Source organism: Heloderma suspectum, chromosome 7 (genome assembly GCF_057233095.1).
Source record: "Heloderma suspectum isolate Gila_16-S chromosome 7, 16-S_ref, whole genome shotgun sequence".
NCBI lineage: Eukaryota > Metazoa > Chordata > Lepidosauria > Squamata > Helodermatidae > Heloderma > Heloderma suspectum.
The window spans coordinates 83,957,847-84,029,935 of record NC_139464.1 but is presented as its reverse complement, the minus strand read 5'-3'; the positions used below and the strand labels follow the sequence as shown (position 1 = coordinate 84,029,935).

The 72,089-nt window shown below is 42.4% G+C and overlaps 1 protein-coding gene across 1 annotated transcript; it reads left to right on the top strand.

Annotated features, from left to right (window-relative positions):
• The first annotated feature begins 16,716 nt into the window (after positions 1-16,716).
• TFEC (transcription factor EC) lies at positions 16,717-66,492 on the top strand. Its single transcript, XM_084811820.1, has 7 exons — positions 16,717-16,962; positions 19,848-19,943; positions 41,325-41,439; positions 44,378-44,434; positions 50,422-50,497; positions 63,524-63,671; positions 65,989-66,492. The coding sequence occupies exons 1-7, from the start codon at positions 16,882-16,884 to the stop codon at positions 66,364-66,366; spliced, it is 951 nt and encodes a 316-aa protein (XP_084667946.1). The 5' UTR covers positions 16,717-16,881; the 3' UTR covers positions 66,367-66,492.
• Positions 66,493-72,089: the final 5,597 nt, after the last annotated feature.

Genomic DNA, 72,089 nt, shown 5'->3' with positions numbered 1-72,089 from the left:
AGTTCATCTTGATCTATTCACTCTCTTGTCAAACACAAATGTCAAATCAGCAGCACTGAAATGGTTTTTGAAAGGAAAAAATAAAAAAAAGGATGTCTACCATAATGTGAACAGAACCTTTGGAAGTGAAAACGAAACTTCAGTGGTTAACATGAAAATCATGCTTCAGGAATTGAAAATGTAGGTTAAATTTAGCTAGACTGGATACTGAAGTGTTAATGTATAACATGTGAAGGTCTCAATTTCTGACACAGAAGAACCAGACCTGCAACTAACAGCTTAGAGTAGTGAGCTTTCTTTTTCTTGTAGGATGCATAGCTTTGTACCATATTTCAGAGTACTATGTGTTCTTTATCACTTGTATCTCAGCCCATCTCCAAGGACCCTAGAATAATACCTGGGTTATCTTATTTTGTCCTCAGCTAGGGTATGCTGAGACACAGTGACTTGACTCCAGTGAGCTGGTGAACTTTGTAGCTGAGTGAGGATTTGAACCCACGTCTCCCTGGTCCAAGTCCAACATTCTATTCAGGATCCTTTCTCCCTGTTATGATAGCTTTCTTTTGGTAGGGAGGTAATTTTACACAGGGAGCATTTAAAATGGCATTTCTTACCTGCAATCTGCACTAGTACAGTCCACCCTACCACCATATTTACCATCTCATTCTGTTGCATGTGTAAACCTTGACCAAGTTGGCTCTGGACAACTTTGATCATGGGAATTGATGATGATAACCCAAAACTGAAGGGGTTGTCTGGCAAAATAGTATGTTTTTCGGGAAGTACACACATCTATGTTTTTTATTACCTGGAAGTATGAAAATCTGCTAAAGCTAGAACTAGACAAAGATATGCCAGAAACTGTTCTGTTTAGAATCTATTTAAACTTTGGATACATTAAATGAATTCTGCAGGTAATATTCAGAGCATATCCAGAAAGTTAATCCAGTTTAGAAGAAGATATTCTTACAGAAAAGTGACGTACACCCTTCCACTATGCACATATATGAAGTCAGTACATTTTAGCAATTAAAGGGAACACCATAACCTTTATTTGTGCAAATGCTAGGCCATGGATGAGTACATGTGGGTTAGAAGGAAGGAGAAAAGATAGAAGGGAAGGAATTATGAGAGATGTAAGTGGAGAGAGGATGGGGTAACTTGTAATTGCTAGTCTGTGACTCAAATGTAGTTCTGTAAAGAATTAATAAATCAGTAAAATAGATAATGAAAAAATTGGGGACAATAATGTGAGCATGACTGTCATTATATTCTTCACTTTTGGGTTCACTTCAGTTAGTAGCATGAGAAGTGTTCCCCCTTGAAAGTGCGTTGTCACTTCTTCTTCTTTATCCAAAATTCCAGCTAGCGTTCAGGAAGTACCCAAATGCACCACTTCTCCTTTTCTCTTTCTCTCTTTTTCTCTAGATTTACACAAACTAATTAGCCATACATTATTCATTGTCAAATATTTAATACCCGTTCCTTGCTCACTTGTCATTAGCAAGCTGCTTTCACTCCAGTAACAGGGGTCCGTGAGATGGTGCTGTTTTATAGGGGTGATTATTTAAATTTCCAAAATCCAATCAATGCTGGTAGGTAACCAAGCTGTCAAGATAATACGTATTTCTTCTGGCTGTCAGTTAACTGAAGTGACCAAACTCTGTTTATGCAATTCCTCTTTTTTTATATGGCATGTGTACCTCATTCTGCTGCCCTGTTATTTGGGAAATAATGTATTGTGTGCATCTTTAATGTTAGTTACTCATAAGGCTGATGAATGTATACTCAGTTCATTTCAGGATTAATGTATTTTATTTGTATTATGATTTCTGGTATTTTCTCACAGCTTTTGCCTATAATAAGGACATATTCTTATTTTGAAGTTGGGCAGTGTATGCACATATAGGACGCATCTGTCTATGTATATCTGTTATGTAAAGGCAGTTTTCCATTGTTGCTTGCTCATTAGTGAAAATGTATAGCTAATTTCATGATATTTTATTAATCAACAAAGCTATTTTTCCTCAGCAGAATAATTCTGTGTTCCTTTTTTAAAAAAAGTCCTAAAACATTTAACCAGAGCTTTAGGGAGCAATCTTATGGCCACTAGACTGTGGCTAGACGGCCATAGGATATCGTGTTATCCAGGAACCGATCTTGGAGCCTGTGCTCTGAGGCAGCATGGAACAGCCCTGTCCTCTGCGCTTGCAAGAGGAGCATGGAGTTGCCGAAAAGGGGCGTGGCTGGGGGTGTTCTGAGGCGGGGAGGGTGGAAATGCCTGTACGACACATCCAATGTGTCATATAGCAGCCTCCTCCCTGGCTCCATCCTCCTGTAGCTAGATTGCTTTGGATAGGCGGTCACTTCCGAGTTCGGAGGCGGCCGCCTATCTGGATAGGATTGCACCCTATAGGCAATAATCTTGTAATCTTATCCATGTTCTCATGCATTTTTCCCTAACTAGCACAAACTTCCCTATTAGTTTAAGATTTCAGATGCTCTTAATGGTAAAATCCCAGTCAAGGAATTTATAGCACCTCTGGTATTGAAACAAAATTGTTCAAACAGAAAAAGTACACATTAAAACATTTTTGGAGCGTAGTCTCTGTAGTATATATCTATGCTGCGATAAATCATTCAGTCTTTCTTTCAACCTGTGAAAGTGGTAGTAGTGTTGCTAGGGGATGGGGGTGAAATACTGATTGTCTGGATCCATTTCTATCTGGCTTTATGTCTGGATTTGGCACCAGAACTGCCTTGGTTATTCTTGGATGACCTATGGTGGGACAAGAACAAGTACAGTGCAACCCTACCAATTCTTCTGGACTTCCTAGTAGCTTTTGGTACTGTCAGCCATGGTTTCCTTCTGGACCAGCTGTCTTGGATGGGGAATGGAGGGTGCTATGTTCCAGTGGTTCTGCTCTTATCTTGATGGGAGTTTCCAGAAGTGGCCCTGAGTGATTATGGTTTCCCCACTGCAGTTATGTTATGGGCTGTGGTGCGCTGCAGGTCTGTGTTCTGCTCCCACTGCTGTTTAACATTAGCCTTAAACATCAGTGCCACTTTCAGCTTTCTTGATGTAGCTGTTATCCCCTTCCTTTGTCAGAGGAGAGAAGCAATATTCCCTTCTCTCAGTTGGTTGAGTTCCTATGCTTAAGTGATTGGATTTCTGGATGACCCTCATTTAAATTTACTTGGTACCATATTTTTTTATTTGCTTACCATATTTCTGGTTTAATTTCTGATTGAATATTGATAATAACCATTTGGCTGATGTTAGTGGGCTTAATGCAGTTCTTCTTCTATTAGAGAATTGGGAGGCTGTGATTTTTCTGACTGGGTTCCTGCAACTATCCAGCAAGGGATGGTAAGTGTCTTTCTTTCTGGAGAACATGAGGGACTCACAAGAATGTCCAGCATGGAGACATTTAAGTTCTTGTTGCTTGTGTACAAATTTGCTTTTTGTAGCCGCCTCCTCCTCCTCCTCCTCCTCCATCTTCTTCCAGTGATCATGGCATTTTTTTTAAAGTAACATCTCATTGAATAGTTTTATTGTAGAAATGCAGCTATTTTAAAACAACAACAACAAATAAGTAAAGGACAGATCCCTGCCCACAGAGGCTTACAATCTACTTTTACAAATAAGTAAAGGACAGATCCCTGCCCACAGAGGCTTACAATCTACTTTTAGGCAGTGGTATATTGGGGAAGGCAACAAATGAATAGAACATTAAGAGTTAACAGCACAACATAGTGGGGGTGGTGCAAGGAGAACAGGGATGAATGTGAGGAAATGCAGTTTTGCAGATTGGAGGAGGAGGACTATTAGGCCAATGGCTCCATGGAAAATGAGAAACCCTTGGCAACCTCATCACTGAAGGCAAGCCTGAAAGTTCTGAGAATTCATGCACCCTGAGCCCAAAGATTAACCCAATCGCAGGGCCATTTTCATCCAAGGAAGTTACAAAAAGAAAAGTGTTGGGCCAAATAGTTCAGCTGAGCACTGCTCTGAACACTTCGAAGTGCTTTACAAAAGTTAAGTGTTATTATCATCATCATCAGTGATGTGGGTTTTATGGAAAATTTGGAGCTGGAAAATAGAGATAATATTCTGGAAATGTTTCCATTTGCATCAGAAAGTTTTCTGATGTCCTTGGGAGTGATCTAACTAACATGTTTGTTTTACTTGTAACTAAAAAAAATACCTCAAGTTAATTTTTTGCCCCAACAGCACGAGTATTTGACCTGAAATATTTGAGCGGGTTAAAGTACATTTAATGTGATAAAATGTAAAAAATTTTATTGGTGTATTTGTAAAAACTTAAAGACAACAGCATGTACTTCCCTCATATTGTTTGAATGTAAGGGGTGAAAAAACAAAGGTGCTGAAAACTGTTGGCACACTAATTCAGCCTTCCCCAACCTGGTGCCCTCCAGATGTGTTGGACTACAACTCCCAGTATCTTCCAGTCAGCATGGCTGGCTGGGTGTGCTGGGAGTTGTAGTCCAACACATCTGGAAGGCATCAGGGTAGGGAAGCCTGCAACCCAAAGAAATGTGCATGACATGCTGACAAACCACTCATCTATTTCAACATAGTTGAACTTTCTTCCACTAAGGTTGTTGGAGCACCTTCAGTTTTGCTTTCACTACTTATGAGTTCCATTTCACAGTGAGATGTGTATTTCAATAACATACATGTATGTATCATTGTCTTGCATATTTGCTAGGGATAATCACCTGAAAAACGTTGATTACAGCTTTGAAATTGCCAAGGTTGCCTAAAATTTTATTTGGAACTGGCATCCATTCCTTATTACTAATAAACTGTTACTGGTGGGCAGTTTGTCTAACTTGGCGTTCAGCGTTGGTTCTCAAGCCTGGGGTCGCTCTTAGACCCAGCCTTACCTTTGGAAGCCCAGGTGGCCTCTGTGGCATGGAGTAGCTCTCACTAGCTGAGGCTGGTGCACCAACCACAGCCCCACCTAGACAAAGATAGCTGGTCACAGTTATCCATGCTCTGATAACATCCCTGTTGGATTCCTACCATGCATAGTATGTGGGGCCTTCCAGGAAGATGACTAGGTATCTTCAGTTGGCCCAAAATACAGGACTAGGGTAACTGACTGGGACCATTCAAATGGAACATATCTAGCCTGTCTTGAATCAATCACACCGGCTACCAATCCATTTTCAGTCCAAAGTGCCAGTGCTTACCTTTAAAGCCCTACATGGTTTGGGACCTGGGTACTTGAAGAACTGCCCTAGTCCACATGAACCTGTGCAAATATGAAGACCCTTCTCCAAGACCCTTCTCTTCATCCCTCTGCCTTCAGCAGAGAAGCCAATGGTGACCAGTGATAAGCCATCATCCTGCGGCAGCATGCCTGTTTTGGAATACTCTCCTCGGGGAATTTTGCCTGGTGCTGATATCCTTTGGATTTGCCCAGGTCCTTCAGATTTTTAATCTTCTATTCTTTTGTTTTGCTGAAACACTTTGTTGTTCTGCTGGTTTAAAACAATGCTATCATTTTTATTGCTGTTGTTGCTGCACTATCACCAGACTACATTTCCCAGGATTCTTTGGAGGAAGACTTGGCAATTAAAAAGGTAACTTGTTTGTAGAGTAGAGTAGGTATTCCCTAAATGTAGGGCTGCCATCTATAAGCTTCTTATTCCAAAATGGGCCCAATGCTTTTAAGACAGGGATGGTCAACTTGTGCCCCTCCAGATGTTTTGGCCTACAGCTCTTATCCCTCCCCATGGGCTATGCTGGCTAGGGCTGATCAGAGTTCTAGGTGAAAACATATGGAAGTCCACAAATTGCCCACCTCTGCTTTAAGAGGAATCATCTGTGTGGAGTTAGTGGGTGTGAAGTTAATGGGTGTGAAGTTTTTAGTTTTGACAATACCAGCAATATTTTGATACATCATGTCACTTCAGATAAAAGTTCTGCTTTCAAATGGTTCCTTTGTAAATTCTTGCAGGACGAAGTGATCTGAAGCAGAAATGAAACTTTAAGTTGTTGCTGTTTTTTTTTAAACAATACTCTCTGAAAACAACAGATAGATTCTTTACATTTTTCAGTTAGCTGACTTGCAGTTTAAGCAGACCTGTGGGAAACCACAATTCAAATATGTATTTTTAACACTAAGATCCCTTTCTTAGTGTTTCATTATGTGTTAAATTTTGTGGGTTTTCCAGCTGCAGGAAAACTACTGTGAGAAACTGCTGTGTCATTCCTCTGGTCTATTTACCATAAATCCTATCTCCTCTTTGCCTCATTACCACATTGTGTAGCCTTCCCCAATCTGGTGCCCCACCAGATGCCCGGGACTACAGCATCCATCATCCCAACCAGCAGACATGCTGGCTGGGGATTATGGGAGCAGTAGTCCATGTTGCCCCTTCATGGATCACTGCCTTGTTGTGGCGAAGGGGCTTGCGTAACTCAGTGAAGCCATAAGCTATGCCGTGCAGGGCCACCCAAGACGGACAGGTCATGGCAGAGAGTTCTGACAAAATGTGGTCCACTGGAGAAGGAAATGGCAACCCACTCCAGTATTCTTGCCAAGAAAACCCCATGGAACGTATCACAAGGCTAAAAGAGATGACGCCGGAAGATGAGCCCCTCAGGTCGGAAGGTGTCCAATATGCTACTGGGGAAGAGCAGAGGGTATTTCCAAGTAGCGCCAGAAAGAGTGAAGCGGCTGGGCCAAAGCCGAAAGGACACTCAGCTGTGGATGTGTCTGGCGGTGAAAAGAAAATCCGATGCTGTAAAGAACAATATTGTTTAGGAACCTGGAATGTCAGATCAATGAATCAAGGTAAGTTGGAGGTGGTCAAACATGAGATGGCAAGATTGAACATCGACATCTTGGGAATCAGCGAACTAAAATGGACAGGCATGGGCGAATTTAATTCAGGTGACCATCATATCTACTATTGTGGGCAAGAATCCCTTAGAAGAAATGGAGTAGCACTCATATTCAACAAAAGGGTGGGAAAAGCAGTACTGGGGTACAATCTTAAAAATGATAGAATGATCTCAGTACGAATCCAAGGCAAACCATTCAACATCACAGTAATTCAAGTCTATGCCCCAACCACTGAGGCCGAAGAAGCTGAGGTTGATCGGTTCTATGAAGACCTACAACACCTTCTAGAACTAACACCAAAAAAAGATGTCCTCTTCATTATAGGGGATTGGAATGCTAAAGTAGGAAGTCAAGAAATCACCGGGATAACAGGCAGGCATGGCCTTGGTGTACAAAATGAAGCAGGACAAAAGCTAATAGAGTTTTGCCAAGAGAACATGCTGATCATAGCAAACACTCTTTTCCAACAGCACAAGAGGCGACTCTACACATGGACGTCACCAGATGGTCAATATCAAAATCAGATTGATTATGTCCTTTGCAGCCAAAGATGGAGAAGCTCCATACAGTCAGTAAAAACAAGACCTGGAGCTGACTGTGGCTCAGATCATGAGCTGCTTCTTGCAAAATTTCGGCTTAAATTGAAGAACGTCGGGAAAACCACTAAACCGTTCAGGTATGACCTAAATCATATCCCTGATGAATATACAGTGGAGGTGAGGAATAGATTTCAGGGATTAGACCTGATGGACAGAGTGCCTGAGGAACTATGGACGGAGGTCCGTAACATTGTTCAGGAAGCAGCAACGAAATCCATCCCAAAGAAAAAGAAATGCAAGAAAGCAAAGTGGCTGTCTGATGAGGCTTTACAGGTAGCTCACGAAAGAAGGGAAGCGAAAAGCAAGGGAGAAAGGGGAAGATATACCCAACTGAATGCAGAGTTCCAGAGAATAGCAAGGAGAGACAAGAAGGCCTTCTTAAATGAACAATGCAAAGAAATCGAGGAAAACAACAGAATGGGAAAGACTAGAGATCTCTTCAAGAAAATTGGAGATCTCAAGGGAACGTTTTGTGCAAAGACGGGCATGATCAAGGACAAAGAAGGCAGGGACCTAACAGAAGCAGATGAGATTAAGAAGAGGTGGCAAGAATACACAGAAGAACTATACAGGAAAGATCTGAATGTCCCTGATAGCCATAATAGTGCGGTCACTGAACTTGAGCCGGACATCCTCGAGAGTGAAGTCAAGTGGGCCTTAGGAAGCATTAGTAACAACAAAGCTAGCGGAGATGACAGTATTCCAGCCGAGCTATTTAAAATCCTAAAAGATGATGCTGTTAAAGTGCTGCATTCAATATGCCAACAAATCTGGAACACTCAACAGTGGCCACAAGACTGGAAAAGGTCAGTTTACATTCCAATTCCAAAGAAGGGCAACGCCAAAGAGTGTTCAAACTACCGCACAATTGCGCTCATTTCACATGCCAGCAAGGTGATGCTCAAAATCCTACAAGCTAGGCTTCAGCAGTATGCGAACCGAGAACTACCGGAAGTACAAGCTGGGTTTCGAAGAGGCAGAGGAACTAGAGATCAAATCGCCAACATTCGCTGCATCATGGAGAAAGCAAGAGAATTCCAGAAAAACATCTATTTCTGCTTCATTGACTACGCTAAAGCCTTTGATTGTGTGGATCACAACAAACTGTGGCAAATTCTTAAAGTGATGGGAGTACCAGACCACCTTACCTGTCTCCTGAGAAACCTGTACGAGGATCAAGAAGCAACAGTAAGAACCAGACATGGAACAACCGATTGGTTCAAAATTGGGAAAGGAGTACGACAAGGCTGCATATTGTCACCCTGCTTATTTAACTTATATGCAGAGTACATCATGAGAAATGCCGGGTTGGATGAATCAGAGGTCGGAATTAAGATTGCTGGGAGAATTATCAACAACCTCCGATATGCAGACGATACCACCCTAATGGCAGAAAGCGAAGAGGATCTCAAGAGCCTCTTGTTGAGGGTGAAAGAGGAGAGTGCAAAAGCTGGTTTGAAACTCAACATTAAAAAAACGAAGATCATGGCATCTGGCCCCATCACTTCCTGGCATATAGAAGGGGAAGAAATGGAAGCAGTGACAGATTTTACTTTCTTGGGCTCCAAGATCACTGCAGACGGTGACTGTAGCCATGAAATTAAAAGACGCTTGCTCCTTGGGAGGAAAGCTATGGCCAACCTAGACAGCATAGTAAGAAGCAGAGACATCACCTTGCCGACAAAGGTCCGTCTAATCAAAGCTATGGTTTTCCCAGTAGTAATGTATGGCTGTGAGAGCTGGACTATAAGGAAGGCTGAGCGCCGAAGAATTGATGCTTTCGAACTGTGGTGCTGGAGAAGACTCTTACGAGTCCCCTGGACTGCAAGGAGGTCAAATCAGTCCATCCTAAAGGAAATGAACCCTGACTGCTCATTGGAAGGACAGATAATGAAGCTGAAGCTCCAATATTTTGGCCACCTAATGCGAAGAGAAAACTCCCTGGAAAAGACCCTGATGCTGGGAAAGACTGAAGGCAAAAGGAGAAGGGGACGGCAGAGGATGAGATGGCTAGATAGCATCACGGATGCAATGAATATGAACTTGAGCACGCTCCGGGAGAGAGCGCAGGACAGGAAGGCCTGGCGTGCTATGGTCCATGGGGTCACGAAGAGTCGGACACGACTGAACGACTGAACAACAACAACAACAACAGTCCATGTTGGGGAATGCTGACATAGTATAAGGAACAAAATCTTAATGCTTGCATATTGATTCTCTTTTGATCTTCACTTTGGCTCGGTATATTGATAGGACATAGAAACTATAACCAGTCAATTTATATCTGCGAGTACCTATTTGAGAATTGTTTACTGGCTATTATTTATGTATAACATGTTTGTCCTATACTTCCTTCAAGGAGGCAAAGGTGGCATACATGGTTCTTCCCTACCGATTTTACCCTCACAACATCCCTGTGAGGTAGGCTAGGCTGAGAGAAAGTAGATGGCCCAAGGTCTCTCAGTGACCTTCCTGACTGAGGGGGGAATTGAAACTGGGTCTCCTCAGTCCTAACCCAACACTCTAACCACTATGCCATACTGCCTCTCAAGTCTTCTACTAGTCTTCTAATAATAGGTTTCCAACTTATTATTAGTATTCCAACATACATTCTCTACCTTACCCATCAGTCCTAATGTACAGAACCCTTGGCAATATCATCACCACATCAATCGGCATCCCCATGGCAGGTTCCTTACCTTCTGGCCATATAATTTAGTACAACATACCCAGGTGTATTAGGAACATATGCATATATCCCATCCCACCATCCCTGTAAATGTTACCAGTGGGAGTGTGGAAACATGGCCCTGACTCAGGTGAATTCCAAATTATCTCTGTGGCATATGGAGCTCACCTGGCTATGGTAAGCAAGCCTTACTTTCCGTTAAAAAAAATAATAATTGTAGAAATGAGCTCAAAGAGTAAACAAGTACTCAAGGTTTGTTTGAAACCTACAGTTGGCTTAGAATACATACCTGTCCAGGGCAACCATGTCTAGGATCTGAACTCATCAAAGGCCAATACTATCAAGGGACCATATTATGATGCGAGCAGATTTCTCAGAAATGGACAATGTAGCACTGCTGTTGAGCATAGGGGGAAATGGTTAAACACAACGACAGAAACATAAATGCCTGCTGTTTTCTGGTGGGTCATGTGTATTACTGTATTTGTATAAACATGTATCTGATTTTATAAGCATTAGTGAATATTTTGAAATAATTATTCCTTTACATATTTTTTTTTTTTAAAAAAAACAACTCTCCTGCCCTCTAAGGACTAGGGTGGCATAGTCAGGGTTATTCTATTTTATCCTTATAACAGTTCTGTGAGGTAGGGCATTTTAAAGACTATCTGTCTCTATATGTACCTGCTTGTACATTAGGATGTTCAATGAAGGGTCCCCTATGAGTGACCCCGCCATCAGAGGTAAGGTGGGTGGCTGACAGGAAAAGGGCCTTCTTGGTGGTGGCACCACAATTATGGAAGGCTCTCTACAGAGAGGTTTGGCTGGTGCCTTCCTTGTCCTTTTGGTGTCAGTCAAAGAGGTTCCCCCTTCCCACCCAATTATTTAGATACAGCCTTAATATTGTTGACTGTTTTTTGTTGCTGTTGCAGCCTTTTAGTTTATTCCATTTTGTTTGTATTGCCATTTGAATTGTTTTATTCTTTCTTGTAAACCATCCTGGGAATATGATGGCAGTATAAAAATGCCATAAATAAATACATAATTAATAGGTTATGCTTAGAAAGAAGGACTAGCCCAAGTTCATCTAGCGAGCTACATGCCTACTCAGGGATTTGAACCCAGGTTTTCTCAGTCCGAGTCCAACACTTTATTCACTTCAGCAGCCTGGCTTTGTACTGGCTTAATAGTTCTTTGTGCTGGGGCTGGAGCATTATAAGGATTTCTATGTCTAAAGATAGCTCCTCTTAAGCTACCATACAAGAAGGTTTAATAATGCCTGACAGCTATGATAGAGAAAGAATTTCTCTCTCACACACACACGCACAGATGCAAGAACTATTTTAGGATGCTGGCACTAAAATAGACAGCTCAATAATACATTTTGAGTGGCCTACACAGTAAAGGCTGGGGGATGAAAATTGTTGTTTCTTGAGTCTGACCTTCGTTCAAAATGTGTTGAAGAGTATGATGTCAAAAGGTTAACATAAAAGACTGTATTTAATGTCACATGAGTGTTTTGTTTTAACTTCAAAGCTTCTATACTCAGTAACATTTCTTCTGGACAAGAATATTCTTCTGCAATGGCTCTTTGAATATAAAGGAAGTTCTATCTTCAGAGTAACGATATAAAAACAAAGTATCAAGGTTTTTTTTTTTTAATCAACTATAATATTTATAGTCTGGTTGTATGAGCTAATGTGGTGAAGTAGCAGCTCCTAGCATTAAGTATACAATCCATTCCCTGGAATAATCGGGCAGAAACAGATGCGAAATTGTAAATGCCCCTGCCTCTCCTTCAGCCATCAAATAGCAGCTCCCACCTTACCAGTATAATGTACGAAGGGGTACCTAATCATTCATCAGCTACGTGGCTGGAAAGGCCTTACAGTCCATGTTCAGAATCCAAATATGAACTAAGATATCAATAGCTACTAAGGCTGCACATGATAAATGCCTTGTGCAGAGAAGCTCTGAGCCAAGGTTATGGTCAGTAAGTTTGTATGTTGTTTGGTTTTAGTGCTTCTTTTGCTTTCCCTCTTGCCTTTTTGTAGTATTTTGTTTGATTTGTAATGAATGCTGTTTTGTACTCTAAAGCTTTGAGGCTGATTCCTGGTTAAACTCTAAGGAGGGAAGAGTACTAGATACCAAAAAATAAATAAATCAGGTAATGGAGGTGATTTTCATCAGTACTGCGGGGGTGGCACGCGCTAAAATGCACCACACACTATAGTCCCAGTCCTGATTCGGAACCAGGTAGCTGCAATTTAGGGACAAAATAAAAGAAATGGATCTAAAGTATTTTGAAAGGGAAGGGCTACAGTGATAGTTGATTCCTAGAGAGCAGGAACACACCATAGAGACAGGAAATGGCTACAATGATCTATACAGGACATAATCTGTCCAAAAACTAAGGAACACCTATACTTGGGGAGGTGGAGCGGCTGTTCCACTATGTTTAGGAATATAAGGGTTTCAGAAAGAGAAGCTAAAGGGGGAAACATGGGAAGTGCATGTTTAGACAGAAAAAACTCCTGATTGCACCGTAGGAGTGAGGCCCTCTAAACCTACCACTGGGATTCTGAGCTTTATTTGGCAGGTTCCTGCTTTACATGCTTGGGTCCTAGCTAAGAAGGCTTCTGGGGACATATATGCTTAGGGTGGCCACTTATGAATCATCTCAGAAGAGGACATCGATTTGCATTAAATTGGCATATTGTTGATTGATATGTATATATGCCAATTTAGAGATAATTATTATAATTAATATAGAAATACAGTACATCTCACCATAGTGTGGAAGACTGTGACCTTTGCTCTGTCTGCTGTCCAGGTGCTGTTAATGGGCAACTTCAAGGCCCCGCTCTTCCTTGTGATGCTGCTTTATCTTTAAACTGGACTTGGACTGAACAGCCCTTCAAAGAGAAGGCTCCTTCAAAAGAGAGGACAGTCCTCTGGTAGCCCTTCAAATAGGGGGCTGTCCTCTGTAAAAGAGGGCACTTGGCCACCCTATGGCTATTGCAAAACTAGCCTTGCATCTCAATTTGCAAGACTAAGGAAAGGAAAGAAGGAGCAGCTCAGTTTCCATGCTGCTCAAAAGTGACAAAGTCTGCACATGCACCATCTCACCATTCCTGGCACTCCTGCTTTGAAGCCAAATGCAGATAAAGATGCTGTGTGAGTCTCACATTCATATCAGAGAGTATTTCAGGAATCAAAGGTGGTTACACCATGCAGTCATTTTATCTCTGTTAACATACATAGTTGGGTGTGCTGTAATATCACTACTACCACTTCTGGTGAGCCATATGGCCTGGCCTTAAAAAGGATTTTAAATGTATCTTTTACATTTATTTGCTGTGAATTCAAAGCTGTTCATAACAAACAGGCTTATGTAGATGTTTCAGATTTTTGGGAGAGGTTTTGAGGGCTGTATTTCTTCATATTGGACGTCTCCCCGTTATTTTTACCTTGAAATGGGATCCTTCATCATAGAAATTCATTGTTAGCTCAAAAAGACCCATGATGTATTCATCTGTTTGCAGTTCTTTTTGTTCATTTAAAGGAAGGAATGTCCTGACAATGGCATTGCATAAGATACTCTGAGCAAATGTAAAACTGAAAACTACCAGGCAAGAGATGTTGCAAATGTTTTCTAAAAAACAGGCAGCCATGTTGGCCAAAATCTATACAGACCTGGTTCACACATAACAACAAGCCAGAGTATGGGTTGAATATGGGTTGAGTATGGGTTATTGTTATATGCAGAACCTGCGCTATGGTTTAACTATGGGTTGTTAACCACAAGAAACCCAGATTTCACAGCCTAATAATAACCATGACTGGGTTCAGATGACACACTGCAGCTCATCATGGATTATACCCTAAAACAGACCAGTCATGTGAGGATTGTTTAACCCTCGCATAACTCATGCTCAATGGGTTTGCATGACACAACAGCCCCTGAGTGGGGGTTGCATATTCAAAATGGTGTCCTCATGTGCTGCAGCCTCAGCATGGGTTAAATAACCCACAGTGGTATGTCATGTTGTGTGGGCAGCTCCCATGAGTTCTCTTCCTGGGTTGTTCAACTCCTAATTAAACTATAGTGCAGGGTTTGCATGTAACAGCAACCCATGATCAACAACAACCCATACTCAACCCATACTCTGGGTTGTTGTTCCGTGCGAACCAGGCCATAGTGTAATACCATTTTAGGGCAACTCAAAGCTCAGAAAAAGTGTGCAAGCTTTTGAGATCTCCAGCTTTCTTCATCAGGCAAGATGTTACAAAAAGCAAGTTGGGAAGGGGGAGGGAAGGGATGGTGGGGTGGGGGAAGAAAGGCTGACTAGATGATGTAGTCAGGATGTTTGCATGGTCAGAGTCTTAAAATGATATGGAGAGGTAGGATTGCAGACATTCAAACAGGTTTCTGGCATGTGATGTGATGGTGTCAGTACCCCATGTACAGCCTTGGTATGGGCATGATCTAGCTAAAGTTAAACACTTTTAAGTTCAATTGATCTCAAGCACAAACAACTCTCCCACTAAAATAAATGGGAAGCTAAAACTCATAATTTTGCCTGGATTGTGACTTCTGTGATTTTGGGCAAGGCTTACAGTTATATTCTCTCTTCCATAACTGGAAATTATTTTCTTTTTGCTGTGGAGGGTTCATGAAATAAGAATTGGGAAAGGACTTGGGATGATTCACTTGAGTCCTAAAGGCATTTCAGGTGCTACCAAGTTGACTTTGTCTGTAGCAACTATATTAATTTAACATTTAGTAATGCCTACTTATAAGGGACGGCACTTAAAAGGGAGAACAGCCAGGTGGACCAAGTACACGATGCCTTGTAGTGACAGCAATGCCATTACAACTATGGATATCTGAAGGGCTGGATGTAAGACTGTTGCCCTCCCAGTCAAACTTGCTTGAAAATTCATTCTGTTAAAATAACTTCGGTTATTTTAGAATGGGCGTGGAATATTAATGCTGCAATCAATATTAAAATGTTACAGTTATCAAAATGTGGATAAAGTAAGTACATATGTTTTGGTCTAAGAGAGTGATGTAGAATTGATGATGATGATGATGATAATACCAAGGATATTATCTTTAGCTTCACTATTCACAATAGCTTCACTATTGTTTAAAACTTAAGGACCATTTGAAGAAAACCTATTAAAAGAAATTTGTCATTAGTCATACTATAAGATTGCAAGGAAGCCAGAGGGTGAATGTGACAGTACATATTTGTGTACTCAGTATCCCTGTGGTGGATAGATTGCAGGAATGTGGCAAGGATCTGAGATGGGAGCTGTTTGAAGTAGTGGCGGTCAGTCTGCGCAATCAAAGGATGGTCCCGGTCTTACACAATTAGCTGTTTTTGGGCATGACCACGTAATTTATAAGGTCTTTGGCTGCTCATGAGTTCGATCAGACCTTAACAGTGGCACCAAGAATACTGCGTTGCTTGAGGTCAGCTAGTGATCATCTAGCAACATTTCCTGGATTATTTGATTATGCCAAAACTCAAAATGCCTCATATGACAGATTGCTCTTACTATCAGGTGAGCTAACAAAAGTAAGTGTTAGTTTGGGTGCTGAATAAACATCTGTTTCTCTTTTATCTATTCAAAGGCAATGATGTCATTTTTATGCAATGAACATCTTGATTGCTAGAACAATGTTTTATGTTGTGATGTTTATTGTCAATACGTACATCTATATGTTTTGTATATGTACATATATAGGTTTTGGCTCTGACAAGGTTTTAAATCAGTGTTAAAGATTCATGGAGATTGCTTTATATTCTGGATAATGTATGTGAATTGTATTCCTTCTCCAAATATTTAGTTGTATGGGTAGAAAATTAACTGTGAAAGCTAATTAATTGACTTAACAGACTAGGGAAGGTGAAATGGTTTGAAATTCTAAAAGGCTGAGATTCTGTATTTGTTTCTGAAAGCAATAGCATTAATTTAGATAGGGCTAATAGTGATATTCACATTGGCCCAGTTTGCACTATTGCCACAGCCCACCATTGCTTATTTAAACCACGGTGAGTTGAGACACATGCTGGTGGTCTTGCTGAATATTCAAGCCATGGTGGGCGGTGGCCATGGCTTATCATGTTATGCAAACCCAACAAGGGTGGTTTAAGCAAGGGTTAAGCAACCCTTGCATAACCCTAAAGCAGCCCATTGTTTAACCCTCACATAATCTACCCTTGGCAGATTTGCACGACATGAGAAGTTACGGTGACCATCTGCCTTGGCTTGAACATTCAAAATGGCTACCGTCATGTGCTGCAACCCACCGTGGCTTAAATAAGCCCAGTGGGCTGCAGTAACCATGCAAACCTGCTCATTCAGTATCCAGTTGAACTAACATGCTTGTATTTAAATAATAGTACTCAGTGGCTATAGGTTTTAGGTGGAAGTATAGGTTGTGGACCACACTGTAATCCTTGCTCATATCAAAAGGCATCAAGTCTGTCTAAGAGAAATAGCAGCTCATACTTTTCTTCTCTCGTAGGTCCAGACTCACTTGGAAAATCCAGCAAGGTATCACATTCAGCAAACTCAAAGGCATCAAGTGAAGCAGTTCCTGACCCTGGATACTAAGTTGTCTAGCCAAACTCTGTCACTTTCTCATTCCCATTCAATTCATTCTTCAGGACCTGCACCCATATTAAGGAGTGGGCATATGCCTCCTACCAGTGATATCAGCACTTCTGGAAATCCAGTGACCAAGCTACTAACACTTGGAGGAGAACATGAAAATGCGGTATGGCATATAGCTACGAGATAAGCTAAGGCCTTATGTTGGCTGCCACATGGAGTTGACAAGATAGAGAAAAGGTCTCCAGTTTGTTCAGCACTGCTATCTGCTACACCTAAATGCACATGGGGTTAACTAAGGGCTACTTCAGAGGATAATTTTATTGACTAGGATTTTGAGGCTTGTGCATTAAAATCCATGTCATAATTGTGCACTTTGACCGCAACAACAACAACAACATGCATAATCATTAATGGTTCTTTGGTGACTGCATAATCATTGCTTAAAGATGTGTTTTCTGTTTCTTGTGCTAAGGAGTGATTATTACTTATAGACAGACATAAGGTCTGTGTTTGATGAAAGACCTATATGAAAGAAAAAGTCAGTAGAATACTTTATTGGAATTTTCATATAAGAACCCCTTGCTCTAGCAAAATAAGGACTGTAGATACAATATAATAGTAAACAGAGGGCACATTCTGCAAGCATAGGTACACTCCTGACTGCCGCCAGAAATCCTCCCTTTCTCAATCTAAGGACATCTCTACACCAGCCTAAATCCTGCATTTAAAACGGGGCTTTCTGCTTCTGTTTTAAATCAAATGCAGGATCACAATGACTCCCTTTTTCGCATGCTTCTTTTCCCCCCACCCCTTCCCCCCTTTTCTCTCCATATCTGAGTCTTCCATTATCTTTCATTGACCTTGCTCCTCTTCTTGCCACTTCTACTCTTTTCACGGAGGAAACTGAAGCGGAACACAACGGAATAATTTGATAGCTCATTATCTGCAATCTATTTAAAAATGGAACAAAGGGCATTTAATGCAGGATGATCATGGCGGCATGTAGAGAGCCTGCAATCTAGGGATGTACGAAAGTCACTTAACTTTCACGGATTATGTTGATGGTGGGGGGGAGGCGCTCCGTCCCTCCCCCCAGAATCCTGGACGGGGGGGGAGGCGCTCCGTTCCTCCCCCCCGGAATCCTGGCCGGCCAGCTGTGCTCCGCAGGTATTCTGCGGAGCCACTGGCTGGCTCCGCCAGCAGCTGGACATCCGGCCGCTGGCTAGCAGGGATGCAAATGGCGGCAGCTGTAGCCGCCGCCGTTTGCGTCCCTGCAGTCAGCCGTGATAGGCTACGTAAATATTTACGTAGCCTATCACGTCTGACTTAAAAACAACAACAACAACGCGCGTACGCAAATGGCGGCAGCCACGGCTGCCGCCATCTGCATTCCTTATTTTGGCACGTCTTAGTCTACATCAAGATTTACATAGACTAAGACGGCGAAAATAAGGGGAACGCAAATAGCGTAGCGTCTGCTACGCTATTTGCGTTCCCCTTATTTTCGCCGTCTTAGTCTACGTAAATCTTGACATAGACTAAGACGTGCCAAAATAAGGAACGCAAATGGCGGTGGCTGTGGCCGCCGCCATTTGCGTATGCGCGTTTTTTTTTTTAAATCAGACGTGATAGGCTATGTAAAGATTTATGTAGCCTATCACGTTTTTTTTTAAACCTAGACGTGATAGGCTACGCAAATCTTTACATAACCTATCACGTCTTTTTTTTTTTTAAACTGGAAATGGCGGTGGCGGCAGCCGGTCGGAAGACCGGCCGCCACCGCCGCCGCTGCTGCACTGCCTCTGGAGCCGCTGGCGGAGCCGCTGCCGCCAGGAAGATCCACCACAGGTAAGTCTCTTCCCGGGGGGATGGCGGGGGGTTGGCAGACCGTTCCGTCACCGATTTCGGGGGGCCAAATGCGCTGGCATTCGGCCTCCCCGAGATCCGTGGCGGAATTCTCTGACATCCCTACCGCAATCTTCCATGAAGGAGCAATCTCAATTTCAGGATAAAAGCTCCATGTGAAGGAGCCCTATGTGTTATTACAGAATGTGAAGGGGAAGTGTGTCCTTCCCCATTTTCAGACTTAAGTGACTGCCTGTCATTGAAAATTTCCCTTGTGTCAATTTGAGGCTGCTGAGGTAAATATCCTCATGTTTCAGTTTCTGAGTCAAAAATATTACTTTTGGAGAGTTAGAAATATTTCCCCCAAATGCTTTGATCGCTGGGATATTCAGTTTTTCAGTCTTGATCAGAGCTATTGTTTCTCTTACCTGCCTCTGCATCATTTTGTCTCTTAGTTCCCATTTCTTTCCTTTTCTGAGTTAGTCACATGGATGATCCTAGCCCATCATGGATCACATAGTAAATGGGATATTGTTTTGGTACTATGTAGCCAAAGAGCTTTGGCTGTGTGATGTCTGTGAAGGTTAACAATGCCAACTGAGCGGGAGGGAAATACTTTCTAGATTAGTCATGGAGGCAACCCCAGGTAATCAGGAGTCACTAGTGAGTAGGATAAAATTACAGCACTACCAAACCAATCAAATTTGGCTGAAGACAAATTAAGTTAACAGACAGGGAGCAAGAGAGGGCAATTTTAAATAATGTTTTCACAAGCATTTCCCCAAAACCATTATAAGAGGGGGCATTTTTGACATTTCTGAATGTAGTCCTCCAAAAATGTTATATAACAAGTATACCCTGCTCGTCTTCCAAAGAGCTTAGAGTGGCTTACATACAGTTGTCAGGTAGTCTACAAGTAGCTTAAAATCCTTGGCTTGAAGAAGAGAACTCCATCATGTGCACTGAGACCATTTTCTGAAAGCGACTCTCTTCAGAAAGAGAGAATCCTTTTGTCAAGTATTAGTTGCTTGGTTTTGATTTAATGTTGTTGATAAGTCACTAGTTTGAAGTTGCAATTCTATACCCACATACCTGGGAGTAAGCCCCATTGGATTTACTTTTGAGTGGACATGTATAGGATTGTACTGTAAACTCCTGTATTAACTATCCATCTACATTCATCAACAACTCTTCTTTTACTAGATGGAGGAAGTTATTGATGACATAATCAACATGGAATCAAGTTTTAATGATGAAGGGATAGGTTTCTCTGAAGCACCACTACTCATGCAAAGAACTGTAAGTAATTATTGGCATCATCTTTTATAAATGAAATGGAGAATTCAGCTAAGAACAGAATTGATTTAATATAACAGGTTAATTTGTTCCCTATCTTCTTCTCTAGTATGAAACTACCTGAGAAAATTGTACTTTGCGCTGGCAAATTGCAGGATGATGGACTGAACAATAAAAATCTATATTCCTTCAATGGGTAGTTCCCATGTTAGTCCTATGTAGAGTAAACCCATTGAAATGACTGAGACGTAACTTGGTTATGACTAATGTAAGTCCCTTTCATTTCAATGGGCCTACTGTATTTAGGACTAACATTGGATACTCCTCAAAGTTGTCTATATATGTCTGTTAACGAAAGACTATCAGCTTTGAAATCTGAATTCATCTTCCGCTTTTAACAGTGCATAGCTTTTGTACCATTAAATGTCTTGATTTCCTTGTCAGTTTCTAAGTAAACATTTTTAGTACTGAAGAAGCTCAGAGAAATCATGTCTAACTTTTGTTAAGATGTAGAGTGGCATGACTTAAATTCTACACTGAGTTGGGTTTCCCAGCATCCATTTTTGTGTTCATGGATGGTGGGTGATAACAACCTTTTGTCTTAATAAGAATCTAAATAAGGGGTGGGCAACCTGTGTCCCTTGTCTTAATGTCATGCGGCCCTCAGCCTAATTTCAAAAACCTTCTGCACATCAGTTCAGACATCCGGCAAGAATGCTCTGCCCCTTCCCTGGCAGCCCACTGAGTGGGAAGGAAGAGGGAGAAAGAGAGAAAGGGGGCTGGCAGAAAGAGAGGCAAAAGGGGTGCAAAAAAGAGTAAAAGAAAAGGGGTGAGTCACTCCTTTTGTTTTTGGCCCTGCCAACCATTGGCTTTGGCCATGCCCACCGCCAACATACAGGCCCCAACAGATTACCCACAAGGAAAAGTGGCCCCTTGCCAGAAAAAAAACATTGCCCAATCCTGATCTAAATCCTTTTATACAACATGCTGAATTAATAAATGACTTACAGTGTGATATACAGTGATTGATTTAAATTGTCAATTTTGCTGTAAGCAAGGGAAAATGTTTTGAGGGCAGACGAAATAGGCTGTGTCTACACACTTAAGCAACAATGTCTGGTTTTGAAGCCTACTGTTGTCAAACATAAAAATACTTTCTCCTGTATACTTCTAATTTACCACTTTAAGTTATTTTATTATTCAAACTTTCAACCTCCCCCTGCCCCCAATGTTCTTAGGGGGCTTGTAAAAACAGATCAAATGTGCAGAAGATATCAGTTGATAAAATTATAAAATATGTGTAATCAGTCGCATACAAATGATTAAACTTCATAAAGAATTAATAAAACTGATGTCACAGTTGTCTCCCCCTTCCATATGTAGAGACTGAGATCTAGCCAATTGGTCCTCTTAGGCTCAAATGTCTTCTCATTACACCTTAGCTAGTGTTATTTGTACAAGCAATTTCTAGCCAATAATTATCATGACCATCAAAGTTTAGTACATCTTTGCTGGGAAAGGACCAGACTAAATATTAACAACCATACTGGCTTATTTTTGGTAACTGGAAAAGGCTGCATCAAGGCAAATGTCTTTGTCAAGCACATTTCACACTAGATTAGACTCAAAGTCCAAGGAAGACTCAAAGGTCACCTTGGTATATGAGGTCCAGCACTGCATTACTAGGTGCTGTTTACAAGGTTTGCAGAAAGAGAAATGGACAAGAAAATAGCATGTTACTGTTGTGGAAAGTACACCTTCTTAAAAATGGCAGCCATAAATCTTCTGTATTACTGTGTGTGTATCAAAATATATATGGAATGTTTCTCTTCACTGTAGAACCTGTGGCTCAACCTGCAGTCCTCTACATATGTACTCAGAAGTAAGTCCTATTAAATCACTGGGGCTTACTTCCAGGTACGTGTGTATAGGATTGCAGCTGAAATAACCCAGGATCTGAAGCAGAGTTGGCAATCCCTGGCAGCAGGAGTCTGTGACACTGCTGCATAGAAGCAGGGAGAACGGAAGACCTGACTACAGCATAGCATCAGGGGTGCTCCTCAGCTCACTGTGCTCAACACAAACCTCATGGGAAGGGGAGCTGCATACATAGTGTGCACTATTCACTAGTCAGGAACTGTCTCATACTTTGGCATAATTGCAAAAAAATATTGGCTGCAACTAATATGAGGCACTGTACTGGAAATGGTAGTGCATTTGGAACTTGTTCTGCAAGTTGGGTAATGTTGTGCTCACTCAGCGGATCTGATTGCAGGCACAGAGCACACTGACATGGAGGAGAATGGAGCAGCTCTTAGAGCAGGGCTGCACAACCTGAGCATGAGCAACTCCACATGATCAGGACCTCTGAGTGCACAGGACTCCTGATCACATGGAGCGCCTATGCAAAGGCAAGTGCTGATGCATAGCAGCCCCTTGGCAGATGTTGTGGGCAGGGCTCTGCTCCACCCCCTGTACGTTAGCCCTATTCATGCCATCCTCCCCCTCCCATATAGGACTAATGTCTCTAATGTATGTCAACTTTGCAAATGTTAAATTTATTTATTTATTTATTTATTTATTCATTATTTATTTATTTAACAATACTTCTATTAAAGACATTTAGTGATGCACACTACCTTCCTGGGAATGCCTGTTGGAAAAGGTATGTTTTTGGTGTGTGCTGAAAACCCAGAAATGTTGGCGCCTGCCTAATTTGTAGTGATAGGGAGTTCCAGAGAGTGGGTGCCATGACTCCAAAGGCCCTGTTCTGAGCCATGATGGACCAAACCTCCGGAATCTTGGGTACCACCAGAAAGGTAATTCCTGAGGAGTACAGCAACTGAGCAGGCCAGAAAGGCCTGTAAGGGATCTCTTAAGTATCTTGGTCCTGAGTTGTTTATGAAAGAGAGAGTCCAGGAAAAGGACTAACGGTGTACCTATTATATATATATATATACACACACACACACACACACACACTATATATATATATATATATACACACACACACACACACACACACATATATATATATATATATATATACACACACACACACGTGCACACGCACGCACACACACACACATTTTGCAAGTATTTTTTGTATTGCAAAATTAAAACTACTCTTAGATTTCATAAAACTCGGATCACCCAAGCAACAGTATTGATGTTTCGGTGCATTACTTGGTGAAGTACTGATGCGTAGTGCAGTTTGTTAATTTCCCCATTTGTTTGTCTGGGGGATGATTCTACAGCCCTCACAGGTGCCACTGAAGGCTGTACATTCCACATTTGGCCTTGAGTTGGCCCATTTCCCTAGCTCCAGTGTAAATGCCATCTGAAGTGTCTGGTGAATATATGCAGTTGAAGTGTATTCTGTAGTAATCTAGAAGGAACTGAAGGAAGGCTGTTCCTTTCCTTCCTGTTCAGCTTTCTACCTTTGAAAGGTAGGTGAAAGCTGTGAAGGGAAGCATTCCTTGCTAAAGCGTTCAGGTTTTATTCTGGAGCTGCCAGTCACTTATAAATAGAAATGTGATGGGACTAACCAATTCACATTCTACATTAAAAAAAGACAGTGGATAGAGAAGACAGGAATGGCGTTTGTTAATCTTTTAAAAGAGAAGAATATATTTCTCACAAAATACCCCACACATTAAGTGTGTGCTGCTAACTGTCATGTTATGCCATCCCTCCTTATGGTATCCCTTTTGCTATCCCAAAGAGGTGTCAACAATTTGAGAATGTTGAATGTTGAGTTATCTCCATGAAGGACTTTGGAAACAGGAGGCTTTCCCACTATAGCTGAATGCCTCTCCTTCAACCTGCTGTATAAAATAACAATTCCCCTTCTTAACGACAGGACTAGTGGACAGTTCCCTCAGACATCTTGATGGAAGAAGCTTTCTTTCCATATAAAATAGAGGGTTGTCCCATTTTGCCTTTGGCCCTGCCCACCTGTCAGGATTCCTTTAGCCCCCACTTTATTTCAGTGCTGAAGAAGACAAACACAGATGACAGGCTTCAGTATAGCTTTTAATCCATTACCTCACAGGGTCATACAGATGCAAATTCTCAGTGACTCTCAGTCTACAAAGGAATGCCTTCAGGGGAATTCAAAAGGTAGTTAGAGCGAGAGGGGGGGGGAGAGAGAGAGAGAGAGAGAGAGAGAGAGAGTTTCCCACCATTTGAAGAGGAAGGCGGGCTCACTAGCCTAACTTAAGGGGGGGGAACCTCTGTCTTGTGAGGTCTCTGAGTGCAGCTTCTCACGTAAGGGCAATTGGGTAGACTGTCTAAGTTCCGCCTCTGCCTTCTCCCTCTTTGCTCTCCATCTGTGCCTGGCGTCGATTAGATCGGATTCTCCACATCCCTCCTCCTTCTGTTCACTGTCTCTCACAGGGGTGTGTGGAGAGGAACCCTCATCCTCAGCCAGCTGGGTGTTTGTAACCTGAGAAGCTGGCTCAGTCATGTCTGGACTACCCTGGGAAAACACCTCCCCCATGTCTGGTGGTTCTCCTTCAGAATCTGAACTGCTAGCCCACTCCCTGCGCTCAGAAACAACCCTGACACCACCACTGGAATGCAGACCCTGAGTTTCTCCAAAATTGAATTTAACTCTTGAGTTAAAGAGGTTTGACAGCCTTGTTCTAGGTTTGCCATGAAATTGGGGAAAAATTAGCCACAAAATGCAGCTGATTGAGGAACTACCCTGAAGAACCAACTTATAGGAAGGTGTCCTAATTATACAACAAGAAGGCCAATTCTGCCTACAAGGCAGATGTATTCTGCTTGAAATGAGATTTGTACACATGTCAGCAGATACCTAGCACTAAGATGCCACACTCCAGTCTGGGTCTTATGGGGAGAAGTGAACCACATGGTGGTCACTAAGCAGCTGCTGACCTATTTATTAGTATTTTTCATTATTAGATAATGAAAATATGGTAGTGGTCTTTGTTAGTGGAGGCTGGTGGCTCTGATGTCAGTGGGGAAGTGAATCCACTCCATATTTCAGTCAGAACCAGTCAGAACTCTAAAGGAGCTAGCCAAGGTGTGAAGCTCCAAGGATAGCTCCTTTAGAGTTCTGACTGAAACATGTAGTGCATTCATTTCCCCATCGACATCAGAGCCACCAGCCTCCACTGGCCTTAGCCCATTTAGCTTGAATAGTGTCCTCCTGAAAGTTCTGTCTTTCAGACATTGCCTGCCTCATCCATCTGGTTACCATGTCATCAGGTTCATCAGTTCTGTTTCCTCAGTAGAAAGGCAAGTGTTATCTTGAAGATAAAAGATCTTGTAGATGGGCAGTTAAGTCACAGAGAATTGAGAGTCAACCATTAAGGTTTCCTCAAGGTCATTGGGAAGCATGCCCCAAATGATTAGATATAGTCTCTCAGCCTTTCTGTTTGTGAGTGGTTTTGATATGCTAGGCCAAATGGCAAGGTACCTGTGAAATAGTGCAGTTTCCCCTTCAATTTAGAAAAGGAAATATCTTTTGATAGCTCCGATATCAGTGTATAAGTAGCTGCGTGCGTGGCAATGGACGAGTGTGTATTAAAAAGGCAAAAGGCAATGCATATTTTCTAGTTCATCTGCAAGCTTCAAAGATTAAACCAATCCATGTTGGCTAGTTATACTGAATAAACCAAGAAGCAAATGATAAGAAAATGAAACAAACATTGAACAAATTGTATTTTAGTTAATACAGGAAATGAATGAGAACATGCTTCTAATTTCAGCTGTCTGCTTGACAGATGGAAATAGTGCAAGTCTTAAGCTTTATTAAGTCACTGTCAATGACTGTGGCACTTAAAAATGAATCAAAATGGTTGATGTTTAAACTGAAAATTGCTGTCCTTGGTCTTTGGCAGTTGCCACCTAACCAAGTACTCTGTCACTACTCAAGCAGCATACTTTCTGCCTACTTGATTGTGGGGTACAACTGGGCTCTGAGAACGGCTCTTCTGAAATGAACTGCATCTGATTTTGACCATGGTGAGCCAGTTAACTTAGAAGATTTGGATTAACTGGATGCAAAGCCATGTAGAGATAAGTTCTCTGCCAATGGTCAACAGTTGTTCACTGTTGAACACTGGTTCAACACTGGTTGAACCAGTGTTCAACCTACCCCACTGGTGATTCAGCAAAGCCCAAGTCTTAGGGCGGATTCACACAACAATTCACACTCCTTAATGTCTCTATCACTCAGTGATTTACAGTCAGATGTGGGACCTGATACCAGGTGATAGGGTATATCTGTACTATTTGATCTCTGATGGCTGTTTCACACATGAAATTCTCACTTGATGTTGTAGTCATCAGATGATATACATGCATGCGTGGATTTGCTTTAAGAGTGGATAGTGACTGCAGCAACAAACCAAGAGGGTGAAGAATGGGAGGTGCTCAGAGGGATGGATGAAACCAAGCTACAACTGTAATGATCAACAGCTTTCAGATTTTGGTATAAAGAAGGAAAGGATAGGGCAGATGTTGCTGCCAGCCTGACTGTTGACAGGTCAATCCAGGGATGCAGTAAAATGCCTTCCAGCTACATTAATCAGCAGCCAACAAAAGTCCATAGGAAGATTCAGCAACGAACACAGTATCAGGGTAGTATTCCACAAAACCCCCAATTTGGGCAGTTGAATGAATTGGGCTACTTCCTGGAGACAGTATGCTGGGGGCAGGCCAGGGAGAAGCAGGAGCCTTTTTGGTTGACTCACAGTATGCAACATCCTAGCCCTGGCAGTCTGCATCTGATCTGGTTAGGCACAAGGCACCACATGACCAAAGGTAGAGGTACACAGTGAACTATCAGCAGCCAAGCTGAGCCCAAAGGCTCCCTTCTGTCCTTCATTCAGGGCTGGGCAGGAACTGACTGCCCTCAGGACCGATAAAAGGAAGTACTTCTTCCAGCATGGTGCCTCTGATACTGGAGGTAATATATAGTAGTACTGCCTTAATACCAGTTGCTGCGGAACATGAGCAGGAGGGTGCTGTTGCGCTCATGTTGTGCTTGTGGACTTTCCATAGGCATCTAGCTGGCCGTTGTGGGAACAGAGTACTGGACTAGATAGGCCTCTGGTCAGATCTAGCACAGCTCTTCTGATGTTCTTAGATGAGATAGGACAAATATGCACATGAAGAAAAATAAATGAAGTCACTGGGCTTAATCCTTGACATTCACTAGGGCCAGTAACTGTTTCTTAACCTAATCTATCTGACAGGGCTCCTTGGAAGATAGGTGGGGTGATGATAATACTCCAGGTTTTCATTATTAATATTATCATCATCTTAATCATCACCGCTACCACCACCATCTCCAAGTACTTCCATTTAATTGGTATATAAATAGATGCAAACTGAATTCATGTAAAGAGATGCTCCATATTTCATTCAAATGAAATATTAAAACAGTGCTGTTCTGTGATTCTTAAGGTTTTGTAATAAACGTTTCACAAATACTTTCTGGAATCTAACTTGGTTAGTTACATTCTGCTTTCCGTGGACCTTCAATAATACATGGAGTTGTATTGTCTAAGTATGTCTGGTTAACCATTTGCTGTGTTAATCATTTAGTGTAGTTCTCAGCACTGAGTGAAATGATTTCTAATTTGTGAGAGGGGAGGGGAAAGAAAGGGAGAGAGAAAGAGAGAGAGAGAGAGAGAGAGGGAGAGGGAGGTGTATTGATCTGTGGTCACTGGCACTGGGAAGACAGCACAATGCATTGAATTAAAAGGTACCATTTCTCTAAATATATTTGTCTGCATGTACATGTATTTATGTATTTTCAGGCCTTCAGTAGTTCAAAGTACTTGACAGTCATGTTGTGATGTGAAGAATATTTTTTGTTCCTATCTTGTCCATTTTTTGTTGGATGGAGGTTTGGTTGGCTCAATTTGTGCATGCTGATCTGCCTTTGGTGAATTTAAAGGTATTAACATTCCTGAATTCATGTTAGCTTTGATCCTTAAAGTAAGAGAGGTAGTGGAAACTCATTGTATGACATGGATCTGTTTGTCTTCAATTTTTTTAAATTTAATTTAAATTTTTCTTTACCTCCTGAATCATCTGGGGAGCGGATTTATTCACTGTGAGTTGGGAATAACATTCCATTGAGGAAGGTAGCATATTACTATACTTTCATCTATACAGTACAAAGAAGTTCATGTAATTCTTCCAATGATTGCCCTTTTACTTGCATATCATATCTTTAAATATTTCACAGATGTTGGCCCTTTATCCTGTAAGCCTGTGGGCAGGATTTTGTTTCATTTTCACCCATTGCTGCAGGCATTTCAGAAGTAATATAAAGAAAGAAATATGGTGTAGGTATGTCACAGTGGTTGCATTATTATAACTGACTGCACAAGGATTTCCTACAGCGGGGCTCAGTTTGAGATTAGGCTCAGCACCAGGACTCGGCCCCAGAACCTGTTTAAATGCCAAGGAATGGGATGAGCCTTGGAAAGTAAAAAGTAACAACAAAGAAGATGGTGCTTCAAAAAAAGTTATGTGTGGAGTCCATTTATCTGCCCTCAAGTAGTTTTAAGAGGTACACACACTTTTTTATGAGTGGGGAAATCCTCGGCTTGGAAGACTTGGGCTGGGTGTATGTGTGTGTGTGTGGGGAGTAAATGTGCAAATAAGTCATTGTAGTCATCATCATTGTAAACGTGTATCCCATTCTTCCTCTGAGAAGCTCGAGGTTTCTCTATATACATAGAGATATATCATTTTATCCTCACAACAACTCTGTGAGGTAGGTTTGTCTGTGAGACAGCGGCTGACCCAAGGTCACCCAGTGACTTCATTGCCAAGCCAGGATGTCCTATGCCTATGTACTATGCCACAGTGACCCAAAGTAAGAGATAGTGCTACTCTAGTGTCTGCTACAGTAAATGTGTAGTCCGCCATTGCCTCTACCTTGGTGTAGTTTTGATGCTTGTCTCCATGGCAGCCACAATGCTGGAGTCCACTTCATCAGATGCATGAAGTACAATCCTAAATTGGCAGTTATATATATGAATGATGGGAGGGGTATTAAAAGAGGGTGGGGTGAGAAGAAATAAAATGCAAAAAGAAGAGGCAGTAACAATTGCATAAAAACAAAATAGTTACAGTGACAATTAATAAATTATTTTACCAATGCTGGGTTGCTTATGTTTTCAACAACACTGCTTTGTTAGTAGTCACAATAATTATTATGTTTTTATGTAATTGTCTGCCCTTTTTGCATTTCATTTCCCTTGGGCATCAGTTCTGTTCGACCCCGCTGCCCACGTGTATAACATGCCTGCTAATTTACAATTACATATTATTCATCTGATGAAATCAACTCTAGTCCATGAAAGCTTATACCACAACAAATTTGCTAGTTTAAGGGAGCAATCCTATGGCTGCTAGTCAATGGCTAAATGGCCATAGTTTATGGAGTTTACGGAGTAAACTCCATAGTTTACGGAGCACAGGGTCATTTCCCTGTGCTCCAAGGTCAGTTCCCTGAGAACCAACCCCCACCCCCTCATAGGCAGCAGTGAACAGCCCCACGCTCCGCCCTCAGAAGAGGAGCATGGAGCGGTGAAAACGGGGTGTTCCTGGCGGCATGTCAGGGCGGGGAAGGTGGAAATGCTGGTACGACACATCCTACGTGTCGTCCAGGTGCCACTTCCTGTGCTCTGAGGTCCCACGGCCAGACAGCTGAAGTCGGCTTTCTAGCCTCGAATGTGGGGTGGCTGAAGCATGGAGGGGACGATCCCCTCCGCACTTCTCCTGCCCTGCATTGGATAGGTGGTTACCTCTGAATTTGGAGGCGGCCACCTATCCTGATAGGTTTGCACCTTCCGATTCCGCAAGTCTCTTTGTTGTTTAAATTGAAGTTTGATACACATTTGACCTGAGCAAGAGCCTGCCCTGTTCACCCATTCTTCCTACACATGTATAGCAAATGTGAAGGAGGAAGTAGCAGTAAGGATGAGTGAGAAATTCATTATGTCAAGTTTTTAATGCAAATGTAGCAAATGTTCACACCCAGAACCAACAAGCAAGCCAAGGCCCATGTCCTGAAATCTGCACTTTTCTGAGCTTGGCAATGCACTTATCAGGAAAGCAAAGCACACATAACATGTGCATATTAGTGAAAAGTGCACACAATTTGTGTATACTTGAGAAAAGTGTTTATAAAACCAAAATACATCAGTGAAAAGTACTTGCAAAATGCACACACAAAATGCACATCTTTAGGAAAATGCACAGACAGAAAGTATGGATTTCTGTGCTGACTTAAAAAGAGAAAGAAAAGGTTGCACACTTTATGTGGAAACAGGACAGAAAGGGACTTAATCCTGAAAATCTAACAATCTTTGTGGGAGAATGAAATTATCACATCTGTCTGTCCCTAAGGAGTACTGTACTCACTGCCCCCGCCCTTGATGTCACTGTGCCCACTAGGGACCCCTAGTGAGCATAACATATGGAAATAGAGGCTACATGTATACAGGTGAACACGCCTAGACTCTCTGTGTGATCAGGAATCCTGACTGCATAGAGTTCCTCATCTCATAAAGCACCTACAGTGGTGTGTGCATAGGATTCTCTTTCAGACATGTGAATGTGTAGACATCAGGGCTGCAGCTGGCAGGTGCAGAACTCCTCCTCCTTGTATGCATTCACTATACACATGGATGGGGAATGAATAAACTGGGCTACAGAGTCTTCTTTATCTACTTAAATGTATGTTTTGGGATCTTCTTTACTTATATCCAAAAATGCTTGATATCAACAAAAAATAGTTGATATCATTTCCTTCTCCTCACCCCCCCACTAAAAACACAGAAAGATGCACTTGTATAAAGATTTGTATGAGATTCTTATTAATCTCAGAAGCATTAAGCGAGCAATCTAAAGGCACAATCCTATACGTTTTTAGACAAAAACAATCCTACAACTTGGGTATTTTTATTATTTTTTTCCTATCTAAACATGTATAGGATTGCGCCCTGAATTATTAAAAAGATTGTCAATCTTCTGTAGTTTTCAGGACTCTGGATCTACTCTCATTTCACCCAAATATCAAGCCGGAGCAGTCTCCAATGTACGTGTCCATTCAATTGTCATAGTTCAGTTAAGGAAAGATTGGAATAGAGGCAGAATTCATTGTAAAAAGAAAATTACGATCACAAGAATATATTTTGTCTTATTACTCAGGAATAAAATTAACGTGGTTATGCCAGAAATGTGCTTAGCTTTCAAATCGTACATATTAAACATAGCTTGTTCTCGAGTAATATTCAGCTAAATTTTGGACATTCTTTAAAACGTATCTCCATAAGCAGATACAAAGATATAGGAATGTTCTGAAACTGACTTGCATCAAGACCTGCAAGGTTCCCAATGAGCTCTTGCTGGTTTTAGTTTAAATGGCAGTAGTTGCTACAACATTTGAGTAGCTAATGAGCAGCTAATATTGAGTAGCTAATATTCTATTTATTAAGAATAGTTGAACAAAATTGCCAGTTGTCTACTATTCTATTTTTATGTTAAGATGGAGGAACTAACTGATGAAAGATAGGACAGAGTAACAATAGCATGAAGCAGATAAATATTAACTCACAGACTACTCCAAAGAGATGTGGTCAAAATTCTGAACTGTGTGTGGGATATACATGCAGGTTTGCACGGTGTATGATGTCTAATCTCTATCCCCATTGCACTACCACAGGCATGACATTTCCAGACCAGCAGTGGTATAGTAACTTTTAAAATTGAGAGCCACTGTGGCGTAGTGGCTAGAGTGTTAGACTGGGAGCCCAGAGATCTGGGTTCTAGTCCCCACTTGGCCATGGAAGCTCACTGGGTGACTTTGGGCCAGTCACAGACTCTCAGCCCAACCCACCTCACAGGGTTGTTGTTATGAGGATAAAATGGAGAGGAGGAGGATTATGTACGCCGCCTTGGGTTTCTTAAAGAGGAAAAATGGTGGGCTATAAATGTAATAAATAAATAAATAAAATGCAGGGGGCTTCACCACACAAGGCTAAAAACCTTACTGGGGCATTTGGTTATGGATTCTTTGCAGGATTAAGATCGGCTCCTTTACATGGGCAGACATGTGCTTTGAATCAGTGACTTTCTTTCTTGGCAAGTTCTATATCATTTTACAGCCACTAGATGGTGCTGTGGTTATAGCATAACACACAACTGATATATCGGATTAAGGTTCTTTATCAGGTTATCTCCGATCTTTTAAAAAGTGGGATAAAGGTCAGAACACAGGACACACCCTGGAAGTTGACCACGTTGTGTAAAAGACTTGCAAACTTCCATGAGTGACCAATCATGAGTGCAATAAAAGCCTCATGTAGAAATGCTGAGGCACTCACCATGACACTCTCCATAATCATGCCCCCAAAGAGAGTCCAAAAACACAGACAGTTGCATGGATCCATATCAACAAACTAGTTTCCATCTCTACCAAGAGCAGGACATGTGTAAAGCTAATGGGTTCTAATTCCCCATTCAAGATCTGACCACCCCAAAATATACTTTTGCTGGGAAAAACTATCCCCCCCCCCTTCTACTGTGAGGATTGCAAATTCGGGCCAAACTAAATGTTTTGCTAATCACACACAGCAGAGCTTATACGTTCTTGACTCACATATTTGAGTGTAAGCGTGCACAGCCCTAATTCAGATCAGAACCTTGGTGATTTGGGAGGGGGGATTTAAGCTTTCCCACTTCCATTTCCATCCCAAAATTCCACACATCCCACCCCTGTAGGTGGGGTGGTTGTTAAAAACACAGTAAAAATGTATTTGGAATCAAAGCAGACTTTTTATTTTCTTAAAAATAAACTCAAGTAAGTAAGCCAATCTGCTATGCATGATTTGAAGAATGTGTAGTTTGGCCCTAAGCTCAGAGGAAACAGGGAATTCTGAGGGGAGTGACAGATGACTTCATTGTCCCTACTAATCAAAATGTCCTGGCACTTTGACCCTGTGAGCCCTGGCGCCACTACAGCAACACAGACCAAGTGCTATGTATCTTCTGAAAAGTTGGGGAAGCAACCACATACAGACATACAAAGTTTTGAAATGTAAAGGGGAAATACTAAAAATACTAAAAAGGTATTGAATGGAAATAATGTATGGTGCATAAGAGCAATTCTACTGCTAAAATGTTTGGATTTTTTAGATCATTTTAATAGATGTACATGTTTTTTTCTGTCCCAAGGGAAGCCATTCTTGCAGTTTTCCTCATCTGCCTCTGTTTTTCTTCTTCTTCTGAACATTGGGCCATATATGTGAGCACTATTTCCTTGTTTCCCTGCTCACTATCTCAAGGTGAAGAAAGTTTGTGGCTGAAATACATCCTTGAGATAGGATGCAATATTTATGTATTGATCGTACAGATATGTATACTGCTTTCCACAAAGTTATCAAAGCAGAGAATGTATAATGTAATTGCCACTAAAATAGAACAATAGGACACAACAATAAAACAATGAAATAATAGAGAATTCCTGATTAGCAATAGAACTATACACTCTGCTGTGTACTATGGGCTATACCTAGCTACGTCACACCTCATGGGAAAGCCTGTGTGAAGAGATGGGTCTTAAGAAGATGTCTGGGGCACAATCCTATGCATATTTAGACAGAAAAAAAGTCCTACAACTCCCAGCATGCCCCAGCCAGCATGGTGGGTTGGGGCATGGTGGGAGTTGTAGGACTTTTTCTATCTAAACATGCATAGGACTGTGCCCTTAGACATCAAAACATGTTGTTGTTGCTGTTCAGTCGTTCAGTCGTGTCCGACTCTTCGTGACCCCATGGACCATAGCCTGCCAGGCCTTCCTGTCCTGCGCTCTCTCCCGGAGTGTGCTCAAGTCCATATTCATTGCATCAGTGATGTTATCAAGCCATCTCATCCTCTGCCATCCCATTCTCCTTTTGCCTTCAATCTTTCCCAGCATCAGGGTCTTTTCCAGTGACTTTTCTCTTCGCATTAGGTGGCCAAAATATTTGAGCTTCAGCTTCAGTATCTGTCCTTCCAATGAGCAGTCAGGGTTCATTTCCTTTAGGATGGACTGATTTGACCTCCTTGCAGTCCAGGGGACTCTTAAGAGTCTTCTCCAGCACCACAGTTTGAAAGCACCAATTCTTCGGCGCTCAGCCTTCCTTATAGTCCAGCTTTCACAGCCATATGTTGCTACTCGGAAAACCATAGCTTTGATTATACCAACCTTTGTCGGCAAGGTGATGTCTCTGCTTCTTACTAAGCTGTCTAGGTTTGCCATAGCTTTCCTCCCAAGGAGCAAGCGTCTTTTAATTTCATGGCTACAGTCACCGTCTGCAGTGATCTTGGAGCCCAAGAAAATAAAATCTGTCACTGCTTCTATCTCTTCCCCTTCTATATGCCAGGAAGTGATGGGGCCAGATGCCATGATCTTTGTTTTGTTAATGTTGAGTTTCAAACCAGCTTTTGCACTCTCCACTTTCACCCTCAACAAGAGGCTCTTGAGATCCTCTTCGCTTTCTGCCACTAGGGTGGTATCGTCTGCGTATCTGAGGTTGTTGGTAATTCTCCCAGCAATCTTAATTCCGACCTGTGATTCATCCAACCCGGCGTTTCTCATGATGTACTCTGCATATAAGTTAAATAAGCAGGGCGACAATATGCAGCCTTGTCGTACTCCTTTCCCAGTTTTGAACCAATCAGTTGTTCCATGTCTGGTTCTTACTGTTGGTTCTTGACCCTCGTACAAGTTTCTCAGGAGACAGGTAAGGTGGTCTGGTACTCCCATCACTTTAAGAATTTGCCAGAGTTTGTTGTGATCCACACAATCAAAGGCTTTAGCGTAGTCAATGAAGCAGAAATAGACGTTTTTCTGGAATTCTCTTGCTTTCTCCATGATCCAGCGAATGTTGGTTATTTGATCTCTAGTTCCTCTGCCTCTTCGGAACCCAGCTTGTACTTCCGGTAGTTCTTGGTTCACATACTGCTGAAGCCTAGCTTGTAGGATTTTGAGCATAACCTTGCTGGCATGTGAAATGAGCGCAATTGTACGGTAATTTGAACACTCTTTGGCATTGCCCTTCCTTGGAATTGGAATGTAAACTGACCTTTTCCAGTCTTGTGGCCACTGTTGAGTGTTCCAGATTTGTTGGCATATTGAATGCAGCACTTTAACAGCATCATCTTTTAGGATTTTAAAGAGCTCAGCTGGAATACTGTCATCTCCACTAGCTTTGTTGTTACTAATGCTTCCTAAGGCCCACTTGACTTCACTCTCTAGGGTGTCCGGCTCAAGTTCAGTGACTGCACTCTCATGGCTATCAGGGACATTAAGATCTTTCCTGTATAGTTCTTCTGTGTATTCTTGCCACCTCTTCTTAATCTCATCTGCTTCTGTTAGGCCTTCTTTGTCCTTTATCATGCCCGTCTTTGCCCAAAACGTTCCCTTGATATCTCCGATTTTCTTGAAAAGATCTCTAGTCTTTCCCATTCTATTGTGTTCCTCGATTTCTTTGCATCGTTCATTTAAGAAGGCCTTCTTGTCTCTCCTTGCTATTCTCTGGAACTCTGCATTCAGTTGGATATATCTTCCTCTTTCTCCCTTGCTTTTCGCTTCCCTTCTTTCCTCAACTACTTGTAAAGCCTCATCAGACAGCCACTTTGCTTTCTTGCATTTCTTTTTCTTTGGGATGGATTGAGTTGCTGCCTCCTGAACAATGTTACGGACCATTTAATAGGGATAAATGCCAAGTTCTACACCTAGGAAAAAGAAACCAAATGCACAGTTACAAGATGGGGGATACGTGGCTCAACCACACTACAAGCGAGAAGGATCTTGGAATTGTTGTCGATCACAAGCTGAATATGAACCAACAATGTGATGTGGCTGCAAAAAAGGCAAATGCTGTTTTGGGCTGCATTCATAGAAGCATCGCTTCCAAATCCCGGGAAGTACTAGCTCCCATCTACTCAGCACTGGTTAGGCTTCATCTGGAGTACTGTGTCCAGTTCTGGGCACCACACTTGAAGAAGGATGCAGACAAACTGGAGAGGGTTCAGAGGAGGGCAACAAAGATGATCAGGGGACTGGAAACAAAGCCCTATGAAGAGAGACTGAAAGAACTGGGCATGTTTAGCCTTGAGAAGAGAAGACTGAGGGGAGATATGATAGCACTCTTCAAGTACTTGAAAGGTTGTCACAGAGAAGAAGGCCAGGATCTCTTCTTGATCATCCCAGAGTGCAGGACACGGAATAATGGGCTCAAGTTACAGGAAGCCAGATTCCGGCTGAACATCAGGAAAAACTTCCTGACTGTAAGAGCAATACGACAATGGAACCAATTACCTGGGGAGGTGGTGGGCTCTCCCACACTGGAGGCCTTCAAGACGAGGCTGGACAGCCATTTGTCAGGGATGCTCTGACTTGGATTCCTGCACTGAGCAGGGGGTTGGACTCGATGGCCTTGTAGGCCCCTTCTAACCCTACTATTCTATGATTCTATGACCTCCGTCCATAGTTCCTCAGGCACTCTGTCTATCAGGTCTAATCCCTTAAATCTATTCGTCACCTCCACTGTATATTCATAAGGGATATGATTTAGGTCATACCTGAATGGTTTAGTGGTTTTCCCTATGTTCTTCAATTTAAGCTGAAATTTTGCAATAAGAAGCTCATGATCTGAGCCACAGTCAGCTCCAGGTCTTGTTTTTACTGACTGTATAGAGCTTCTCCATCTTTGGCTGCAAAGGACATAACCAATCTGGTTTCGATATTGACATGTCTAATGGACTATAATGTTGGAAGACTCTGACTGTTTTCTAATTAACACAATTAATGGTCTTCACCCCTTCAGTTACTGTTGGACCTATAGCCAAGCCAATTACCAGCTTATTGATAATATGGGATGCGTCCAGTTCTAGTTGTTTGGCCATTTCATTGTCTCTTTTACTTTTGTTCTGTTTTGTAATGTCCTTTCTTCCTTATTTTGAGGGCCAATGGTCTGTGGCACCCCATGTGTCTATACTGTAAACAGAGTGTCCATACTGTAAACCTCTCTTGGTGTCTGCCTGATTCCCTGCCCCTCCTGATTTTTATTTTATTTCTTAATATTTTTATTTTTAATTGGGAGGATGGCTTGCAGCAAAGCGAAGGGCTGCCCTCCAGCGCCAGCTTTACTGGCTTACAACATTACAATTCATATAATAAACTAATATTATATGAAGGCTGATATGGATGAAGGTGGTCCTTCAAGAAATTTGGTCCCAAATCATTTAAGGCTTTAGGGCACAATCCTATGCATGCTCTGACAGAAAAAATCATACAACGCCCAGCAAATAAGGCTACAAATGTTCATAAAACAACAGGTACCAGCACTAAAACATTACTAAAAACCTACAACCTAATTGCAGGTATAGAGCAGAGCAATCCAGTAAAATATAGTCAGGGGAAGGCTGGAGTAAAGAAGTAGTTCTTCAGGGCCTTCCAAAATCCTGCAGTGATGGGGCCTGGTGAATCTCTGATGGCAACGTATTCCAGAGATATGGGCCACTTTGGAAGAGGCCCTCTGTTATGTAATTGCCCAACTAATTTCCATCAAAGGTTGACAAGTGAGAAAGGTGGGCATCTGTTGCTGATATTGAAGTGCGGGCAAGCTGATATGGATGAAGGTGGTCCTTCAAGTAATTTGGTCCCAAATCATTTAAGGCTTTAGGGCACAATCCTATGCATTTTCAGATAGAAAAAAGCCCTACAACTCCCAGCATCCCCCAGCCAGCATGGCTGGCTGATGCTGGGAGTTGTAGGACTTTTTTTATGTATAAACATGCATAGGACTGCACCCTTAGAGGTCAAAACCAGCACTTTAACTTTGATTTGGAAATGCACCAGTAACCAATGCAAGTGACATATTACTGACTGCCTCAAGTGGGTTCAAATGAGTGGTTTTGTGCTTTGAGGTTCAGATTCCACCTCTGCCTTGTACTTAGGTTCTTGGGCAAATGATTTTTCTTTTAGTCTCACCAGTTTGCCTTCTGGGAAATGAGTGTTTTGTGACTGGTCATGCCCACCACGGCAGCCATGTTATGAATGGGCAAGCAACTCCTATGGCAGACATTTTCTGAGAACACCCATAACATTCTCTCAAAATTTCAAATATGTCCACTGACCCAAAAAGGTTGGGGACCCCTGACATACTGCATATTGATCTAGAAATAATTGAGGAGCATGCTTCCATAGGTGCTTCCCATATGTCCTTCTTCGTACCCCAGAACCATAACAAAACTTAAGTACAACAATGTCAAGATAGGTGATGATTGATGGGGTATTCAGGGCATTTCCCAGCCAAATGTATGATACCCCTCATAAATTTAACACCCTAGATAGAAGTACATTCTGTCTCATTGTCATACAAAATAATGTTGAATTATGGAATACACATGTGCGGGAAGAGAAATTACAGACATTAAAACTGTTGCTATTTCTGGACTTCTATATGAGCCAAGTTTTCATTTCATGCCAGTTTATATCAGGCAAGAACATTGCAAATGTGAAAATTATTTAGAAACTCAGAAGAATACCTGCAAATGTAACTCACTGTTTTGAGGGATTTCTAGGGATGGCAGAGAAATCCTCCATGGACCCCAGTGAGGCCGGATTCAAAAGAATCCAGCCTCTGGAGTCTGTGGAGGAACGGATCTCTTACCTCTGCCTCCACAAGGAATCCTCTCTGGCTGGATCCTCCCTGCCGGCTGGCTCCGGAGTAGGGATGGCGGAGAATTTCTCCCCGAATCTTCGGGAGGCCGAGTGCCGACACATTCGGCCCCCCAAAGTTGGTTGGGAAATTCTCCGCCGGCCCCCCGCCCCCCCGGGACGGGACTTACCTTCAGCGAATGTCCCTCTGGGCGGCGGGTCCCGGCGGTGGTTTGGCAGCTGTTCGGCGGCGGTTTGTCGCGGGTGGGGGCGGCAGCTGGTCTCCCGACCAGCTGCCACCACCGCCATTGCAAAAAAAAAGTAAAAAAGTAAAAAACACCCGTGATAGGCTACGTAACGATTTACGTAGCCTATCACGGCTAGATTTCCAAAGTCAGCCATGATAGGCTACGTTAATCGTCACGTAGCCTATCACGGGTGACTTTGGAAAAAAAAAAAAAAGCGCATACGCAAATGGTGGCAGCCCATGGGCGCCGCCATTTGCGTTCCTTATTTTGGCATGTCTAGTCTACGTAAAGATTTACGTAGACTACGGCGAAAATAAGGGCACGCTATTTGCGTTGCCCTTATTTTCGCCGTAGTCTACGTAAATCTTTACGTAGACTAGATGTGCCAAAATAAGGAACGCAAATGGCGGCACCCATGGGCCGCCGCCATTTGCGTACGCGCTTTTTTTTTTTCCCCCAAAGTCATCCGTGGTAGGACGTGATGATTAACGTAGCCTATCACGGCTGACTTTGGAAATCTAGCCATGATGGGCTACGTAAATCGTCACGTAGCCTATCAAGGGGTCTTTTTTTTTTTTTACTTTTTATTTCGCGGCTGGGGAGACAGGGCGCTTGAATTTTGGCCGGGCGAGGTGGGAAGCCTCCCCCTCGGCCTGAATTTCGGCCGAGCGAGGCGGGAAGCCTCCCCCCCTTCGCCTGAACTTCGGGGGGAAAAACGAAGCACCTCCCCCCCACCGCGAAGCCAAGCTGCGAAAAGGTAAGTGACTTTTGTACATCCCTACTCTGGAGCGCCAGCGATATGGCTGCCATTGCCGTATCACTGGCTGGGCTGACTGTCTGCGGATGCAAATGGCATCCAGTATGCCATTTGCGGTCAGAAAGCTGTTAGATTAAGCTAAATACAGTCGTAAATAGCTGCATTTAGCTTAAACTAAAGGCTTTATGGCCGCAAATGGCGTCTGCTACACAAATGGCTAGCCTATTGCGTAAAAACCCACAGACGTAAATGGCATAACAGACTCCATTTGCAGCCATAAAGCCCTTAGTTTAAGCTAAATGCAGCCATTTACGGTTGCATTTAGCTTAATCTAACAGCTTTCCGGCTGCAAATGGCGTACTGGATGCCATTTGCATCCGGAGACAGTCAGCCCAGCCAGTGATACGGCAATGGCGGCCGTATCACTGGTGCTCTGGAGCTGGCTGGCGGCTTTGCGGAATTGCCACGTAGCGGAGCCAGCCGGCTAGGATTCTGGGGGGACAGACGGATCGCCTTCCCGCCCTGTGTACACCCCCCCCCCAGAACGGTGGGTAAGTGATTCGTACATCCCTAGGGATTTCACATTACACATTAGAAATGAATGAACAATTATACTTCATGTTGTAACACTTAGGCATATAAAACAGATGTAGAACTACTTACTAATCTATCCCAGTGCTCTTGTAAAGCAATTGCCAATGGCATGCTCTCCAATGCTAGGGATGCTAGAGAAATTCCAGATGGACTAAAATGAGCTTGGATTTCTAAGAATCCGACCTGCAGAATCTGCTGTGGAGCAACCCCCTCAGGCTGCACGGAGTCCGTGGGCTTTTGGGTGATTTTTTTCACTCTCCTGAAATTTATGCTTATAAATTTGTAGGAAAATATGTAAGTTTCTGCTGAGGAAACATTGAATGGAATGGGAGAGAATACACTAAATGTTATGTACTAAGGTAAATTATGTAAATACTTACGTAAATACTTAGGTAATTATTTACGTATTTTTCCGCATGATGGAAAAATCATGCGGAAAATCGGCTCTGAGTGGACGACAGAACAAAAGGTGTCTGACAATCCACAAAACACAGGCGGAACAGAGTTTACACAGTCCATACATCCCTAGCCCAGTCCCATTTCAAGATGTTTTGCATTGCGTCATCTCTTCCTTTATATGCCATATGAAGCATAAATAATTTGAGAAATGCATTTTGAGTTCAGGGAGATAGTTCAGAATTCACTCGGGTCTCAGATAAGATCAGGAAGGTTATTTTCCCTTTCAACTTAACTCATATTTGAAGTGTAGTTGCAGTAATCCTGTTATTGGAAAATATGCTATGGCATTAATTCAAAATCAGACATTGGGGGCCATAACCAGGCACCATTCTGCATATAAAACTCACATCAGCCTCACTCAAGTTTCTGCATATGGAACAATGACAGTCTTTGACCCTTAACATTTTATTTTATTTTATACAAGTTAAGGGCAAAGCCTGTCTTTAGATGCATATTTGCAGCTCCCACTGTGATTAAGACATGAATGCGCATCTGAAAATGAATTTTGTTCTTAAGTGTCTACATATGCTTTTCACCTTATAAATCATGAATTTATTCTGATTCACTCACCCTTAACTTTTTCTGTCTCTCTCTCCTTCCCTCTCTCTGTCTTCCCAAAGCTTTCAAGTAGCATTCTGGATATATACAACAGTGACCAAGGAATGCCAGCTGCTAATATGGGACTTACCAATACTTCCTGCCCATCTAATTTGCCTGTTAAAAGGGAAATCACAGGTAATATAACTCTGAGATGTTGGCATAGCATTATAATTCTGAGAATAATAGTACCTGCTTTGTGGGAACACTGCAACTGAAGCATTTGTGATGTGCAGAGGGTGAAGACAGACAGGCAGGCAGACACAAAGTGTGGTGAAAGTGGTTTGAACACGCATTCCTTTCTTGTGAAAACAACAGTACATGTGTGTTTAAACTTACAGTGGGCCAAAAGTTTTTCCCCCCCCATAACTGTATCCCAAATTGGAGTGGATTTGGGAGGCAGCACATCTCTTGGGTCTCAAGAAGTCTTACATCTTTTATTTTTTCTTTACTTCATTTTGTGGTGTATCAGTGGCAGTCATGCTCCGGTGGGCAGCTGCCAAAAAAGGCAATTTGCTTGATGGTGGACACCATTTTCCGTAGAATTCCCCTCTGCTAGAGTCATGCAGAACGGTTTCCCCCCCTTCTTTGCCCAGAGGGCGAATTCTGGGAAAAATGGTGTCCACCACCCAGCAGCACCTGGGAGAAAGTCTGGTGACAGCGATGAATGTTGTCTCTTTGAGCTTCATCCTCCCACCCCCAATTGCCAGAAAAACACATGCACATGTACGTGCATGCGCGCAAAAACACACACACAGAGTCACCAGCTTTTGGCTTAGCACTCATTGAAAACATTTCTATCATGCTTTAGAATGTCTATCTTTCTCCACCCTTGGTCTAATAACTGTATTGTTTGCAGAATACATAAACTATTCACCTCAAATATATCCTACACATTATGGGACATGCATGTTTTGACTTATTTGCTTTGCTTTGAGATTTTGACCTATAAAGTTCTAAATGGTGTTGGCCCTATTATCTTATGGTAAGCATGGGGAATGTGTGGCCCTCCAGATGTTGTTGGACTACAGTTCCCGTAAGCCCTAGCCAGCAAAGAGAATGGTGTGGGATGATGGCAGTTGGAGTCCAGCAAAAGCTGGAAGGCCAGACATTCCCCACCCCTGTTCTAAAACATGGATGTGGCTGGACAGTGTATCCTGTCATGCTCTAGGATCTGACTTTATTCATGGCTTACCAATGGGGTGCTTTAACTCCTTTTGCCACTGTTGTGCATTGCTTCCCCTTGGTCCCTATTTCACACATCTCTATTTTACAAGGGCTACTCTTCCGACCCCTTGCCATGCATTTCTTCTTTAGACTGAAGAAGGCAGCAAGCTGTTAGAATAAGAACATAAGACGAGCCTTGCTGGATCAGACCAAGGTCCATCTAGTCCAGCATTCTGTTCACACAGTAGCCAACCAGCTGCCCATGGGAAAACCACAAGCAGGACATGAGTGCAACAGCACATTCCTGCCTATGTTCCCCAGTGACTGGTGTACATAGGCATACTGCCTCTGATATTAGAAATAGCACATTACCATCAGGACTACTAGCCACTGATAGCCTTCTCCTCCATGCATTTTTCTAATCCCCTTGTAAAGCCATCCCAGTTGGTGGCCATCACTGCATCTTCTGGCAGTGAATGCCATAGTTTAACTATCTGCTGTGTGAAGAAGTACTTCCTGTTACCTGTCTGATCAGCTTCCTGTGATGATCCTGGGCTCTAGTATATTATGAGAGAATAGTAAGAATAATATTATAAGGAATGGCCAAAGGATTTCCCAGCAAAAAAAGGAATTGCCAATCATAGCCAATTCTCAGGGGGAGGACTGCATTTAAGCTGGAGTGATAAGAGCCGTTGCTCACATCACTCCTATTTTAAGTGGACTGTCTAAGACTGACTCTGCTCTTATGCCCCACTGCAGTCATCAGGTGCTTAGCCCTTGCTTGCTTGGTTTTTGTTTATTAAATTGAAGGCAGGGCAGGGCTATTGGGACTGCAGGAAGGGCAAATGATGAAATCCTGATTTGGATCATACCCTCCTGTGTGGCTGCTATTTAGCAGGAACCAAAAACTGAGCATATAAGATCTGATTGAGACCAACACTTGTCTACTTTAACCCTTAACTTCAGAGGCGCTTTTCAGACCATGCTGTGAGCCCTTTGAAATACATCTTGCATTCAAAGAGTAAGGCAGGGGGAAATAAGTAAATACTTAAATCTCATTTTGTTTTTCAGGGCTGCCCTGAATTTAAAATGTCCTCACTGACTTTGGAAGGTCTTGCTCAAAACTTCTTGCCCTACTTACCCAGCACAGAATGTTCTCTATAATGAGTGATGTGGTGGGTGATGTGATAGTATTGTCTAGTTGGGCAACTTATAACATGCAATCTTTATGGACATCATGCTCCTAATAAACCTAATTACTGTAGGAAACATAGCAGATTTGCACACATTTTGGCTTCTGACCAATGATAGAAATACATTATCATCCATTAAATTTGTTCCAGGTTGCCACAAATTACTGTCTTAAAGTTCACAATACATCTATTCATGGAAAAGCCATATTAATGGATTAACAACTTTAAAAGTTACATTCAGTTAATCCAAAGAATGCTAACAACCATGTACAGTCTATCAGTGCAATGCAAAGGGAACAAAGAGAGGTTTTTTTCCCCTATCCCTCCCAATATGAGTATTTTAGAAATCTGATTATGTCTTGTATGATGGGAAAGGGAACTCAAATTCACTTTAGATTGTTGTAAAGTTTTTCCCACCCCAATATTATGTACAGCAAATTAGAAAATTGCTAGTTGCTGCATTCTTTTTTTTTCAGTTTCTAAAAATTAAAAATGCATGACAATTAAAACAAAAACAAAAATGGTCCACATATGCCATACACTGCAAAGAGGGAAAGCGGGAAGTGGAAAAAATAATCTTTAGCAAATCTGAGAGTGTGTAAAATTGCTTAAAGACTTGTTTGAAAAGTTGTGTTATGAAAAGGGCCCATTGTAACCTGAGCAATTGCTGGAGTTTTGACCCAAAGTCTGCTTAAATAATTCTTGCTTTCTGTCAGAAACAGATACACGAGCAATGGCAAAGGAGAGGCAAAAAAAGGATAACCATAACCTCAGTGAGTATGTTTAACACTTTCTTAACACTGTTCAGAAGGTATTTCAAAAAATACTTGGCACCTACATTGTATTCCTTTCGGCGCCAGGTGAAGACCTTTTTATTTTCCCAGGCATTTTAGCATTTTAGCTTTCTAAACTTTTAGCTTTGCTGTTTTAAATCTGTATTTTAAACTCCTGCACTGCTGCTAGGTTTTATTGTGGTTTTATTGTTATATTATGGTTTTAATTTTTATGAATTTATATTATGGTGTTAATTTTTGTGAACCGCCCAGAGAGCTTCGGCTATTGGGCGGTATAGAAATGAAATGAATAAATAAATAAATAAATTCAGCTATCTGTTACTGTTGAAGAATGGTGGATGGTCCTTTATTTGTGGAGAAGGCACACCACAAGGATCCACATGCAAAATGGCGGATCAACTTTCCCCACAATGCACCCAGAATATTTCCATACATGATATATAATAAGTTGGAGCCAAGAAAAGGGTGCTTCAAGATTGAGGGCTGCTAGCATGACCAATCAAAAGACATTGCAGCTCTTCTGTCTTTCTCTCCTGAATGGATTTGATGTGGTAAGAACAAAGATGGAAAGAAGTGGCAGGAAAACATGGGAGAGTTACAAGTGGAAGACAACAACATCTCTCCCCCACCATAAACGTCTATGAATGAGGCAGGGCAATTGCATGATACATGCCTCTTCTGGAATTACCCTTACTCATGCTTAGCATAGACCTATTGACATCAATGGGACTTAAGTTGGTCAAGTCAAGTCCCATCAGTGGGAATTAAGTTGGTCAAGATTCAATTCCTAACCTTTCCAATTGAAAAGATCACAGGCAGCAGGGCTGGGAAAGACCGCTTGAGTCCCTAGAGCAACCTTTTTGGGTCAGTGGGCACATTTGGAATGTTGAAAGAGTGTTGTGGGCATTCTCACAAGATGGCTGCCATTGGGGGGCATCGTCCTCATTCACAAAAAGGCCCCTTTCACAAAAATGATTGGTCACAAAACATCCATTCCCCAGAAGGCAAACTGGTTTAAAACATTGTAATTAAAAAAAAATCTAATAAAAAAACAGGAGGGTCAGGGAACCTGGCAGGTGTCATGGGCACATTGGTGCTCACAGGTGCCATGTAGGAGACCCCAGCCCTAGAGGGCTGCTGTCAGGTTTTTTTTTTTTTTTTTACCTATGACGTAGTTTTTTATTTCCTACAAACTGGGTATGTTTCTGTGATAGATAGGAATAAGGGTAAGGCCTGGCTTTCTTGGATGGATACTGGATTTCTACCATTCTGCTTTAGCCTTGTTTGTGCTCAGTTTGTCACAACAGAACAGGACAGGCTAAGAGGATTGGTGACACCTTGAGGCATCTCCTAGTAGGATAAATGTACAGCTTTCATGGGCTTGAGTGACTTGGGTTGGCTTGGAGGTAGTCTCCTTTTGGCCTGTCATGCCTGCAGTTCTCCAGAGTTGGGTGCTTGGGGGACCCTGGACTGAGCAAGCCTCCTTTAAGGAGTGGGTTATGAGGAGAAGGAATGAAATACTGAATATGGAATATTTGACTTCCTCTCATAATTATTAATTAGAGCCAGGTGAAATTGCCCAAATGCAGTGGCTGGGCATATGGCCAGCATTCTCTGACACTTAACACATTGAGCTTAGATATCCAGATGATTGGGGGTTATATTCTTGTTCCCAGCAGAGCCTCAAGTTATGGCCTTTGTTTAAATATATGTCTCCGATCTTTCTTCTGGGGTGAGTAGGCCATGACCCATGTGGGCCAAGTACATCCCACAAGCTAACATACTGGGATAAATCATGAACTGAAGCTATGATATTAGTTGGGTTGTGCGTGACTCCCACTGATCTTAATGGGATTAAGGCCCAATTCAAACATGCCCCATGTGGCATGGGCCTCTTGAAATGAAATGGTATGAGCACAGCTACGTGTGGCAAGTGAATTGTTTCCATGGTTCAGATAATGTAGACTATACTATAGTAAACTTGATCGAACTTACTTAAGTAGGCATATTTGTGACAATAGTGTGTACTTTCAGTTGAAGGCTCTCTAATAGTTGTAATGATTCCATGCAACCAGAACAAACAGATATTAAATGTGAATATTTCACAATTCAAGCAAAAAATCAAAATGTAGAAATATATTGATCCCTAAATTAAAAATAACAACAGCATATGCCTGACTCACACTGTGAGATAATTGGTTTTAGTTGATTTCCAGCTGCTTTTTAATAGATCTGGTAACATTTCACACTAAATAGACATTTATAATAAAAGCTAGGGATGGTGTGGGAGCCCAATTCTGTCTGGGAATCTGGCGGTGCCCCCCTTCCTGCTCCCCTGAGCTCTGCTCGCTGAGCCCCTGCCCCCGCTCACCTCCTGCCCTCACTTGGCGAGTGGCCCGCACTCACCCCGGTGGCCTTGTCGAACTCCACAGTTGCCATTTTTTGAAAAATAAAACAGTGATCACAAAAACATGCATATTTGGAGGACTTCTGGTTGGAGCCAATGTCACCCTTGCAGCATTCTGTGGACCCTCTGTGGGACACTATCTCAAACAGCTTTTTAAAAGGTTGAAAAACCTTTTCATCTCTCCCTTGGAATGAAAAGGGGAGGCAGGAGCAGCATCTGGATGAAGTTTTGGAAGAATAGCTCTCTCTGCTTAGTAGCAGGGAGGCTGGACTCTGGGGCTAGTCTGCCAGAGCTTAATCATCGCTCAAAGTTGTTTTGAACCTCCTATCTAATTAGGAGAAATTAGGGCTGACGTGCTCCATTGTAGTTTATGGATTAAGAAACACCAACAATATTTGAGGAATGGATTAAGAAATATCAACAATATTTGAGGACCTGCAAGATCTGTTTGAAGAGAAGGATGGCTTCATCAAGGCGAAAAAAAGGATCTCTGCCTACCCCCTGCCCCATCCCTCCCTTGGCAAAGACTCTGAGAAGCGAAAATACAGAGGAGTTACTTGCTCTGATAAAAACTTTGTCCTTGCACTTTGCTGAACAGGCTAAGAGGCTGGATACAATTCAAAATCCCATCACCGCCCTGCAAGGGGCTGTGGATTTAATCAACACTTCTTGGCAAAAAATGGAGGCGAAGGTTAACGAGCTGCAAGATCGTGTGGCAGGGAATGAGACTACGTCACAAGCTTTTTTCAACAATTTTTCTGTCAGAATTTCTCAACTGGAGGCTTTTGCGTGCAGGGCAAATGTACGTATCATTGGAATTAAAGATTGACCTACTGATGTAAATTTGTCTACTTTTGTAGATAAGCTCCTGCATGAGATACTCCCTGTGCCATCTGATTATTCATTTGATATTGAGCAGGCATTCTGTGTGTCAAATGCCAAAAGGACTGGTTATATGATTATAGTCCAATTTGCAAGAATCTCCACAAAAAATTATGTCCTGCGCGTTTGGCAAGAGAAGGTGGAAATTTTTTTGGAAACAAGATAAAGTTATGCTATTTCCGGATTACACCAAAGATGTTGCTGAGAAAAGAAGGCAATTTGGCAAGGCGAAAAATATGGCAAAACAAATGAACTTACAATATCACTTAAAATATCCTGCTACATTTTGCATTTTTTCTGAAGGCCAGATGAAGAAGTTTCTAAATCATGAAATGGCAGAGGCGTGTATAGGGATGATGGAGAATTCTGCCATGGATCTCAGTGAGGCCGAATGCCAGAGCATTCAGCTCCCTGAAACCCGTGGTGGAACAAAGCCCCCCACCCCCCACCCCGCGAAAGTCGCGCGAAACGGAGCACTCACCTGCTGCCGTTTGCGCTGCTCTGCGAATGGCGGCCACGTCTGTGGCCGCCATTCACTTCACCATTTTAGCCGTGATAGGCTACGTAAATACTTATGTTAGCCTATCACGGCTAACGCAGGGACGCCATTTGCGTTCCCTTTTTTTTTTTTTCCGTGATAGGCTATGTAAATATTTACGTAGCCTATCACGGCAAAAAAAAAGGGATGCAAATGGCGGTGGCTACGGCAGCCGCCATTTGCATCCCTGCGCAGCCCAGCGGTGGCTGGATGTTGCTGCGGGCTGCCCCAGCCGGCGGCTCCGTGGAGTCGCCGCAGAGTGGAGCCAGCCGTCGAGGATTTCGGGGGGAGGGACGGAGTGCCTCCCCCCCCACGGATGTATGAAACGAACCAGGTAAGTCGTTTCATACATCCCTAGGCATGGCTAAATGGAAAATTGCATGAGATTTCTGTTCCAGCCCCATGAACTGGAATCTACATGTTTTGTTAACTGGCTATGTTTAGTCTGTAAGATTCAGGCTTGGCCAGAGATAATTGCTCATATATATATATCCGTCCTTTTATTTCTTCTCTCCTTTTTTTGTTTTTCTTTTCTTTCTTTTCTTTAAATCTTTTCTTTTTAAAATGGATATGAATGATATACTGTACTTAAATGTACTGTTTGAGTGTGTATAGAAATGTGCACACTCATTTATATATCTAGTACAAAATACATTAGTGCTTGTTGTAAGGTTTTATCTTTTTTAATCTCCTTCCTTTTTATTACTATTATTATCATTATTATGAGATTGGTTAGTAAGATTTTTGGCTGGTTAAGTTGTTAAGCTTTACTATTATATGTTAGCTGAAGGGCAATATATGGTTACTGGAAATGAATTGTAGGGCTGCTTCCTTGCTACAAGACTGATGATATGATATTGAAATGTAAGGTTGATTATTTATGCTGTATTGAATTTTAATATTGCCAGTGTTGTAGGTATAATTGTTAAGTAGAATGGGATTTGAACTTTTTGTGTAATGGAGTTTAAATTTAATCCTATTAAATAACTTGTGTTATTTTTTTCATGCTTTCTTCTTCCTTCTCCTTCTTCTGTTTTCTGTTTTCTGTTTTCTGTTTTCTTTTCTTTTCTTTTTTCTTTTTCTCTTTCATTATTGCTGTGTCCTCCTAAGAATACTGTATTGTTGGGAAATTGTACTTACTGATTAGGTTGTTGGTACTGTTTATTTCATTTATAAAGATAAAAAATAGAATAAAAAGTATTTAAACCCCCCAAACACGCATATTTGCATATGCATGAAAATGTGCATTTTTGCAAATGTGCATATCTGCATATGCAAAAATGCACATTTTTACAAATGTGCATATTTGCATATGCGCATTTTGCAAAAATGTGCACTTTTGCGCATATGCAAATAAGTGCATTTTTGTGCTCGCCATTTTATTTTCCAAAAAATGATGACCACAGAGCTCGACAAGGCTGCTGGGGTGAATGTGGGCTGCTCGCCAAGCACGGGAGGGGCTCGAGTGCAGTCCGGGGACCGGTGAGCAGGGGCAGGGGCTGGGTGTATGCCTGAGAACCTGGATGGGGGTGGATTCGCCCAACCCTAATAAAAGCCAAGGCTTATAATCTGGAAGGTTAAATGTTTCAATCAAAATGATAGGAAACAAATAATCACTTTTTCATCTCTTCCTTGTTGTCTACCAGAATTATTTGCCTGGTGTAGTAAAAATACATACTCCATGATAACTAATCCATGATTTTGTTTTATACTGTCAAATCAAGTGATCATCAGAATTATTATGTCAACTCACACAATCATATTGCTGGAGTGGAAGAGTAAAATCTTTGTCTCATTTGATATGTATATTTTTAAATAGCTAAAGGTTTTGTTAGTTGCCAGAATTTTCATCCAAGGGTTAGCTGTCCCTTCATTAAAAATATTTTCTGGAGGATCATTCCATTTCTACCTGAAAAAAAAATCTGAAAAACTGCTTGAACTGGACCTGCTGTCTCCTGTTCAACTAGCCATTTTGTTGTTATCATGGATTCAGTATTTTTAGATGTTACCAAGTGGGGCCATTGTGACATTTTGAAACAGGTACAGGGTTTTGTAAGAACATAACCATTTCACTGTCTACTAATAAATTATATCCATTCAGTTGCATCCCGCTATTATTACAATCTCTTGTTTTCATAGTTGAAAGAAGAAGACGGTACAACATTAATTACCGGATCAAGGAGCTTGGCACGCTTATCCCAAAGTCTAATGATCTGTGAGTTCAGCTGTCATTTCTGTCAGGATTTTTAGAGCTTAAACACAAAGAAAGGAGCAAAAGATAAAATAGATTTGCGAGATGTCAGGGTTAACCTGGAAGTTTTAGTTTCATATCATTTTTCTCCTGGTTAGATGTCTAGAGCAGGGGTGGGGAACCTCTTTCAGCCTGAGGGCTGAATTAAATTTCAGAGAAGCTCTTGGGGGCCACGTTCCAGTGGTGGGCAGGGCCTAAGGAAAAGGGGTGGGGCCAAAGGCAAAAGGGGTGGGGACAAAAATGCAGAACATACCAGCATATAGTAGATTAAAGCTCTCACTGACAGTAACTAAACCTTAGGAGAGGCATTTCAACCTTTTAGGTTGGGGGAAAACTGCACAAAAGCTGGGGAACCACCAAAGGACTGGTAGTTGGGAAAGGGATGGCACCACAGAAGGGGCGTGGCCATCTGGAGAACCCTGGAGGGCCTGATTGGGACCCCAGGAGGGTGGGATTTGGTCCCTGGGTCTCAGGTTCCCCACCTGAGCCTCGTCTAGAGCCTGTTGTCTGGGAGGTTTGTGTTTGTTTGATATTTGGTGGATCCAGATACCCACTCTATTGGTAATCTACTCAAAATCTACAGGGCCACATGGAACAATATTGAACAATATTCTCAACATTGTAGCTGAAGGATGGAGAGCATGCCATGATAATGCCATTTGGGGCAGTATCTCCTTGGCCAGAGAGATGTGTGCTGTAACCCTAGTATCCTGGCCACTGAGTTTATAAGAACAAGTAACATAATGTAATGAGGTGCTTTTGTGACAAATGGTCTGAGGATAGTATCAACATGGCCATACACCCTCCATTATGGTACTGATACCTGAAATAATCAGACATCCCTTGTAGCCAGGCTTAAGTGTCCTTGGAAGTGGATAAAACTTACAAGCATAGGGTTCTTTAGGGGCTGTTCTCAGAGGGCTTTTCTATATGAGGCTTTATTGTGCACTTGCCATTCCTCAGTCTCGGTTGTTTACGGGTGCTTTAGAATCATAGAATCATAGAATAGTAGGGTTGGAAGGGGCCTATAAGACCATTGGTCCAACCCCCTGCTCATTGCAGGAATCTAAGTCAAAGCATCCCTGACAGATGGCTGTCCAGCTTCATCTTGAATGCCTCCAGTACGGGAAAGCCCACTACCACCCTAGGAAATTGGTTCCATTGTCGTATTGCTCTTACAGTCAGGAAGTTTTTCCTGATGTTCAGCCGGAATCTGGCTTCCTGTAACTTGAGCCCTTTATTCCTAGGGGTGGACGAAAGTCACTTACCTTTCGTCGAAGCTTGTTCGCGGTGGGGGGGAGGCGCTTCGCTGCTCCCCCTGCGAAGTTCAGGCCGGGGGTGGAGGCTTCCCGCCTCGCCCCGGCCGAAATTCAGGCCGGGGGGAGGCTTCCTGCCTCGTACCGGCCGAAATTCAGGCCGGGGAGGAGGCTTCCCGCCTCGCCCGGCCGCGAACTCGAAAGTTTTTTTTTTTAAAAAAAAACGCCCCCGTGATAGGCTACGTGACGATTAACGTAGCCTATCATGGCTAGATCTGCAAAGTCAGCCGTGATAGGCTACATTAATCGTCACGTAGCCTATCACGGGTGACTTTAAAAAAAAAATAAAAAAAGCGCGTATGCTAATGGCGGCCCCCATAGGGAGCCGCCATTCGCGTTCCTTATTTGGTCGCTGTAGTCTACGTAAATGTTTACGTAGACTACGGCGAAAATAAGGGCAACGCAAATAGCGTTGCCCTTATTTTCGCCATAGTCTATGTAAATCTTTACGTAGACTACAGCGACCAAATAAGGAACGCGAATGGCGGCTCCCTATGGGGGCCGCCATTAGCATACACGCTTTAAAAAAATTTTTTTTAAAGTCACCCGTAATAGGCTACGTGACGATTTACGTAGCCTATCATGGCTGACTTTGCAAATCTAGCCGTGATAGGCTACGTTAATCGTCACATAGCCTATCACGGGGGCGTTTTTTCTTTTCGTTTATTGGAATGGCGGCGGCGGCAGCCGGTCGAAAGCCCGGCTGCCGCTCCCGCCCCACACGAACACCCGCCGAACCGCCAGCCGGACCCGCCGCCGGGAGGGACATACGGCGAAGGTAAGTCCCGTCCTGGGGGGGGGGTGTGGGGTGCGGGGGGGTGCGGAGGATTTCTTCCCGAAACTTGTTCGGGGGGCCGAACACGTTGGCGCTCGGCCCCCCGAAGTTTCGGGGAGAAATTCTCCGCCATCCCTATTTATTCCGTGTCCTGTACTCTGGGATGATTGAGAAGAGATCCTGGCTTTCCTCTCTGTGACAACCTTTTAAGTACTTGAAGAGCGCTATCATATCTCCCCTCAGTCTTCTCTTCTCAAGGTAAACATGCCCAGTTCTTTCAGTCTCTCTTCATAGGGCTTTGTTTCCAGTCCCCTGATCATCTTTGTTGCCCTCCTCTGAACCCTCTCCAGCTTGTCTGCATCTTTCTTAAAGTGTGGTGCCCAGAACTGGACACATTATTCAAGATGAGGCCTAACCAGTGCTGAGTAGAGTGGAACTAGTACTTCCCGGGATTTGGAAGCTATGCTTCTATTAATGCAGCCCAAAATAGCATTTGCCTTTTTTGCAGCCACATCACATTGTTGGCTCATGTTCAGCTTGTGATCTACAACAATTCCAAGATCCTCTTCACTTGTAGTATTGTTGAGCCAAGTATTCCCCATCTTGTAACTGTGCATTTGGTTCCTTTTTCCTAGGTGCAGAACTTGGCATTTATCACTATTAAATTTCATTCTGTTGCTTTCTGCCCAGCACTCCAGCCTATCAAGATCACTTTGAATTTTGTTTCTGTCTTCCAAAGTATTAGTTATCCCACTCAATTTTGTGTCATCTGCAAATTTGATCAGCATTCTCTGCACCTCCTCCTCCAAGTCATTAATAAAAATGTTGAAGAGTACTGGGCCCAGGACTTAGCCCTGTGGTACCCCACTTGTTACCTCTCCCCAGTTTGAGAAGATCTCACTGATAAGCACTCTTTGACTCTGATCCTGTAGCCAACTGTGGATCCATCTGATAGTTGTTTCATCTAGCCCACTTTGAGCTAGTTTGCTCATCAGGATTCATGGGGCGCTTTGTTGAAAGCTTCGCTGAAGTCGAGGTATATTATGTCCACAGCATTCCCACAGTCCACAAGGGAGGTTACCTGATCAAAGAATGAGATCATATTAGTCTGGCAGGATTTGTTCTTGACAGATCCATGTTGACTCTGAGTAATCACTGCATTGTTTTCAAGGTGCTTACAGATGGATTGTTTTATAATCTGCTCCAGGATTTTCCCAGGGATTGTAGGGATGGCGGAGAATTTCTCCCCGAAACTTCAGAGGGCCGAGCGCCAACGTGTTCGGCCCCCCGAACAAGTTTCGGGGAGAAATTCTCCGCCCCCCGCACCCCCCCCGGGATGGGACTTACCTTTGCCGAATGTCCCTCCCAGCGGCGGGTCCGGCCGGCGGTTCGGCGGGTGTTCGTCCGGGGCGGGAGCGGCAGCCGGTCTTTCGACCGGCTGCCACCCCCGCCATTCCAATAAAAGAAAAAAAAAACACGCCCCCGTGATAGGCTACGTGACGATTAACGTAGCCTATCACAGCTAGATCTGCAAAGTCAGCCGTGATAGGCTACGTTAATCGTCACGTAGCCTATCACGGGTGACTTAAAAAAAAAAAAAAAGCCCGTACGGATAATGGCGGCCCCCATAGGGAGCCGCCATTCCCGTTCCTTATTTGGTCGCTGTAGTCTACGTAAAGATTTACGTAGACTACGGCGAAAATAAGGGCAACGCTATTTGCGTTGCCCTTATTTTCGCCGTAGTCTACGTAAATCTTTACGTAGACTACAGCAACCAAATAAGGAACGCGAATGGCGGCTCCCTATGGGGGCCGCCATTTGCGTATGCGCTTTTTTTTTTTAAGTCACCCGTGATAGGCTACGTGACGATTAACGTAGCCTATCATGGCTGACTTTGGAGATCTAGCCGTGATAGGCTACGTTAATCGTCACGTAGCCTATCACGGGGGCGTTTTTTTAAAAAACTTTTTATTTCGCGGCCGGGCGAGGCGGGAAGCCTCCCCCCCGGCCTGAATTTTGGCCGGGCGAGGCGGGAAGCCTTCCCCCCGGCCTGAACTTCACGGGGGGAGCAGCGAAGCGCCTCCCCCCCACCGCGAACAAGGTTCGAGGACAGGTAAGTGACTTTCGTCCACCCCTAGATTGATGTCAGACTGACTGGTCTGTAGTTCCCAGGTTCCTCCTTTTTGCCCTTTTTGAAGATAGGGACATTAGCCCTCCTCCAATCATCTGTCTCTTCACCCATCCTCCATGATTTCTCAAAGATAATAGACAGTGGTTCTGAGAGTTCTTCTGCCAGTTCCTTTATTACTCTAGGATGCAGTTCATCTGGCTCTGGAGATTTAAACTCATTCAAAGGAATTAGGTGTCCCTTGACCATATGCCTATTGATCTCAAGCTGCAATCCTGCCCCTTCAAGCCTGGGGGCTCATAGATCCTCTTTTGGGAGAAGACTGAGCCAAAATAGGAATTGAGCACTTCTGCCTTTTCTTTGTCATCTGTTATCATGTTGCCAACCTTATTTAATAGTTGAACCACCATTTCTTTCCTGTTTTCCTATGCATGTATCTGAAGAAAGCTTCTCGCTTTGTTGCTTTTAGCATCCCTTGCTAACCTCAGCTTGTTCTCATCTTTAGCCTTCCTGACACCATCCCTGCAATTCTGTGCTACCTGCCTGTACTCTTCCTTTGTAGCTTGGCCTTCCTTCCACTTCTTGTATGTGTCCTTTGTTTGTTTTCAGGTCATCTCTAAGCTTTTTGTGAAGCCACATTGGCTTCTTCTGTTGTCTTCTGCCTTTTTTTCTTGTTGGAATTGTTTGTAATTGTGCCTTTAGAATTTCCTTTTTTAAAAACTCCCACCCATCTTGGACTCCTTTTCTCATTAGAATTGCTTGCCGTGGGACCTTACTGATCATTGTTCTGAGATTATAAAAATTGGCTTTCCTAAAATCCAGGGTACACATTTGGCTACAATCGGTTTTTGCTTCCTTTAGAACCAAGAACTCAAGTATTCTTTGCTCCATTTATTTTAACCCAGATGCTCTCGATGGGGCTACCAAACTCATCCTCCTGTATTTCTGTGTAGAGATATGTATTTTTAACATATAGTGCAACCCCACCTCCCTTTCTGTTCCTCCTGTTTTTTTTGAACCAGTTATATCCTTCAATTGCTGTATTCCAGTCATGGGAGTCATCCCACCAAGTCTCAGTTATACCTATCAAGTCATAATTTCCCTCCTGTATTAAGAGTTCAAGTTCATTCTGTTTGTTTCCCATACTCTGGGCATTAGTGTATAGACATTGAGGACCATGTGCTTCATAGTCTGGCCTTTTTCCTACACGTTTCTTAAGACTGTTATTGGGTGCTATTAGAGCCATCCCTTGCCAACAGCCCATCTTCCAGGAAGTATAGCCCGTGGTCCCAGAATCCAAATCTCTCTTGTCAGCACCATCTTCGTAGCCAGTCATTCACCTGGAGTATTTTTCATTCCCTTTCTATCCCTCTTCTAACTACTGGGAGAATGGATGAGAAACCTATCTGGGCCCCAAAGTTCTTGAGTTTCCTTCCCAAAGCTTCAAAGTCTGACATGATTTCTTCATAGCTCTGCTGGGCGGTATCATTTGTTCCCACATGGATGAGAAGGGATACCTGTCAGTGGGCTTTATGAGTGCAGGCAACCCTTCAGTCATGTCTCTAATCCATCCTCCTGGGAGACAGCATACCTGGCGAGTCCATGGGTCTTTGTGACAAACTTGGGTTTCGATCCCACACAGCAAGGAGTCTCCCACTACTACCACTTTTCTCTTCTTGTTGTTGTAGGCCTTGGTTTCTGACGATGTCAGCTCACTAATGGTAAAGAATTGGAAATCCCTGCCAACCCTCCCCACCCCCCAGTCGTTATACATTTTCTAATAAAACCATTTCTCAGTGCAGGGGTGTCGAATCTCTTTCCGCCTGAGGGCTGAATGCCATTTTGGAGTAGCTCTCAGGGACCACATTCCAGGTGAGGGCGGGGCCAGAAGTGAAAGGGGTGGTGCCAAGAATATCAGCATGCATCATCTTAAATCTCTTACTGCCATTAATAAGGAGAAGCATTAAGGAGAAGCATTGCATCTTTTACAATGGCGAAAACCCTTACAAAACCTTCACAAAAGCTGGGGAAACCACCAATGGACTTGGGGGAACCCTATTTATTTATTTATTTATTACATTTCTATACTGCCCCATAGGCGAAGCTCTCTGGGCAGTTTACAAAAGTTAAAACATTAAAATACAATATACAATGTTTAAAAACCATTTACATAAAAGCATACGGACAGTATATACAAACAACATATAACTAAAAGCAACTTTGAACTAAAAACATTTTTTTAAAATCCAACAATAAAACACAGCTTTAAACAACACTGCTTAATAATAGTATATAAAAGGAACAAGAGTTCTAAAAAAGGAAGGCCTGCCAGAATAATAGCGCCTTTAATGCTTGCTTAAAAACCTTCAATGAGGTCAGCAGGCGCATTTCAACTGGCAGGCCATTCCGCAACTGAGGGGTGGCAAAGGAGAAGGTTCTTTTGTGTGTGGCTGCCAATCTCACATTAGGCAGCTGCAGCAGCAGAAAGCCCTCAGAGGACCTTGGGTAGCAGACTGAGATGTAGGGGAGAAGGCGCTCCCTAAGGTATTTGGTTCCTGGGCCTGAGGTTTTACACCCCTGTCTTAACAGGATTGTGACATCCTTTTATTTATGGCGCACACACTGCTAATAATCAATATGCGTATGCGCTACTGAAAATCTTTGTTAAGGCCTGATCCTTGGCATTGCTATGCCAACAACAACAACAACAACAACGTTGGCAGATAGAAAAATGATGTTTTTGCAGTTCCAGTGCGAAGTCACAACCTATGCTTTCAGGCCACAGTACAAAGCAGTATCCTTGAGCAGCTTCAGAGTGAACCAACATATTGGTGATGGCAAGCTTCCATTTCCAGATGCAGCATAGTGGCAGCATGAAAAGCTGTAGTGGGAAACAATGGGGAAGCTACATGGGGTGAGGTGGTGAGCCAAAGTCAGGATGGGTGGGCTATAGCTCAGTGTCAACCCTCAGGTCTCTTTTATGATCAATCAGCGAAGTGCAAAACAATTGCTTTTGTTATGCAAACTACAGTCAGATTAGCAGTGCCTCAGGTTACAATCTGAATCCACAAACAGCAGCGAAGTACCATGTCTGTAGAGAGTTTCTCATAATGCAGGATCACTTAGGCTACAAGCAACCTCCTTTGGTTAATGCACTATGTTAGAAAGTTGCAACGAAAACTGGCGCTGTCCATCTCTTTGACAAGCTGAGTGGCTGAGGAAGCACCGCCCTACAGGTGGGTCTTTCCAGAGAGACCGTCCCTGCATGGCCTTTTGGAATGCCTCGCAAGTTGACGTTGCTCCTGTGACCTAGCCCAACCTCTCACCTGGGATCTTGCATTTCTAAGTCCTCCTCTGGCATTCCCAGGGCTGAAGAGGGCCCTGGCAGGCTACTTTCCAACTGATTAGTTTGCACCTGGACAACTTCCACTCTGGGACCGTTAGTCTCCTGAAATCTTGGTGCCCCAGCAAACCCTTCTGCCTCCTTCTGCTCTGACTCTGAATCAGTTCCCATGTCTTTTTGGAGCACCTCTGCTGAGGTGCTGGGCCCAATCCCTACAATTAGTGATAGTGCACATGTTTTGCATGCAGAAGACCCCAGGTTCGATCCCCGGCTTCTCCAGGTAGGGCTGCAAAGCTCCTGCCTGGAATCCTGAAGAGACGCTGCCAGTCAGAGTCAACTGCGCTGGGCTAGATGGACCAACGGTCTGACTCAGTACAGGGCAGCTTCTTAGGTTCCTATGGCCAAGAATGGCTTATCTGTGCACCATTTTGAAGTAATTTCAGCAAGCATGCAGCTAACTATTTCAGTGCAATGCTTTGTACCGGATCTGAAATTATAAGCTTGTTTCATGGAATTGCAATTTAGACACTGTGGCCCCATAACCTTGCAAAGGATGCCACAGAAGCTTTGTGTTTGTGTATGAATCCCATCTTCTGCACTTCCACAACTGTGCAGATCTTTAGGATTGAGACTGACAGCTGGGATTGAATGAACAATATGTTTCTGTCTCCTACAAGGGGTTTGACAAAGTGTTGCTGTAAATAGTATGATCTGAAAGCCTAAAGCAGCATTAGCATTATCTGCTCAGTTTATTATTTACTGCCTATGCTTTCATCTGTGGATTTCTAATGCCACTCAACTGAGCCTAAATAGTATGCAGCATTATGGTTGTGATGCTGCTGAATACACAAACATTATGCCTTTCATTTACTCATCTGTACAACCCTGCATGACACTTTGGATGAAATATCTGTTGACACTTATACCCTCTCCCCACCCACCCCCGTCCAAGAGCTAAGAAATGTTTGATTGAATTATGGATTTCTATAACAATATAAAGCTGTGTGAGACTAACATAAGTATAAGCTTGGCATAACAAGCCATTTCGAATGAATTCAGCAGTGAGAAATTTCAGCACAGTCATAGACCCTTCTAAGGAATTCCTCCCGCCCCCCAGCCCATCTCAGTTTTTTCTACTGGAGTAGTAGTTTTTTCTACTGTACCAGCCTAAGATGAGTTGAATCGGCATATCCTTAGTGATACAGCTGATATTGCCTCAGGAATTGGTATCTGTTCATATAACAAAAGAATCATCCCTAAATCTAGGGGTGTACGAAACCCCGCTTGCCTGGCTCTGCCAAGTTCTGCTGCGGGGGAAGGCGCTCTGTCCCTCCTGCTGGAATCCTCGATGGGGGGGGAGGCGCTCCGTGCCTCCCCCCGGAATCCTGGCCGGCTGCCCACAGTCGGACATCCGGCCGCTGGGCAGCCCTGCAGGGACGCAAATGGCAGCTGTTGTAGCTGCCATCATTTGCGTCCCTTTCTTTCGCCGTGATAGGCTACGTAAAAATTTACGTAGCCTATCACGGCAGGGGGAAAACCCCAGCGTACGCAAATGGCGGTAGCCGCCGCCATTTGCGTACGCTGGGGTTTTCCCCCCCCTGCCGTGATAGGCTACGTAAATACTTACGTAGCTTATCACGGCCTCCACAGGGATGCAAATGGCGTCTCTGCATTAGCCGTGAATTGTGATAGGCTACGCAAGTATTTACGTAGCCTATCACGGCTGAAGAGGAGCAAGTGAATGGCGGCCACAGGACGGCTGCCATTCACACAGCAGCGCAGACGGGAGCAGGTAAGTGCTCCGTTTTGCGCACCTTTCTTGGGGTGGGGGGGCGGAGACTTCATTCCGTGATGGTTTTCGGGGGGCCGAATGCACTGTCATTCAGCCTCACTGAGATCTGTCGCGGAATTCTCTGACATCCCTACCTAAATCCTGAAGAAGAGTTTGTCTGATTGTTTTAGATAGCCTGAAAAGTAATGCAACATTGCATATAAAATACACTGGCCTTCTCTTGGTTGCAATCCAGATCTGGCCCCAGTTTGGTGCACTTGGACTGAGTGGTGGTGGTGGAGGGTATCAAAATCCTGTTGAACCAGGTCTATAGGGAGTTGATCACGGGCTAACAGAGGACCAGAACAGGACCTAAGTGAGCTAATTTTGTCTCAGATTCAAATCTCTATATCTCTTGATTAAGCCCACTTGGAGATTCACATGTCCTCAGCAACCAGCATGCTATTTTCTAAACTGTTTGGGCAGTCTTTTTGTAGGACAGAAATTTATAGTTTACTCAGCCCCAACTGTATTGGTATCTTGATCCTAAAGATCTTTGTAGTTGTGAAAGTGTATAGGGTCTAGGGTGACATTTTATTTATTAATTTATAACATTTATATACCACTCCGTATCGACACAGATTCTGGAGAAGTGAACAATTAAAGATAAAAAGAATAAAACACCATATTAAAAAAATTATTTGGGTACCAATAAAAACCATGGCTGGTCAATCAAGGAAAGCTTCTTGAAATAAAGATGTTTTCAGGAGGTGCTGAAAACAACACCACATTGGTGCCTGCCTGACGTCCAGAGGCAGGGAGTTCCATTGAAAGGGAGCCACCACACTGAAGGCTCTTCTCTGGGTGGACTGCAGTTGAGCCATAGGTCCATGTGGAATCACCAGGAGCATGCCCTCTGATTATCTCAGTGACTGGGCAGGTTGATAAGGGAGAAGGTGCTTTCTCAGGTATCCTGGTCTCAAGTTGTTTAAGGCTTTGTACACTAGGACTGAAACCTTAAACCTGGCCCGGTAGAAGATAGGCAGCCAGTGCAGTTCCCCCAGCAAAGGAATTGCATGATGAAAAGGGGCAGGTCCTGACCATAGCCGAGTTGCTGCATTTTGCACTAGCTCCAGCTTCTGGACCAGCCTCGAGGCCAGCCCCACTTCAAGTACATTGCATAATCCAGTCTTGAGGTTACTGGCGTCTGTACCAGTGTGGCCAAGCTATCCCTGTCTGGGAGAGGCCATAGCTGGTAAACAAACTAGGGGTGCATGAAAGTCCCTTACCTGTCCTCGAAGCTTTTCGCGGTGGGGGGGAGGCGCTTCGCTGCTCCCCCCGTGAAGTTCAGGCCGAGGGGGGAGGCTTCCCGCCTCGCCCGGCTGAAATTCAGGCCAGGGGGGAGGCTTCCCGCCTCGCCCGGCCGAAATTCAGGCCGGGGAGGAGGCGCCTCGCTTCGCCCGGCCGCGAACTAAAAAGTAAAACAAAAAACAAAAAACACGCCCCCGTGATAGGCTACAAGACGATTAACGTGGCCTATCACTGCTAGATCTGCAAAGTCAGCTGTGATAGGCTACGTAAATCGTCACGTAGCCTATCACGGGTGACTTAAAAAAAAAAAAAAGCGCATACGCAAATGGCGGCCCCCATAGGGAGCCGCCATTCGTGTTCCTTATTTGGTCGCTGTAGTCCACGTAAATCTTTACGTAGACTACGGCGACCAAATAAGGAACGGGAATGGCAGCTCCCTATGGGGGCCGCCATTATCCGTATGCGCTTTTTTTTTTTTTTAAAGTCACCCGTGATAGGCTACGTGACGATTTACGTAGCCTATCATGGCTGACTTTACAAATCTAGCCGTGATAGGCTACGTTAATCGTCATGTAGCCTATCACGGGGGCGTTTTTTTTTTCTTTTCTTTTATTGGAATGGCGGCGGCGGCAGCCTGTCGAAAGACCGGCTGCCGCTCCCGCCCCGGACGAAGACCCGCCGAACCGCCGTCCGGATCCGCCGCCGGGAGGGACATTCGCCAAAGGTAAGTCCCATCCCGGGGGGGGGGTGCGGGGTGCGGGGGGGTGCAGAGAATTTCTCCCCAAAACTTGTTCGGGGGGCCGAACACGTTGGCGCTCGGCCCCCTGAAGTTTCAAGGAGAAATTCTCCGCCAACCCTAAAACAAACCGACGCTGGTAAAAGGCAGTCCAAGCTGCCATGGCTACTTGGGCCTCCAGCAACAGCGATGGATCTAGGACTATCCCAGACTATGAACCTGATCTTTCAGAGAGTGCAACCCCATCCAGAACAGGCAATGAGTCTATCTCCTGCACTCAGGAACCACTCACCCACAGGGCTTTCATCTTGCCAGGATTCAGCTTCAGCTTTTTGGCCCTCATGCAGCCCATCACTGGGTCTAGGCACTCATCCAAGACTTGCACAGCCTCTCCTGATTCAGATGTCACAGGGAGATAGAGCAGTGTGTACCAAGCTTCTGTGGCCACATGTGAAGGGATAGAGTCAAGGTCAATCCATGATACTTCCCCTTGATACTCTCTGGTGTCTTTTGAAGTCTTTCTGGTACCCCCTCAGTTTTATCTAGCTGCTGCCTTTCCTTATGCTACCACTCTGAATATACACCCAGAGCTGGACCAAAGCATTTTGCTGCCTGAGGCAAAATACAAGATGGTGCCTTCCCCCATTCCATATAGAAAAGCCAACTGGACTGGCAGTTGAATCTTACTTCAACACTGGTGAGGGGAGAGCATCCTACACTGCACCCAAGGGCTGCAGGCTAGCCTAGTAGGGACATGGGGCAGGCTGCATGATATACACAACTCTGCTTTCCATCTTGCTGCTGGTTCATATCATCTGCTGCCAGAGGTAGTTGTATCCCTCTGCTTAATGGTAGGGCTGGTCCTATATAGAGCGTTCTGCATTCAGCCTTGTTTGCAACGGTGCATCTCTCCATGACAAAACACGATTTGATGTAGTTTTGTAACTCTGATGTGGTGCAACTTTTGGTATATCCCATTGATGAAGCTTTTAGTAATTGCTTCATTATGACTATGAAATGCACATAAGGCAATTGGCTTTTACACAGTGTATCAAGAAGTTTGTTTTAATTTGCATTATCATGCTGGTTTTATAATATGACATGGAATAGTTGCTAAGCTATGTTTTCTGTATATCGTCTTTAGTGACAATCAAATTTAGGTGAGAAATTTTGCTCAAATAAGCATAAAAGCATCCTCATTTGAAATGATCTTCAAAATTTAAGCTTAAATTCTCAGTAATGTATGTTTCCTAGTTCATTAATGCAGAAATACTGCACATAGATTTTAATCTTAGAGTTAATAATAAAAGCAATTTTCACTAAAAATATAAAAACTGTAATGGTAGAATCATGATATTGCATTTAGCTCTCCCACAAAAAAAAGTCACTTTATTACTTTCTTTTGACACTTATTTTCATTCTGGGATTAATTTTACTATATAAGGGCTTCTTAACTATTCTATTAAAATTTCCATTCAGAAGCAATAATATCTAAGAGTGAATAATGGTCATGTAAATCATTATTTCATATTAATGTAAAAGATTTTGTACGTTCTTATGAATTTTGCTGACATGCACAATTGTGAAAAGGTTATCTCTACTTTCTGCAGTGATATGCGCTGGAACAAAGGAACTATTTTAAAAGCATCAGTGGAGTATATTAAGTGGTTACAAAAAGAACAACAAAAAGCCAGAGAATTAGAACATAGACAGAAGAAATTAGAGCAGGCTAACAGGCGACTTTTGCTTCGAATTCAGGTTTGTATAAGAATGTACCCATTCAGGGCCAAGCTTTTTTCCTTTTCCTTTTCTTTTTCCACTGCTTCTCCAAAATGTATCTTGAAACATCTTTGCCCTCATCCTAAATACTTTATGCAGTAACAGAACAATGTTACAAAATTCATAGGTATTACAATCTTGGGGCTCTAATTTTCCAGTCTGTTGCCAGCAACTCATTCTATCACAGTGAATATTAGAAAGAAAATAATACAATGACATACTGCATACATGTATACGTTGTTCCTATACTCAACCCACAGTGGGAGAAAAAAAGGGATTTCATTTGTTTGTTGAAAAAAGTATTTGAACATTCAAGAGTCCAATATACTACTTTATACTTTGAAAAATGTCCATGACATTGTATTACCTTGGGGTACATTGTGCCACATTAAATTAAGTCACACATCATCTTTCTGTGGCTTTCTATAGCAGAGAGCACATGATTTACAACATATTTAATTGGGTAAGGTATCTGGTCTGCTTCTAGATAGCATTCCTGAATTTTGGTAGATAATTAGCATGTAGAAATGCTGACAGGATTTTCTCATCACTTTTAGGTACTTACTTAATGCAAGGCACAATCTATCCCAAGTTAAGCCCTTTGGAGAGACTTGCCCCTCTGTGTATATGTATAGGACTGGACAGTAATTAGGTGCTTAACGGTTCAAGCTTATACATGTCTCTGCAGAAGTAAGCCCCACCATTGAGTTCAATAGGACTTACTCCCAGGTAAATGCATATAGGATTGCACTGTAAATCTCTCACTGAAATAACTGGATTTAAGAGTACTTATTTTGGGGTAAATCATACAATATAAACAGATGCCCATTGTATGTACCCATGGTTCTCCATACAACAATAAACTGGCCTGTTGAAAACTATATTTAAATACTCAAGACTCTAATATACTGTTTTACACTTTGAAAAATGTCCATGATATTGACTGCAGTCAAACATAATGATAAACAGTAGTTTATCATTATGCGAATGAGCCTTGGACTTGGGCACTTCTCACTTCCCTCCTCTGGCGTGGCTGCAAATAGAAGATCAGAAGTGTTTGCTTCCATTTTCAATTAATCACAATTTAGTATTATGTCCAAACCATAAGCTGTAGGGCATAGTTAAACTATGTTTTTCATAGTTAAAATTCCACAAGATGTAGTGATGGCCACCAATTTGGATGGCTTTAAAAGGGGATTGGACAAATTCATGGAGGAGAAGGCTATCCATAGCTCTTACTCCAGTATCAGAGGCACTATGCTTATGTACACCAGTTGCTAGGGAACATGGGTGGGGAGGTGCTGTTGCACTCATGTCCTGCTTGTGGGTTTCCCGTGGGCAGCTGTTTGGCTACTGTGTGAACAGAATGCTGGACTAGATGGACCTTTGGTCTGATTCAGCATGGCTCTTTTTATGTTCTTAATTCAGCTAACTATGGTTTATTGAAACAAACTGACTTCAGAAACAAAGGTCTGAAGCTGGCTTGTTTCAGTAACCACAGTTTGTCCAGGTTCAGACATAACACTGAACTGTGATTAATTAAAAAGAAATGGAAGAGCTTTCAATATCTTCCTTGCAACTCTGCCAGATGAGGAGAGAGGATGGGGGAAAGCACACGAGCCCAAGGCTTGCCCAGGCTCATTCACATAATGATAAACCATAGTTTATTGTCATCTCTGAATGCAGCCAGTGTGTTGCTTTCAAAAATAACAATAATATGTGTCAGTAGTATCAATTTTAAGCATACCGTCAAAGTAGATTTCAGAATTATATCAGATTTCAGTTTCAGTAGTTTGTGATGGGCACATCTTTCAAGCTTGACCTCATTGAGGTTCTCATTATTTCATAGTCAAGTCACTTCCATCCCAGTTGTGTAAGGGTGTTTTTCGTTTTGTTTTTTACCACACAGAAATTCATACTTTTGTGCACATTTTTCAAATGTATGGATTTTTGGTGTGTGTTTTTCAAATGTACATATTTTTATATGCGTGCAACCATTTTAGAAATGTATGCTGTTTTCTTTGCACATTTTTCAAATATGCACATATCAATGAACACATTTTTGTTTTGTTTTGCGGAACACATCACAAGTGCAGAAATATATGGATTTCTGACAGCAAATTATATCTGAGTGTACATTTGGTTCAAGGAAGTGCAGATTTGGTAAATCCGTTTTTTAAAAAAACCTTGACAGAGTGAGATTCTCAATCACCCTTAATCATAGGACTATAAAGGTTACAGGGGAAAATCTAATCTTTTAGAGTGATTGTCTAAATATTCTTGTCTCAAACCACAGGAACTAGAAATACAAGCACGAGCCCATGGCCTGCCAGTTATGTCTTCAATTGGCACTGTAGACTTAGCATCTCATGTCATGAAACAACCAGCATATCCAGAAGAGAATTCAGTGGACTATTCTCAACCCCTTGCAGTGGTCCAGGAGCAACACTCTGACCTTGGTGACATGTCTGCAGCCTTTTCTGATCCACTGTCCCACTTTACAGATTTGTCTTTTAGTGCTGCTTTAAAGGAACAAAGATTGGACGAAATATTACTGGATGATACAATATCACCATTTGGGACAGATCCACTTTTATCTTCTGTATCTCCTGCTGTGTCCAAAGGGAGCAGCCGAAGAAGCAGCTTTAGTTCAGATGATGGAGATGATGTATAACATGGGCAGGAATCCCTAGTTATAGTGTTATTTTGTTGTTGTTGTTGTTGCTTTTACTTCAGTGGTGCTGTATTTATGTTGCTGCTCAGTTCAACTAAAAAAAAAGTCAGTAGTGGTTGTCAATAGAACCTGTTTTGGAATTTGTGGTTAAGGAGGTGTGAACATCACAGAAAACTGTTCAATGGAATGAAAAGTATGCCTTTGCTTGGAGGTGATCATACAGAAACTTCACAGCTGATATTTTACACTGATTTTTATTTACTAGGAATGCTGCAGATATTTTTCCTTGCAGTTCTACACCAATGTTCCATTGTTTCCAAACACAAAACTGGACTGCTTTCAGGGCTATATTGTGGCCCAGGGCAGCTAGCCATACATGAATCTGGACCTGGAGACTGTGTTTTCCATTTCAGGGCACCTGAAGTACTGAGATGGAGAAGCTGGAGCCAAGTACAGCAAACATACTGTACTGTTCTATGGACTAGGCAAAAGCCGAACACCAGGCTCCTCCAGGATTGACCAGTCCAAAGGCTTCATGTTGCCTGTCAGTTATAGGGGCTGATGTTCACACCAGACTATACACGTATGACTGTGCCTCACTGAACTAGGCCTCAGACCCAGAGGCACCTAGTTCAAGCACTGGAGTTCCCAATACCATGTTAAAATACATCCTAGGGGTGTGCTGAATACTCTCACTGTTCACTTTTTCCAGGGCAAATGAGAAAGTTCAGATCATTTACTTATTGGGGCTGAGCCAGAAAACGTCCACAACTTTGCAGGCTATGAAGTGGGGGTGGGAAGGGGGAGAGGAAATTTCAACTGTTTTTGTGATGGGAGATGAAACTTATCATAATCGCTAGGTGGCCGCCATTTCCTCTGTTGCTCCAGAACAACATGTACCATTGTTCTGAAGTGAATTGTAGTTTTAATGGACATTTTTGAACTACACTTCCCCTTAAACCAAGTCTATGTGAAGATGTAGCACTGTTCCAGTAGCACAGTGGAAGTAAGGCTGGTGGTCTCCCAGACCACCAGTTTGATAGGACCACTGCCACAAAAAACAGCAGTGGTGGAGAAAAGAAAGGAAAGAAACAGAGGTAATCCCTTTTCACCCCAGAAACCTCTGTCCAATTTGAACAGAGTTTACTGCTGTTTTGGCCTACTACTTACTGATATTAAAAAGACATACTAAGATTGAGGGATACAAATATTATCTAACTGGAAAGGTTGTCTTACAGACATGTGGCTGGAAAGTGTGTTGTTTGTCCCTTAGGACAGCAGGAATTGCATGGAATGTATTGCGAATGTTCTTTGAAGTGAAACTGCAATGCTAAAAACATTGTTTTGCAGTTCACTGAAAATGTTACATTGAAATTTCAAATACTTTAGTTAAAACAACAGAGGCATTTTAAAGATTTACAAATTTATTCTGGCATAAGCTTTCGTGGACTACGGCCCACTTCGTTGTATATATACACATGGGGTTGGGTGGGGAGATGGAATTGTAAACAGTGACGTCAGAGGAAATATTTCAGTGTTATGAATGTATGAAAGAAAGAAAGAAAGAGACATAGTTATGGAGGTCAAACAGACCAGAAGAAAGAGGAAGTGAGTGACAGAGAGATGCAGAATTCCTGAAATTGCAATGTTACATATTATACACATTTCAGTGGTGCAAAAAGCAGATTAAATGCAGAACCCCTTATCCTTCTCACTGGAGACAGTAATCATGAGAGTATAATATCCTTTCTTTCCTGATATAATAATTTCAGCTAAATAAAATATAAGAAGTGTAGCTTGTTAACTTTTCTATGCTATAATACACTCCAAATATTTTGAATGGTCTATGCAGTGGTGCAGCTAGGGAGGATCTTTCGGGACAGTCTGTAATGATAGAGTTTAAACTTTAATGACACTCCCTTAGTATTAAGGAGTTGGTAATTTGAGGACTTGCCCTAAAGGTCACATGACCTGGGCACTTCCAGAGGTCTGTAGGTTGTTGTAAAAGAGGTTCTTTGATGCTCCTTAAAATAAAGTTATATTTTTAAGTTATTCCTCATTCCTCTAGACTGTTTTGGACCCAGAAACATTACAAAGTCCAGAGCCCAGCAACCCCGCCTCCCAAAAGACCACCCAGAGACCAGCAGATGAAGAGGGCAGCGGAAGTAGAATCCATTTTATTCCTGTAATCATGATGGTGCTATGATTTAAGTGAGTTTAAAATGCAAAGCTGCACATGCTCTGAGTATTTTTTCCCCAGTCAGGATTGGCAGACAGTGCTGTTGTTCCTGTTCTAACATATTGGGAATGTTAGTTATAAAGCATGGAATGATCGTTGTGGTGGGAGAACAGAAATGTTAGTTGTGTGTTTCACAACTGGAGTAATACACATGGCCATCTAAAGGAGGCCCCTGTTATAAGACCAAGAAGTCCAGGGTCTAAAATTACCTAGCTGCACCACTGTGTACACCGTCTTGTTACCCTTGCTAACACTGCATGTTATACTTACAGTACAGAAGCATTCCAGGTGGGGAGAGGGATATACAGTTTCATTGTACCAAAAAAAAGGAGCTTCCTTTTGATATTTTGTTAATCTGGACTCGCTATCCAAAAGGCTGACTTTGGAATCACAGTGGATTGGATTATTAGGGTAACTATACACTTTATGGTGGTAATACGCTTGTAATGGACTTTTGCAAAACACATAGACTGATGAAGTAATAGAGGTTTAGCAGTAAGAGGGCATGGGTTACTCACATCTTTTTAGTTTCTAGTGAGATCCTGGAAAGTAGCATGGGTTCTTGAAGTGAATAAATAGAATAATTCTATATCAAATACTATAATAATCAGGAAATAAGCTAGCACTCATTCTTCCAACTTTGTTCTCAGAAAAGTTAAGTGGTGTTTTAGAAGTAGAGAGAGATCGAGAGATCTGGACAGTTTCAAATTGGCCTTTCACAGAAATCTCTATCACATTATATTCAAAGTCACCTGTGGACGAGTCCTTAATGGAGATAAGAAAAGTAAATATGATTAGGCGACATGGTTTTCTCATTCAGTTTCTGTGCAGGTACATGGACCTTCCTTTGAAACCTCCTGTTTTTAGAAGGTCCTGAAATGCCGTGCTTCTCTGAAAAAGATAATACAACACACACACACACACACACACATGTTTTAAATGTTTGCATTTTTTTAAAAAAACCTCCATTATGAAACACTAGTAGACTAATCCACTGACTACTATTGGATTATACACTAACCATCTGGGTAGGCAGCAACCCAGTACAGGTTGAATTTGAAACCCCTAGTATGTTTGGTCATACTCATGTTGTGCACCAATCTCAAAAACCATTGCTGTGCAAATTGTGTTAAGCATCTGCATAGTGCCTTTGGTTTTGGGACTTGTGCCTTTGTTATTTCACTGACACTCAGCACCTAGCAAGATCAAGCCTTGGGAGATCTCATATTGAGCTCCTTATAGAAAGCAGATGGAGCATTCCGTCTTAGTTCATGCAATGTTTCCATTAATAGGAAAGGAAGATAGACTGGATTAATATTTGAGTATATGCTACAAGTGTAGTTTATAGGAAATATGTCCAAAAGGCTTCCAATACAGCTTTAATCAAGTCTTAGTAATAGGTATGTGCTCTTCATATGGTGGAGGCCCTAGGAACTTACCACTAGAATATTCATTGGAGCAGGAGGGCTGGAGATCCCCCCCCTTTTTTCTAATAACAGATATTCAAGACTCATCTTTTTCCTCCAGTATACATGAACCAGTAAACTCATCATTATGCAAAAGGAAGAGGAATTGAAATATTGCTGTCTTGTTTAATTTATGAAATGGATATTGATACTCATTGGACCAAAAAGAAGAAGAAGAAAGCCCAAACCCTAAAGTATTTATGGCCTACAGTGGAGTTATGAAATGCTAAAATAGGCGAAAACATTAAAAAACGAAGAGTACTGTTGCTTTATAGTATAAAGTACTGAGAATAATTCAGTCACTTAATCTTAATAAGAACATTGTTATTATAATACATTTGACTGTTATAGGGTTGTATATAAAATGGAGAATGTAAAATTATTGTAATTTAAAATTATGTTAAGTCCTTTAGATCAGTTAGACATTTACATTGCTATTATGAGGCTGTAGAATAATTTTTATAGTAATTGCTATTTTTCACTGTTAATACAATCACTTGTTTTCTAAGTAACTGTATGCAACAGAATATGCTTTATTACATACCTTTATGCAATCTTTATTAAAATACTTTTCATATGGGCTGGCATTTATGTTTATTGTAGGTATACAATTAGGTCTTTATGAAGTTGTTGCATGGACCTTCCTTTGAACCGCATGAAGTTGTTTTGTTCAGACTGACACACTGACACTAAGCATCACATCCAGTGAGACAATATAGCACCACAATATAATAAGCCCATGTGAGAGGATACCTAGCAGAGGAGAAGCTGAACAACAGCTACGCATTGAATCCCTTATAAGACATCCTGATCCAGTAGTCTCCCATTATATATTTAATATGATCTCCTCCTTTCTGTTTATTCCTGCTGCTAAGACTTTGATTTATGAGAAAGGTTTTCAAAATGTTGCAGAATCACTAGCAGGCAAGGTTGCATCGGTTAATTCATGAAGAAGCTCTACAACCCCTTTTTAATGTACTTGATGCTCCCCAGGCAATCTAGGATAAACACAATATTGTACTTTAGGATGTAAAACATTTTAGAAGTTTGATAATTAGACAACATTTTTGGCACTCAGAAGATAACCATGAATTTAAGGATTTAGCATTTAAAATTCCCAGTACTAAGTGCCGTCTCTTCTAGAATATATTTGCTAGGTTATGTATATGATGGAATGCTATGCAGTGCTTAAATAGGAATACAATTTAGCAATAGCTTTGTAGTCTTTATGCATACTTTAAAACAACGCTTAAAAAAAGATGATTAGTTATACATCAGGTTTATTTGCTTTGCAATTATTTAATTATCACTCTTTTAATTATTGTGTTGCCAACAATGGGAGCTAATTAGAACTCTTGCAGTTAATTTAGAATTTGATGAAGTAGCAAAGGAAATGTGACTTTTGCACATGGTAACGCACTTGGGGTCTGAATCTGCAAAGGTTTCAGGGTGTTTGAAGCCAAAGAATGATCAGCACAAAGCAGAATTGGGTCTGTAAAGGTTAAACAGCATGAGGAAATTGAATCATAATATACAAATTGAGAAAGCATTGTCTGCTGCTTACTTGATTACAGACAATGGCATTAGTAAAAGGATTCCAATCAAATTTGATGTCAGCATCATTTTTATTGACAGACAATGTCGATTAGAGACAAACCTGTGAAGTTTTGACGTTAATCAGTGTCAAGTCCACAAATCTAATCAAGGATGCTCCAGTAGTGCAGTATGCCAACTGGTACTGGTTAAATCATGGATACCCATCAACTTAAATATATATCAGTTTATTTAATTGGCAACTACAAGACAAGTGTAGAATGCTCAGGATGGCGATGATTCTGATATAATCCACCACACTGTGGTTAAGTATATGATTCATGTAATAAGAAAAAGGTGCCTGCAGGCTATTGTTCCTAGCATGGATTAAAATTTGCATATTGCTTCTCCTTATGTCAAAACATCTGGTGTCTGCAGATGCTACCATTTCGTTAAAAAGTTGCATGAGCAAGGAAAAGTGGACT

What these genes read in the sequence shown, in the direction of transcription:
- TFEC (XM_084811820.1), top strand. Translation starts at nt 16,882, where the DNA reads ATGCCTCCTACCAGTGATATCAGCACTTCTGGAAATCCAGTGACCAAG. An exon ending in GAGGAGAACATGAAAATGCG is followed by an intron (nt 16,963 to 19,847) that starts GTATGGCATATA and finishes TTCTTTTACTAG; the next exon opens with ATGGAGGAAGTTATTGATGA. An exon ending in CACTACTCATGCAAAGAACT is followed by an intron (nt 19,944 to 41,324) that starts GTAAGTAATTAT and finishes GTCTTCCCAAAG; the next exon opens with CTTTCAAGTAGCATTCTGGA.